At 37.5% G+C, this 72,089-nt stretch overlaps 1 pseudogene; it reads left to right on the top strand.

Annotated features, from left to right (window-relative positions):
• The first annotated feature begins 11,839 nt into the window (after window positions 1–11,839).
• LOC143655462 (ATM interactor-like) lies at window positions 11,840–50,086 on the top strand (annotated as a pseudogene).
• The last annotated feature ends 22,003 nt before the right edge of the window (window positions 50,087–72,089 follow it).

Genomic DNA, 72,089 nt, shown 5'->3' with positions numbered 1-72,089 from the left:
TTCCACCAAAACTAGATCTGTGACCATGACTTATATTTTCAGAACCACTTCTACCTTTGTTCGTGGATGAACCTCCGGCCATCTCTTGCTTAGACAGGGCTTTCCTCTACAGTTGTGGCCATTCACAGGATGGTCTTATCCACAGAGTCATGGCCATCAAAACTGACAAAAGCAAAGCCTCTCTCTTTTTTTTTTTTTACTTTTAATAGTATTTTATTGAGCTCAATATATCTAATATATTTTCTTTTTTTTTTTTTTTGCAGGGTTGGGACCGACTTTATTTTTTTATTAAAATTAATTTTAAATTAAAAAAAATATGACAACAAAGAAACACAAACATTCTTAACATATAATCATTCCATTCTACATACATAATCAGTAATTCACAATATCATCACAGAGTTAAAGCCTCTCTTTTTGCCACTGCCTTGTCCAGTCATGATTTCAATCATTCAATTTTCCTATACTGCTCTAAATAATTTCTTAGATGACGGTCTTCATTATCTTCTTTAATTCCACCAACAAAGATAATTTTTTCACAGAGAAGTGGGCATCTGGCCTTTGGACAGCACTCTTTGGTTCCACAACTCCTCCATCTACCTTGTGTGGCCTTACATTCATGGCTGTATCCACTTCCCCCACAGTGGCATATGTGACAAAGCCAAAGTCTCGGGAGTGCTTGTTGTTTGGATCTCTCATGACCACACAGACTATGAGGGTCCTGCATTGCTCAAAATGGCTCCTCAGACTCTCATTAGTTGTTTCAAAGCTCAACTCTCTGATGAAGAGCTTCCACAGCTGCTCAGGCTTTAGAAGATCCTGACTTAGACATGAGGGCCGTAGAAGGAAAGATTTTAATAATGTTTTCTCTGCAGCTTCTATGGGCAGAAAGCTTATTCTATTTTGAGGAGTGCATTTTAATTTCACTGTTTTGAATATGCAAAATATTTACATTTCAAAAGACAAAACTATTTAAGAAGCTGCATTCAGAAATATGACCCCCATTCCTACTTCTTCCAACCTTCCCCTCATTTCCATTAGTTTCTTTTTGAAAAATAAGCATGTGTATATGTACATATATAAATGTGTATATATATGTATATAGTCATATGTTATATATAAATCTAAAATATATATGAGAAATTTCCTTTTCTTTTTTACACAAAACATGGCATAGAAGAGGGAGAGGGCAATCTTCTCTATTTCTGTTCAGGACCCTACACTCTGGTTTCTTGAGAACTAGAGGGTTTGGGCATGTGTACAGTCAGCCACCATACGTGAGGTGTTCTACTGAGGGGGCCTCACAGGCAGCTGATGTAGCCAAGGGGTTGGGTTGAACCAGGACAGACTGAAATAGTCAGTGGCCACAACACCAAATCTGACTGTAGGTTTTTTTTAAGGGGGCTGTCATCTGGTCTTCTGACCAATAGTTCAAGCTCTACAAAGATAGGAATGCTATTTGTTTGTCTTCATATTCCCAGTGCCCAGCACAATATATGTGTTGAATGAATAAAAGAATGAAAGGATGTTCATGCTAAAATTTGGGGGAGGTGGGGTTTGTGAAAAGTATAATTTTATTTTGTGGTCAATAAACTAGTGAGGCTGAGGATATTTGGGGTACAATTATCTTAGGTTGGGTTCCCTAGAAGCTGACCCAGAGACAGGGTTTGGGGCAGTTGATATATTAGACAAGTGCTCTCTGGGATGACTGGTAAAGAAGTATGGAGTAAGAATCCAGGAGGGGTGGAAGCCAAAGCCAATTAAGGGTGTGATTTGATGTTAAATCCCACAGAGGGAAGCTTCAGCCAGATCCTGCAGGAGAATTCTGGAGGTTAACTCTGGAGGTGGGAGTGTTGCAGCTCTCACTCCCACCCGTTGGCAAGGCAGCTGGACCTGCATATTCTGCGTTAATCAGTAGTAAGTCCCCAGACACCTGGGGCTGTCTGCATGTGCAGGTAAAGCATCTGATATTGTCTGCTACAAATTATAATGCTGGTTTAAAATGGAGTTATTTTTCTAAGCAACATTTTTTTTCCCCAAAATAGTCACAAACGTTGGATTTACTAAATTATAATTTTATCAGTCTTATATGATAGCTTTATAGATAATACAACTTTTTAAAATGTGCTTAAACCGAATAACCAGGAAATTCTGCAAATGTGTATTTCGGATGATGCTTATCCATGTGTGCAATACAAAGGTCTCTTTTCTAATTCCTGCCAGAAATCAGAATTCACCTTCACTAAGGTCATGTTCATGAGGAGTTTCCCCTGAGGGGAATTTTTTTTGAGACTTGGGACAACTTGGTGGGTTTTAATAAATGGATTCAGAAATTACTGTTTGGTTACCCTATTCTCATTGCTGATTTCCCTATAGAAAAGAGACAGTAAAGATCACTTACTGGCTCTTCTGTATTGCCTTGGAAACAGCTTTTCTATTTCCTTGAGCTACCATCTCAGCAGCAATGGTAGCTTCACCTTGTTCTTTTACACAATACAAGCAGATCCATCTTCAATTTGCATGAGCCGACTGATTGTATTGATGTATCTCATCCTTTGCTCTCACTACATCCCATTGCTTTATGCATCAAAAAGACACAAAACTCAGGGCAAATTCAGCTCACAAGTTTTTTATTTCAAAGCCTATCCTTCTCAGCCACAAATTCTGTCCTTTTCCCCATAATAGAAGACCACATTACTTCCTCAGAAGACTAAAATATATAATGTATAGAAATTGTTTTTTTTTTCCCCCAAGTCAACATATTAAGGCATATCCCTCCCAATAAGTACTGTTTTTCTAAATAGTCCTCTTGGGAGGCCATTTATTCCAAATATTTTGAACTCATCCTTTGGAATCATCATAAAATGTCACAGGTCGGGTTATCTTGAAGCAGATGTTGAGACGGAGTTTGGGGTAACAATTAGTTATTAGGACTCAAAACCTGTGAAGGGAAAGGGGAAAGCAGGATTGGGCAGAGGGAGAAGTTGAACTGTGATGCAGGCTTGACAAAGTCTTTATCAATCTTGGCAGGAAGCTGTGGGGAAATTATTGCTACTTAGGTGTTGTTATGGATTGAATTATATTCCCCACAAAGACATGTTCAAGTCCAAAGCCCCTAGTCCTGTGGATATGAGCCCGTTTGTAGATGGGATCTTTAAAAATGTTATTAGTTAAGGCAAGGCTAAACAGAATCAAGGTGACCCTTAATCTAATATGCTGGGAGTCCTTATGAGCAGAGGAGATGTGGACACAGTCAGAAGGAGCAGGAAACAGGCGGAGAGAGAGACAGCCATGTGACAGAGGCAAAGCCTGAGTTATGGGTTGCCAGCAAACCATCACCAGAATGCTGCAGACTTCAGCAAAAGCGTAATCCTGCTGACACCCTGATTGTGGATTTCTAGCCTCCAAACTGCGAGATAATAAGGTCCTTTTGTTTAAGCCATCCGGTCTGTGGTATTTGCTACATCAACCCTGGAAAACTAAGGTGCTCTGCTTCAGACCAAAATGACTGTGCTTTTAAACACCTCCTTATCCAGTCACGGGAAGCTGTCCATGTAAAGGTAGGCTCCCTGCAGCTGAAGCAGACCCTGAAGCTGGTAAAAGTTGGAGGCCAACTTGCTGATCCTACCATCTCAAACTGCGCAGAAAGTCCTTCTGTGAGGGGGTATTTTGGGGAGGGGGTAAGCCAGTTATAAGTCCAAGGAAAAACATCTGACTATAATATTATCGTACCGCATGCTTCCTTTTACTAAGTGTTACACCTGGAAGGGTTATAAACATTTTCTGGACTAATCAGCCCTCTACTCCCATCTCTTACAGGTGCCCGAACTTTGCACCCCTGAACCACTGCACTAAAAGACACAAAATGGAAATTTCTGTTCCTATACTTCACTTTCCCCACACAACCACACTCCCTCCTACTCATCTCCAGGGAACCACACGGCCTCACCACCTTTTCCTCTGTTAGATTGGCTTAAGAAGGGAAAACAATTTGAGAGAATGAGAGAAGAAAGGTGAAAATTGGGAGAAAAAGACTTCCCTGGGGTTATTTCCATGATGTGTGAGATTTATTCAGAAAAGCCAAGATCACCCCAAAAGTTTATGAGTAAATGGAGAATTAAACAGGTTTCACTCAAAAGTCATCTACCTTCCACTGGTTGATTGGGGACCTAAGAAAATAATGTATTGTAAGGAAAATAATGTATTGTAAAGCATCCTTACCTGGCCAGATCTATGGCTGGGTCATCTCCAACCCCTGTTGTCTAAACAGGGTAGCTATTGATGATTCTCATGGACTATTCATCCATCCATTCATCTATTAAATGTTTTTCAAGTGCTGACCATGTGCTATATCTTATGCCAGGTTCAGGGGAGACAGTGGAGAGCTGCATGGTTTAAAGTGGTTCACAGTCAACGTTGGCCAAGGGCTACAGCCAGCACTCCTGGCTGTTTCCTTCCAATTTTGACTCTTCAGATTGTGCTAAACCCATTAGTTTACATGACATTACTCTAAGTCTTAATGTGGTAGTTAAATTTTCCTTCTTTAAAAATTTAATTTCCTAATCCAACATCTCTACTTCTTAGGTATGAAGGAAACTGAGGGATAGATTTCATTGTTGATTTTCTTTCCTTCTTTTCTTCTCCTCTTTTTTTTGCTGTATATCCTCCTCTCTCTTTCCTTTGTCATTTGCCCTCACAGTGAGGATTTTTAGGAGGGATACAGTGTGCTGGTCTGGAGAGGTGAGGGATGGGGAAAGGAAAGGGAGGACTTGGGAATTTTCTGAGGTTCCCGTTGGGAAACTGGGGGACTGATTAAATCCATTAATAATAACAGCTAATACTTGTATAACACCAACCATTTGCCCAGTACATATATTAAGTCATTAAATTCTTGCAACTCCGTGAGGTAAATTCTTCCAGTATTTTTCATCCCTGTCTCACAGATGAGGGGGCCAACGCACAGTGAGGTTAAGTGACTTGTTTAAAGTCACACAGATAATTAAGTGTCAGAGTCAGAGTTGAATTTAGGCTCTTTAGTCCATACTCTTAACCACTATACCAAAATGCCTCTTGAACACGAGGGCAGCTGTAGGCTGAGGCACCAATTCAGTGGTCCTCAAATGGGGGTGACTTTGCCTCATAGGGTATCACTTGGCAATGTCTGGAAACAATTTTTGGTTGTCATAACTAGGGCACAGGCTACTGCATTTAAGCACAGTGTTACTGGCATTTAGTAGTTAGAGGCCAGGGATCATGCTCAGTATTCTACAATGCACAGGAACAGTGCCCCCCTCCCCCAATAAAGAGTTCTTCAGTACAAAGTGCCAATAGTGTCAGGATTGAGAAACTCTGCTCTAACAGCACGCATATTCTAAACATAGCATGAGCAAAAAAACAACGGTGTGACTATTTTTCCTCTCTGGAAAGAAACGGGGATGGTTATTAATGCAGCCAAATGCTTCACTGGCTTTTAGCATTTATGTCATGAGGTTGGTTTTTATGAAGCTAGTGGTCACCTGAGCACTTTGAGAACTTTCCCCTTTATAATTTACTATCAAGCCACATCTTTCCTATATTTGTCACTTACTTTTTTTTGGACTCAAGATGCAGAAATTTAGGTTTAGCTGTTTAATCTTGTTTGTTGTGCCCCATTTTTCTAGTCTACAGAGATATTTTTGTATCCTGATTTTGCTTTCTAGGATATAGGTTATCGCTGTCAATTTGCGTCATTGGCAGATATAAAAGTTGTGACCACTGACTCTTCATCTACACTGCTAAAAACCCTTGGAGGGGACCACTAACTGGGCCTTGGTCACACCACTAAACACTCTCCTCTGACTTCTGTTTCCTGAATGTCAATCTTTGTACCAGCTACATTGGTGAAACCAAGGAAACTAGAAAATAAGTAAATTTGGGCCCAACCTCAGTCATTTTGTTTTGGGGGTGTATTTGGGGTGGGATCTAGGAATCAACATCTTCAAATCACTCCCCAGGAGGGTGATTTTGATGAGCCGTCATACTGGGGACCATTGCTGTACTCTGACACTACTTCATAAACTCCAACTGCTGCAGTTCTTTCCATATTTCTCCTCCTTCTCAACAAGGATATATATTCACAGAATGTGACATGTCTCATCGAAATCAAGATATATTAGAAATAAATGATTCTATCTGTAAGTATAGACTAGCCTGTTTATTTGTTTTTAAAGCATGTTCCCAAAGGATTTAAGGCAGTTGATCAACTATGCCTTGAATAATGAAGGAATGATGTTAATTTGCTGTAAAACAGTAACTATAACCTTGCCTTGTGTTCGTAGGCATTTAACAATGTTTGATAAATATAGCTAAATGAATGAGTAACTGACCAGTTCATGGTGGCTAATGAGTTCATTGCTATAATTTCTGGAAATCAAAATGTTCCCTCCTCTTATCCTTATTCCTCTTGGAAATCTGAGACATCTCCTCTCTCTCTCATCTTCTAGAATATTTTCCGTATTTCATGACTTCTTAAATCACTGATGGTATAAGTATTTTCGATGCCCTGAAGGAATTCATCTGGGTTTGAGCCTTGGACTCATTTAAATTGTGAGGTAGACACTTCTCCTTAACATTGGATTTCAGTTCCTTCTAACCAGTGTTTGTTTTATTCTTTCTAGTTTGGAGATGATAAATGCAAAATAAGAATTAAGTTGCAAAGCTTTGCTTCTCTCCATTTTAAATCACCTTCTCTAATGAGTGACTCAACTTCCTCCACACTTAGTTTCTTGTTAACATCTAAGAAAAAGAAAAGACCAAAACCAAACCAAAACAATAAGTCTCACAAAACTTAGAAAAAAAATGTTCACAACCCTTCTGTCTTTCTTGGTAAGTTTTATGACACTGTTTTTCCAGATTTGTGGCTTTCTTTCCCTAATTAGGTAATTATTCTTTCTTCTTCTGTAGGCCAGGGTTTCTCAAGTTTAGCATTACTGATATTTTAGGCTAAATAATTTTTTTGTGGGGGGTTGTCCCGTGCATTGTAGGATGTTCACCAACATCCTTGGTCTTCACCCACTAGATGTGTTCCTTCCTCCCAAGTTGTGAAAACCAAAAACGTCTCCTGGGATGAGAGGGAATAATTTCCCCCTATTGAGAACCAATGCTATAAATGATCTTTTTTATTATTTTAATAAATAAATAATTTATTTAGAAAACAAAACCTAAACTCAAGTGTAGATGTATTGAATTATTTATTTCTTCTTCACAATGACATAGTTAAATTTTTACTTTGCATCATGTTTAAAATGGCAGTGGTTGTTTTAAGAGTGGGATGGTAGACATGCAACACATATCCCACCACTCTTCCATCTGGCTGTCACTGCAGACACCTCTGATTGTTCATGCTTTTTAAAAAATCTCTGAGCTGCATGCTCCTTCATAATCCTTCTCATCACTGAGTTTCAGGGAGCTGTTACCAATTATTTGGAGTTGGGGTCCTAAATGAAGCCTATTTGCCATTCCTCCAATTTAGAATTCTTGGAGGGTATGAGTATCTGTTCTCAAAACCTTTTGGAAATTTGTTTCCTGAGGACAGGCTTGACTGTGCCTAATGTCTAATTTCTCTATCATCATAAGCCCCAAGATTAGGGGGTTTATTTTCTCACACTATTCCTATCAGTTTTAACCAGTTCTTCTCTGTTGACCAGAATCAAGTCCATGTAATAGTCTTTCTTATTGCTTCTTTGAATATATGAGAAAGGATACATGAGAAATGAAGGAGTCCAAATCTATCAGACTATTTTTCATCTATCAGATTGGCAAAGATAAAAACTGTTGAGAATAAAGTGTTGACAAAAGTGTGTGTGTGTGTGTAATTTTAAAACATGGAAGTGTTTGGTTTTAGACTAGGATGCATGCAGTCTAGAAACACACACACGAATGTGCTGTCACACAAACACACATACATACACCTACACACACACACACTTATTCTCTAAAGTGCACAAAGAAGAACAAAGATACTTACTGAAGCATTGTTTTGTCAAATGAAAAATAAATCAAAATTTAGGTAAGGAGAGACTTTTTTGAAAGGATTATTGCAAGAGGGAGAACATTCTGTATGACCTGTAAGTGTCTCAAAGGTTCAACAGAAGAGGGCTTTTCTTTTATAGGGAGGAGTAAGTAAGGCTAGAAAGAACATGGAGAAGTGGGACAAGTGAGGGTGGTATGATCAGACAACAGATCAGCAAATGTTTTACCCTGAGGTTGGCCTATTCTGGGAGGGCTGAGGAGATGCTGTATGCTGGCTTAAATCAAAGTTAAGAGGCTTGGAAAGAATAGAAAATCAATGTTTGGTAACAAGCATATTCTTCCTCTTCCCCAATTCATCAGTGAGGCTAAAATGGTTCAGCTAATCATTTATGAGGCAGAGAATGGAAATTTCGATGGTCTGGATCTGACCTAGTCGTAGGTAAACAAGGGGACATCCTTGAATCTTATGTGAGTCATTTGGAAAAGGATGTTTCTTTGCAGTAAGACCTTTCTCACCTTCCACTCCCAACACAGAAGGGTGAGCAAATTTCTTTATCCCTGCTTTCTAGGAGCATCAGGTAAGATTTAACACTGCCCATTTGTAGTAGGAATAGGAACCACCTTATATAGTAAAGACACTAATTACTGTAACTAACAAATCTTCAAATTGTTCAAGCACATTTGAAGTTTATTTCTCACCTATATGAGGTACAAAGAGGATGCCCCTGTTTGGTTGGTGGTTCTTCTCCAAACGGTGGTTCTGAAGCTCAGGACCCTTAGCTCTGCAGCTCACCATCTTTAGCCTGAGCCTTCGGAGGATATTTTGCTCAGCTGCATCAAATATCTGGAAGGGACAAGAGTGTAAAGGATCAGGTGTTCATGGGTCAGGCCTGGAAATGGCACCGTAACTTCTATCTACATTTGATTCCTAGAACACAGTCCCATGGCCACACCTAAGTGGGAGGGAAGCTGGGAAGTGAGCCCTACCTGTGTTCCCTGGAACATGAAATGGGTGAGGTGAACAGGTACCCAGTTCTTCACACAACCTCAAAATCCAGTTTTTAGGATACAATTAATGGTTAATAAATAATTGAACAACATATATCTTATTAAAAAGAGACAGATCTATATGTACTAATAGAGAATGATCCATCAAATATTTTAAATGTGAAAAAAATCAACACAGAAGAGTTTATATATCAAGTAAGAATCTGTTCTTTCTCACCCTCCAGAAAGGATACGCGCAAGTATCCTGGCACGTACATGCATAGGATTCCCCTGGAACCATTCACAAAGACATTTGCTTCAGAGATTACCTTTGGGGTGGGATATTGGGGGGCCCATTTTCAGGGGTGGGAAAGTTTATTTGTTCATTTAAAATTTTTCTGACTATGCACATTTCCAATTTTAACAAAAAAACCTATCAGATTTTCTGCTTTCAGTGAATGAAAAGAAACTCCTAGCTTATGTTGGAATAATTGAATTCTGTACCATAAGTGTGGAAGACAAAGTCAACTTCCATATAGTTGGCCCAATCAGTCTTGCAGTGTAAGTCACTGATGCTGTTACTTAGATTTATCTGTCTTTTTGTCCTTCACAAGTTCCTTATTCCCTAGCTCTACAAAGCTATTTCTACTCATGCCCCCTTACGTTTGGGCCAACTTCCTCTTCACTTGCTCAGGATTAAGTGTTGGCTCTCTTAAAACTTCCTATTTTTTCCCTGAGAACTGCTAGACATGTCCTCCATTACGGTGATTGTTTTTCTTTTTTAACCCCTATGACTTAGTTGTTGCCTTCACATGGCTTTATATAAATGTCTCAATAATTTTTTCTGGCATCCTTTTGATTTTTAATTGCAAATGCTTTTTATCAGGTTGTCAAACCTTTTGCCAGATATTTTTCATTTGGTCTTTGTGAGATACCCTTTAGATAGTAGTATTAAAATGATCGACTTGTCAAAGGAAAACATACAGACATTCAAATCCAATTCTTAAGCATTAAATAGATTCTTCCTGACTGCCCAGTCTAAAGTAGCTCTCAAGTCACTCCTTTCTACATTACCTTGCTTTATTTTTGTATAGTACTCATTGCAACCTGACATTAAAAAATATATATTTGTAATTATCTGCCTCTCCCACTAGAACACAAGCTACAAGGTACATGGACGTGCTCTATCTATTCTAAGGGCGTCTTGTGCCTAGAATATCTTGCATGTGGTGGGAGCTCAGATAAATTTTGCTGCATGTTGCATATGAATCTCCATAGCTTGTTGTTTCTTTAATATTTATCTTCATTCTCTTCTAAACTCACACTCTTGACTTGAAGATGGAAGACACGCTTGTATTCCAAGTTCTTCAGTTTCCTACCTAGGATTTCAAGGCACTTTGTCCACAGCTATACACAAGGGCAATGACCACCCGGAACTTCCATTGCTAGTTTTACACATCTGTCCCTCAAAAGTGAGCCGGAACTTCTTGAGGGCAGTGGACCTATTTGATCGAGCATATCTCCAGTTCTTTGTACCCAACAGACGAATGAAAGCACTGAAGATGTTTTAGGATTTTTTTTTAAATGAAGTTATAAGAAATGATAACCCTGAACAATCTGTCTACATTTAATTGTCTGAAAGACAGTCTAAATGCCTATTGATTCATTACTGGCATTAAATAGATGAGTGAAAAAAGGCCCTCATCAATAATTAAAATGCAGATTATACTAAGCAAATAAACCAGAGAAAAATAAATGCTTCAGGAAGCCAAAAAAAAAGGTGGATTTTTTTTTAAAGTGGAATTTTAAAGTGAAGGAGTTTGTTTCTGAGTCAAATGAGGAAGTTTTACTGTACTGTCTGAGTCTAAGAAAGACATAAAAATTCGCAGTTTAATTGAAAAAGCTTTTGAAAAGGCAACAAAAAATTCCAGTGACAAAAACCTATTATGAATGTTCTAAGAAATAATCATGATGATGAATACACAACTGTGTGATGATTTTGTGAGTTGTTGATTATATATCAAGAATGGAATGATCATATGGTAAGAAACAAAACAAACAAAAAACCAACCTATTATGAATGTCTGGTTGAAGCATCTGTCCTCAGCAATGGCAACATACGAAGGCCAGGTGAATTCAAGTCTTTAATTAAAATGTGATTTCCGGTCAAGATATAATTCAAGAAGAATTGATAATGCCTCAGTAAAAACCAAACGGGGACTACTCACAGAGAAGGAAGATATTTTAGGTTTTTAGTGTAAACTTAGCTCTTTAACCTGGTGGAAGAGGTAGATTAGAAAAAAATCCCAGTTGTTTCTTTGGGTAAAATAAGCTCTGGATTTTTTTAGGCATTGCTCAGCTACCCTCTAGGGGTTGAGATTGCTTCCAAAGAATTTCATTGATTCAGCAGAATAAACATATATTTAAAAATTACTTTCTGGTTTCGCAGCATTCCTGGGAATTAATAGAACATCAATTAATTTTTATTTTATTGGTTTATTACATTTTGATTTTACTGATTTAAATAATTCGAAGGACGACAAAGTGCATTTTTTTTTTTTTTTTTTTTTTGCGTGTGCAGGCACCAGGAATCAAACCCGGGTTTCCGGCATAGCGGGAGCGAACTTTGCCACTGAGCCACCGTTGCTTACGCTGAAGCTCGTTTTTAAAACACTTTTGTAAACTAGGGTGCACGAGTGGTTCAGTGGTAGAATGCCTGCCTCCTGTGTGGGAGACCGGGGTTCGATTCCCGGACCATGCACTGCCACACACCCCTTCTCCCCCCCAAAAAGGCAAAAACTCTTTGTAAATATATGACAATATTAGTAGCTAAATTGCGATTATGACTATTGTGCTGCAGGTAAACTTGGGGAAGGGAGTAGTTGAGTCTGGAAAAACGCAACCTCATCTTGAAATTGAGTTGACCGGCTTGCGTCAGCTGACTAAAGAACACGGTCGGTTCCTGGGTCAGCAAGACCGACTCTGCGATCAGCGCGTGCGGTGACTCCCGCAGGGTCTCCAGACAGGACGCTGCCACCTCAGGGCTCACAGCCAGGCTGCTGGATCCATTTCAAGGCGACTCAGCAGGGCCGAGAACTATTAATGTATTTATCACCACAGGCATTAGTTACATGTCACTATTGAGAAACTGCCGCAGAATATTACTTTTTATTCTTTTCTTTAACTACACGTATTGTCCATCTTCTAAAATTTGATTTTGCCCATGTGTTGTCTTGTTCATCGGTGAACATTTTAGTTTCTGAGACTCTTGCAAAATGAATTTTACACAGTTAGTACAGTAGGTAGCGGCCTCTAGGGTAGAATTTTCGGTACCAAATCTATGCACGGTCTTCCTTCACTGGTCTCTTTTCCATCCATGTACTCCTGGCAGGACTAACACATAAAGACCTAATTTAATGTGTTCATGTGTTTTTAAGTGTTTTTCTTGAAGCCTGAGTGTTCTGGTCCATTGTTCTCTTATAGGAAGTGTAGCAAAGGCGAAAATAATCTGGAAAGGTATGAAAGACATCTGCAACCACTTCAGAGTTTTGTAGAGGGTTGTCTCTGATTGTTAGCTTGGCTCTGGAAGCATCAGGACACTTGAAATTTTGTGAAGAGCATAAGGCTCCAGGAGACAGTGTAGTGTATCTAAAAACATGGGCTCTAGAGTCAGAGAGTCTGGGCTTGAATCCTTGAGGAAGTTCTTTCACTTCTATGGACAGTTACTATCACAGAGTTAGGTGTTATCTGCTTTATATTTTAAATGAAATCATGCCTAGCTCAAAATTATGATTTAAGTGAAAACAAGACAAAGAATATTGTGCAAATTGGAATATGTGGCAACAGGTAACATTTTTGTCTTAGGAAGCAAAGCCATCAGCAATCAAAATGCCATGGACTGCCAATCAACATTCAGATTTACCCAAGGTACCAAGATGATCTCATTGGAAAGTAGAGTGTTTTCTGCTGTAATTCCATGTTGTAATACCTAGTCTTCCCATTGGAATGTGGACAACTGAATACCGATACCATTTAGATGAATAATTTGTTTTTTTTTCAATTTTCATGCTTCCATGTCTTTGTGCCAGCATTTATTATTATCTGATTTGTCCTTTTTCCTCCTTCTCTCTTGAGAAGCTTCTATTCGGCATATATGGTACCTCTTGTTAAATAGTCCTGATTGTTCTTGAACCTTGTAGGTTTGCTGGTGTGAAATTGTTGTGTACTCCAGAAAAGCCATGTTCTTTAATCCTGATTTGATGTTGGGTGGGATTTTTTTTTGTTAAGTACTCAAAAGCTTCCTTGGAGATGTGACCCACTCAGTTGTGGGTAGGACCTTTCAATTAGGTGGTTTCCATGGAGATGTGACTCTGCCCACTCAATGTGGGTTTTGATTAATTTACTGGAGTCCTGTAAAGGAGAAGCATGTTGGAGGAAACTCGGATGCTTGGAGAACATTTGCTTGAGAGCTAACTGAAACACAGAAGTTTGGAAATGCAGAAGGCTCAGGAGATGCCAGGATCTGGAAGAGCTGGTAGAAGCTAGGCAGGAACCAGAGGCAACATAGAGGCAGACATTTGGAGATGCTTGGAGTGCTGAAGGAGATACTTGGAGTGCCAAAGGAGATACCTAGAGTGCTGACAGAGGGAGCAGACACCTAGACACAGATGTTTGGAAATGCAGAGCCCAGCGGACATCACCATGTCTTCCCATGAGATGCTAAACAAGCCAGAAGCCAAAAGGATCCACAGGGGTTAAGAGAGCCATTTGAAACCAGAAGCCAGGAGAGAATACAGAGGCCAGCCATGTGCCTTCTTATGTGACACACACTTGGCCTTTCTTGAATCAAGTTATCTTTCTTTGGATGCCTTAGCTTGGTCACTATTATGGCCTTAGAACTGTAAACTTATAACTTAATAAATTCCCTTCATAAAAGCCAATCCATTTCTAGTATATTGCATATACTAGAAATATATGGAAATAATGGTAGCATTTAACAAAATAAAACATAGGAGCTGTCCTTTCATCTGTGCTCTGGTAGTCTTTTCAAAATACCTTCATTTTGCTTCAGAGAACACAAAATCATAATTAGTTTTACATATTCACTTTCAAGTTTTTTTAAATTAAACTTTTTATTTTGGCATGCTGTAGATTCATATACAGTTATAAGAAATAATAGAGAGATCCCATGTACTCTTTGCACATTTCCTCCAAAGTGACATCTTGCAAAACTCTGGTAAATATCACAACCAAGTTACTGATATTGATACAGTCAAGGTACAGAATATTTCCATCACCACAAAGATCCCTCAGGTTGCTCTTTTTTAGCCACATGCACCTCCCTCCTGCTTTCCCAACTCTCTTTTGAAGCCATGCAAACCCATTAGGTTTACATTAGTATTCTCCATTCCTATAAGTGATTTCAAGAATGTTATATAAATGGAATCATACAGTATATAACTTTTTGGGATTGGATTTTCTCATTCAGGATAATACCCTGGAAAGTCATCCAAGTTGTTGCAAATGTCAGTGATTCTTTCCTTTTTTATTTATCAGTAGTATTCTTTTCTTATAGTTGTTTCATGGTTTGTTTAACCATTCTCCTATTGAAGAACATCTGGGTTATTTCCTGTTTTTAGCTATTGCATACAAACCTGCTCTAAACATGTGTGTACTGGTTTTTGTGTGAATATAAGCTATCATTTCTCTGGGATAAATGTTCAAGAGTGCAATCGCTGAGTGGTATAATAGTTTCATGTTAGGTTTTGAAGAAACTGCCAAACAGTTTTCCAGAGTAGCTGTACCATTTTACATTCCCAGTAGTAATGGATGAGTGATCCGGTTTCTCATTATCTACAGCAGTTGGTGGCATCACTCATTTTTATTTTAGTCATTCTGATAGGTGTATAGTGATAGCTCATTGTGGTTTTAATTTTCCTTTACATAATGGCTAATTACCTTGAATATCTTTTCATGTGCTTATTTGTCATTGGTATATCCTCTTTGGTGAAATGTCTCATATCTTTTGCTTGTATTATCATTGCTTTTTTTTTTTTTTTACTGTTGAGTTTGAGAGTTCTTTATATGTTCTGAATACCAGTCTTTTATCAGAAAGGTGGTTTGCAAATATTTTCCACCGGTCTTTAACTTGTCTTTATCTTCCAAACAGGGTCTTTCACAGAGCCAAAGTTTTTAATTTTGATGAAATCTAATTTATTGACTTTTCCTTTTGTGAATTGTGCTTTTGGTGTTAAGTTTAAGAACTCTTTGCCTAGTCCTAGATCTCAAAGATTTTCTTTTGTTTTTATCATAAAAGTTTTATAGTTTTAACCTTTTATATTTAAGTTTGTGATCCATTTTGAGTTAGTTTTATATGAGGTTTGAAATGTAGGTTGAAGTCCTTTTTTTTCTGCCCATGTATGTCAAATTGCCCCAGCATCATTTGTTGAAAAAGCTCTCTTTCCTCCATTGAATTGCTTTTGCACTTCTGTCAAAAATCAGTAGGACATATTTGTGTGAATTTATTTCTGGGTTTTCTATTCTGTTCCATGGATCTATGTATTTATCCTTTTACTAATATCACATTTTCTTGATTACTGTAGCTATATAATGAATTTTGAAATTGAATTCCTCCTACTTTCTTCCTCTTTTTCAAAAATTTTGAAGCTATTCTGGTTCCATAGAAGTTTTAGAATAATCTGGTTTATATCTACAAAAAAATCTTGCTGAGATTTTGGTAGGATTTTCATTAAATCTGTATATCAATTTGGGGAGAATTGACATCTTTGATAACTTTATTCTTCCTATCCATGAATATGGTATGCCTCTGTATTTAGATATTTTTTGATTTCCTTCATTAGTGCTGTACAGTTTTCACACGCAACTTCTCTATGTTTTTTCAGTTACATATTTTCTTTTTTGAGTGATTGTTGTTAGTATGGTATTTTTTTCATGGAGTCAGCTTATTTTACATAATGGGTAAATTACAAATTCAGTCACTTCTACATTGAGTTCATAGAATTCCTTATATGTAGTTTCTCTGGCTTGCTTATCAGAGTGGTAGTTGAGGACAAAGTCAATCTGCTAATCTTCAAAAACATGAGAGAACTCACACTGGTGGAGAGAAATCATATGAAGGTCATCTATGTAGGAAAGCTTTCACTCAAAGTTATGCCCTTAGGTAACATGAGAGACTGTACAGTGGACAGAAGCCATAAGAATGTAATCTATACAGGAAAACATTACATTTCCTATTCTTAACCTGAAAGTATTCAAACTAGAGAGAAACTCTATGTCATCAATGCAGGAAAACTTTCAATCAATTCTGGCCTTAGATGGAATGAGGGAACTCACTCTACACATATTTTGAATATAGAGAGACTTCAGCCATAGCTTTAACTATTTTTTTCAATTTCTTTTTAAAACTGTATAATATAATATATATACAAAGCAAAGAAAGAAAAAAAAGTCCGTCAACATTCTCAATTTTAGATAATTTCATTCTTCCCAAGAGAAAGATAACCAATAAACACACCCTCACCAAATAGGAAATCTAAACCTCCTCTTAACTCTTGTCCTCCCACCCATTATTTGCCTTAGCTGTTGCTGTGGTAGTGCTTTCAATCTTGTTCACCTTCAAAATGGTAATATCACTTATAGACCCACTAGAGAATGGCCTTCACTTCAGTCTATTCCCTTACATTGGAGTTCAACCTCATTAATTAACCATTCACCCGTCTCTAGCTTCTATGTATCTCTAAGTCCCCTATAGTCTCTATTATAAGCCTCTGATTTTACCTTTACTGTGGTCGTAAGAGTGGATACAGTATCTATCCTTTTGTATCTGGCTAACTTCACTCAGCATTATGTCCTCAAGGCTCATCCATCTTGTCATGTGCTTCAGGAGGTCATTTCGTCTTACTATTGCATAATATTCCATCATATGTATATACAACATTTTGTTAATCCACTCATCTGTTGATAGGCATTTAGTTTGTTTCCATCTTTTGGCAATTGAGGAATTGTGCTGCTATGAACATTGGTGTGCAAATGTCTGTGTCACTGCTTTCAGTACTTCTGGTTATATATGAAGTAGTGCTGTTGCTGGGTCATAGGGCAACTCGATATTTAGTTTCCTAAGGAACCACCAAACTGTCTTGCATAGTGGCTGCACCATTATACATTCCCACCAGCAGTGCATAAGTGTCTCAATTTCTCCACATCCTCTCCAACATTCATAGTTTCCTATTTGTTTAATAGCAGCCATTCTTTTAGGTGTGAGGTGATATCTCGTTGTTGTCTTAATTTGCATTTCTCTTATAGCCAAGGAAGATGAGTAGCTTTTCATGTGCTTTTTATTCATTTATATTTGCTCTTCAGAAAAGTACCTATTCATTTCCTCTGCACATTTCATAATTTGGGTTGCTTGTTCTTTTGTTGTTGAGTTGTATAATTTCTTTATGTACACAGAATATCAAGCCTTTATCCGATATGTGGTTTCCAAATATTTTCTCCCATTGAGTTGGCTGCCTCTTTACCTTTTAAATGAGATCCTTTGAGGCACAGAAGTTTTTGATTTTAAAGAGTTTCCAATTGTCTATTTTTTTCTTTCACAGCTTATACTTTAGGTGTAAAGTTTAAGAAGCTACCTCCTATTACTAGATCTTGAAGGTGTTTCCCTACATTTTTTTTCAAGTAGTTTTATGGTACTAGTCCTTACATTTAGGTCTTTAATCCATTTTGAGTTAATTTTTTTATAGGGTATAAGGGAGGGATCCTCTTTCATTCTTTTGGCTGTCAAAATCCAGTTCTCCCATGTCCGTTTATTGAAAAGATGGTTCTGTCCCAATTAATTGGATTTAGAGGACTTATCAAAGATCAATGTCTATAAATTTGATGGTCAATCTCTGCACTCTTGATCTATTCCACTGGTCAGCCCTTCTGTCTTTCTGCCAGTACCATGCTGTTTTGACCACTGTGGCTTTATAATAAGCTTTAAAGTCAGGAAGTGATAGACCTTCCAGTTCACTCTTCTTTTTTTTAGGATATCTTTAGCTATTTGAGGCCGCTTTCCCTTCCATATAAATTTGATAATTGATTTTTCCAAGTCTTCAAAAAATAGGTTGATGGGATTTTTATTGGTATTGCATTGAATCTGCAGATCAGTTTGGGAAGAATTGACATCTTGATGATATTCAACCTTCTTATCCATGAGCATGTAGTATCTTTCCATTTATTTAGGTCATTTTTATTTCTTTTAACAATTTTTTTGTAATTTTATGTGTATAAGTCCTAACATCTCTGGCTAGGCTTATTCCTAGATACCTAATTCTTCTGGTTGCTATTCTGAATGGAATTTTTTCCTTAGTTGTCACCTCGGTTAGGTCATTGGTTGTGTACGGAAACTACTGATTTTTGTACGCTAATCTTTTTTTTTTCTTTACTCGGAAAAAAGTTCCACGCAATTCCCCTTATGTTAATCTTTTATCCTGCCACTTTGCTGAATTTGTTTATTAGCTCAAGTAGTTATACTGTAGATTTCTCAGTATTTCCTAAGTATAAGATCATCTCATCTGCAAATAATGAAATTTTTATTTCTTCCCTTCCTATTTGGAAGGCTTTTATTTCTTTCTCTTGACTTAATCACTCCAGCTAATATTTCTAATACAATGTTGAATAATAATGTTGACAATGGGCATCCTTGTCTTGTCCCCAATCACAGGGGGAATGCTTTTAATTTCTCACCATTAAGTATGCTGCTGGCTATGGGTTTTTCCTATATGGCCTTTATGATATTGAGAAAGTTCCCTTAGATGCCTAACTTTTGAAGTATTTTTATCAAGAAAGAATGCTGGATTTTGTCAAGTGCTTTTTTAGCATCAATTGATATGATCATGTGATTTTTCCCTTTCAGTATGTTAATGTGCTGTATTACATTGATTGATTTTCTTATGTTGAACCACCCTTGCATTCCTGGTATAAATCCCAGTTGATCATGTTGTATAATCCTTTTAATGTGGCGTTGGATATGATTTGCAAGTATTTTGTTAAGAATTTTTGCATCTATGTTCATTAGGGAGATTGGTTTGTAGTTTTCTTTTCTTGTATTGTTTTTATCCAATTTTGGTATTAGAGTGATGCTAGCTTCATAAAATGAGTTAGGTAGCATTCCTTTTTTTTCACTTTTTGGAAAAGTTTGGGCAGGATTGGTGTCAGTTCTTTTAAAAAGGTTTGATAAAATTCTTCTGCGAATCCATCAGGTCCTGGGTTTTTTTTTTTGGTGGGAAGATTTTTGATGATTGATTGGATTTATTTACTTGTAATTGTTTTTTTTGAGAGCTTCTCTTCTCGAGGCCCTATAGATAATTCATGTGTCTCATTATTGTTCTTCATAATATTCTCTTATGATATTTTTAAATTTCTTCATGATCTGTAGTAACAACCCCCCCCTCATTTCTGATTCTATTTGTGCCCTCTCTTTTCTTCTGTTAGTCTAGCTAAGGGACCATCAATTTTATTAATTTTCTCAAAGAACCAACTTTCAGTTTTGTTGATTCTTTCTATTGTTTTATTGTTCCCCAGTTTATTTATTTCTGCTTTAGTTTTTATTATTTCTCTTCTTTTATTTGTGTTGGGGTAGTTTGCTGTTCTTTCTCTAAATTCTCCAGGTGAGCAGTTAACTCTGCAAGTTTTGCTCATTCTTGTTTTTTAATATAGTTATTTAGGGCTATAAATTTCCCTCGCAACACTGCCGTTGCCATAATTTATCATATGTCTCCAGGTATTAACTGATTTCTTAAGCAATTTCTTCCTTGATTATCTTCCACTGATTATTTAAGAGTGTGTTGCTTAATCTCCATATATTTGTGCAAGCTCTGGTTCTTTGGTGATTATTAACTGCCATTATTCCATTGTGATCAGAAAAAGTGCTTTGGATAACTTCAATTTTATTGAATGTATAAAGGCTCAGTTTATGTCCCAGTATATGATTTATCCTGGAGAACATTCCATGTGCACTACAGAAGAATGTAATATCTGGTGTTCTGGGATGTAATGATCTATATATGTCTATTAGATCTAATTCACTCATCTTATTGTTTAGGTTCTCTATTAGTTTTTATTAAGAAATGTTCTTGGATTTTTTCAAATGCCTTTGCTGCATCAATCAAGATGATCATGCAGTTTTCCTCCTTTAATTTGTTGATGTGGTGTGTTACATTAATTGATTTTCTTGTACTGAATCAACCTTGCATACCTGGATTAAAACCCAATTGATCATGGTGTATAATTGTTTTAATGTGCTGCTGGACTTGATTTGCAAGTATTTTGTTGAGGATTTTTGCATCTGTATTCATTATAGAAATTGGTGTGTAATTTTCTTTTCTTGTGGTATCTTTGTCTGATTTTGGTATTAGGTTGATGTTTGTGCTGGTTTGAAGGTATTATGTACCCTAAAAAAGCCATGCTTTAATCCTGATCCTATCTTGTGGGAGTAGCTCTTTCTTTTAATCCTGATTCAACATTGTAGTCAGGGAAATTTTGATTATCTCCACAGAGATGTGGCACACCCAATTGTGGGTATGACCATTTGATTAGATGGAGATGTGACTCCATCCATTCAGGGTGTGTCTTAATTAGTTTACTGGAATCCTTTAAAAGAGGAAACATTTTGGAGAGAGCCGACACAGAGAGCAGATTAGATGCTTGGAGAACAGTTGCTTCAGAGAACCAAGACACAGATGTTTGGAAATGCTTGGAGCCCAGCAGATGTCACCATAAGATGTTAAGCAAGTCAGAACCTGGAGAGATCCAAGAGATGAAAGCCAGATCAGGGAAGCAAAGTAAGGAACCCCACAGGAACAGTGGCTTAAAGCAATGGAGCCCAGGAGCAAGGGACCAGTAGATGCCAGCCATGCACTTTCTGAGTAGAACAGAGGTGTTCCAGACAATTAATCTTTCTTAAATTAAGGTATCTTTCCCCAAATGCCTTAGTTTGGACATTTTCATAGGCTTAGAACTATAAACTTATGATTTATTAAATTCCTTTTATAAAAGCCATTCCATTTCTGGAACATTACATTCCGGCAACTTAACAAACTAATACAATATTGACTTCATAGAATTTGTTGTGCAGCCTTCCCTTCTTTTCTATTTTTTTGAAGAGTCTGAGCAAGATTGGTATTAATTCTACCTGGAATGCTTTATAGAATTCACACGTGAAGTCATCTGGTTCAGGAATTTTCTTTCTTGGGAGGTTTTTGATGACTGATTCAATCTCTTTACTTGTGTTTTTTTTCTCAATGTTTACAACTTGCTTAATGTCCATGTTAGGAAAGTATGTCATTCTTCTTTTAAAAAATATTTCTACTGACATATCTTCACACACATACGGTTCATACATAGTGTACAATCAATCTCTCACAACATCATCACATAGTTGTGTATTCATCACCATCATCATTTTTTTTGGAACATTTGCTTTACTCCAGAAAAAGAAATAAAACAAGAAGGGAAAAACTCATACATCCCATACCCCTTACCCCACCCTCTTATTGACCACTAGAATTTCCATCTACCCAATTTCTTTTACCCTTTATCCCCCCTGTCATGGTCAGGTTCATGTGTCAACTTGGCCAGTGGTGGTTCCTGGTCATCTGGTCAGGCAAGCACTGGCTTGTCTGTTGCCATGAGGCCATTTCATTGACTTAAATCATGGTTATGTCACCTGCATCCACAGATGATTGCATTTGTAATCAACTAAGGGGAATGCCTTCTGCAATAAGTGATACTTAATCTAATCACTGGAGGCTTTTAAGGAAATTCAAAAGAGACAGTCATTCTTTCTGCTTCAGCTTGTGAGCCTCTCCTGTAGAGTTCCTCCACACATTTCACTGGAATCACCAGCTTCACAGCCTACCCTAAAGATCTGGACTCTTCCATCTGCATGGTTGTCCAACCAGCCTCTCCAGAGAGTTCATTGTGGACTTCATCAAAGTTAGTAGCTTGCAGCCTACCCTACAGACCTTCTACTCTACATTTTCATGGTTACATGAGTCACTTTTATAAATTCTATATCTATGAATATCTCTTGCTGATTCTGTTTCTCTAGAGAACCTAGCTAACACACCCCCTATTATTTATTTATTTATTTATTTTTGATCCATTCTTTTTTTTTACTCATCTGTCCACACCCTGGGTAAAAGGTGCATCAGATACAAGGTTTTCATAATTACACAGTCACATTGTAAAAGTTGTATCTTTATATAATCAACTTTAAGAATCAAAGCTACTGGAACACAACTCAACAGTTTCAGGTACTTCCCTCCAGCTACTCCAATACACGATAAACTAAAAAGAGGTATCTGTGTGATGCATAAGAATAACCTCCAGGACAACATCTCAGCTTTGTTTGAAATCTCTCAGTCACTGAAACTTCATTTTGTCTCATTTCTCGCTTCCCTCTTTTGGTCAAGAAGGTTTTCTAAATCCCATGATACCAGGTCCTGGCTCATCCAGGGAGTTCTGTCCCACATTGCCAAGAAGATTTACACCTATATACGGAGGAGGGCAGTGAGTTTACCCACTGAGTTTGCTTAGAGAGAGAGGTCACACCTGAGCAACAAAAGAGGTTCTCTAGGGGTTACTCTTAGGCATAATTATAAGTAGGCTTAGCCTGTCCTTTGCAGGAATAAGTTTCATAGGGACAAACCCCAATATTGAGGGCTCAGTTTGTAGATTTGGTTGCCCTACTGCTTGTGAGAATATCAGAAATTCTCCAAATGGGGAAGTTTAATATTTCCTTCTTTCTTCCTGGTCCCCCAAGGGGACTTTGCTAGTACTTATATTTTCATTTCACAAACTACTCTGGGATACATTGGGGCATAACACTAGTCCTATTCCAGATTCCATGTAGTTATGGTATTGAAGTAAACTGACCATACAGTTAAATTAGGTATGTGATTGCTTTTTTGAGGTCTTTTATTTCAATATGGGTTGTTCAGTTGTTTCTAGGTCCATTTCATCTACGTGGTCTAGACGGTTGGCATACAATTTCTCATAGAATCCTCTTACGATCAATTTTATTTCTGAGAGGTCGGTAGTATGTACCCCTTCCCATTTCTGATTTTATTTATTTGAATCCTCTCTCTTTTTTTCTTTGTCATTATAGCCAATGATCCATCAAACCTATTGATTTTCACCAAGAACCAATTTTTGGTTTTGTTGATTCAATTCTTTTCTCAATTTCATTTTATTTCTTCTCTAATCTTTGTTATTTCTTTCCTTCTGTTCACTTTTGTGTTAGTTTGCTGTTCTTTTTCTAACTCCTCCAGGTATGCAGTTAAGTCCTTGATTTTAGCTCTTTCTTCTTTTTAAATATAGGCCCTTTAGGGTGATAATTTCCTTCTAGCACTGCCTTCATTGCATCCCATAAGTTCTGATACATTGTGTTTTTATTTTCATTTGCCTCAAGGTATTTATTGATTTCTCTTGTAATTTCTTCTTTGACCCACTGGTTGTTTAAGAATGTGTTATTTAGCCTCCAGAACTTTGTGAATTTTCCAGCCCTCTGCCTGTTATTGATTTCCAGCTTCATTCCATTATGATCAAATAAAGTGTTTTGTATAATTTCAATCTTTTCAAATTTATTGAGCCCTGTTTTTTGACCCATGTATTTCTTTTTGAGTGAGTTCTTTTTCCCTTTCAAATAATTTGTCCATTTAATTCTAAGTTGCCAAATTTGTTGGCATATGTTGTTCGTATTATTCCCCTATTATCCTTTTAACCTACAGAATCTGTATTGAAGGCACTTGTTACATTTCTGGTATTGCCAATTTGTGTTTTCTCTCTTATTTTCCTTATCATTCTGGCTAGAGGTTTATCAGTTTTATTGATCTGCTCAAGGGAATATGTTTTGGTTTCATTGATTTTCTTTTGTGTGTTTCTGTTTTCTATTTCTTACTTTTTGGTTTATTTGCTTTTTTAGTGATTTTCATTAGTGGTTTTTATTAGCTATATATATAGGTTTATACTATATCTTTAACCTTCCATGGTTACTCATCAACTGTTACAATACCACTTCATGAGTAGTACAATACCTTCACAGTAGTATATTTCTATTTATCCTTTCTGTCCTTTATGCTTTTGCTTCATGAATTTTACTTTACATATTTTATAAACCTCACAATGTTATTGCTTTTACTTTAAATATTTGATTACATTTTAAAGAAATTTAAGTAATAAAAAGGGAGGTTTTTTTTGGTCTTTGCCACACGGCTATAATTTCATGTGTTCTTCCATTTTGTAGATCCCGATTTCTGTCTGGTATAATTTTCCTTCTGCTTGAACAATTTTCTTTAATTTTTGTTGTATTGCATATGTGCTAATGATGAATTCATTCAGTTTTTGCATGCCTATTTCACTTTCATTTTTGAAAGATAATTTTTCTGGGTAAAGTATTCTATGTTGCATGTGTTTTTCTTTCATTAATATGAATATATTAGTCCAGGTTCCATTTATCACAATGAGGACTATGCTGTAAAACTGACCTTTTCCCTATGTAATGTGCCTGTTTTCTCTGGTTATTTAAAAAAATTTCTCTTTAAGCTGGTTTTATGAAATTTGAATATGAGCTTGGAGGGAGGGCAAGATGGTGGCATAGTGAAATGTGGAATTTACTTAGTCCTCTAAGGCAGCTAGTAAACTAAATGGAACAACTACTTGGGGGACTTCTATGACTGGACACACATCATGTATCAGTCTGGAATGGGCGTAATGGCTGAGATCACAGCATAAGACTGTAAGTATTTCAAGCAGTGGAGGTTGGCACCTGTATGCCCCCTAGAAAAGCCATCTTTTAACCCAAATCCCACTTCATAAAAGTAGAATAATCCCTGTTCAATACTGTATGTTTGAAACTGTGATTGGATTATCTCCCTGGATGATGTGATTTAGTCAAGAATGGTTGTTAAACTGGATTAGGTGATGACATGTCTCCACCCATTTGAGTGGGTCTTGATTGGTTCACTGGAGTCCTATAAAAGAGGAAACATTTTGGAGAAGAGATTCAGAGAAAGCAGAGCAGAATGACATAGCCACGAGAAGCAGAGTTCACCATCTGGTAACCTCTGGAGATGAAGAAGGAAAATGCCTCCTGGGAAGGTTCATGAAACAGGAAGCCAGGAGAAGAAGCTAGCAGATACACCGTGTTTGCCATGTGTCCTTCTAAATGAGAGAGGAAACCTGAACATGTTCACCATGTGCCTTCTCACTTGAGAGAGACACCCTGAACTTCATCAGCCTTCTTGGACCAAGGAATCTTTCCCTGGATGCCTTTGAGTGGATATTTCTATAGACTTGTTTTAATTGGGACATTTTCTCAGCCTTAGAATTCTAAACTAGCAACTTATTGAATTCCCCTTTTTAAAATCCATTCCGTTTCTGGTATATTGCCTTCTGGCTGCTAGCAGACTAGGACAGCATCCCTTCCCCATAGTCATGGCAGGCTGTTCTGGAGGTGGTTCCCTGAGGGGAAAATAAAGCAGACTCTACTAGAAGCAAGGGAAGGCTCAACCAAGCTCCAATTGCAGAATTAATTAACATATTCAGATTAATACAAGTTCTGGGCACAGATAAACCTACAGCAAGTACAGAAGTAATTGGAAGGTTTCTCCCTGGCATTGCAGAAGCAGGGCTGCCAAAAAAATGAAACAAAACAAAAAAACCCAGAGGCTTTTGGAGTTGGACAAGTTTAGAATACTGGAAAAGGGCTGGGCCTGAAGGAAAGGTGTGCATAGAGTCCGGTACCAACTCTGGCTCTTGATTGGCAAACCTAAGGGGTGGGAGTCCAGCTGTGAAAAGGACTTTTTTAAAAAACACTTTTAAACAATTCATTAGATAGAGCTGCAGGCATTATCAGGCTTTAGCCCTGCCCCAGGCAAAAGTGGAATTAAGGTATAGTTGTGAGATGAAGTAACTAGTCAGGTGAAGGAGATATCTCCCTAAAGTTCATATGTTTAAACAATCTCTACTGAGAACAAGGGAAAGTTGCTTGGCCAAGCTCCAATTGTGGTTTTAATGAACTTGAACTGCTGAATACAAGCTCCAGGCACAGAAAAACCCAGAGACAAGCTCCAGGCACAGAAAAACCCAGAGCAGGTAGGAATCCTGAGGTCCCCCCAAAAGAGAGGAGGTGGGGCTGATGAAAAAAATAAAATGAAATAAAACACAAATTATAAATATGGAGGCTTTTGGAGTCAGCCAAGCCCAGAGTACTAGAAAGGGACTATGCCCCAAGAAGTGGGGCACATAAAGCTGGGTACCAACTCTAGCTTTTGGCTGGCAAGCCTTTGGGTCTGGGGACTGGCTTTGAAAAAGGATGTGATTTTTTCCTTTTCCCTCATTTTTTCTTTTTAAAAACGATCCTACAGTTTCAATTCTCAGTGCCTGCCCATGCAAACAAACAAACAAACAAACAAAAACAACAAGAAAACCCCACAAACTGTTCTAAGTAGCTCATTGGAGAAAGCCTCAGGCATTTTCAACTCTCAGGGGGCCCTAGGCCAGGGTGTTGTTAAGATAAGTCTGTGAAACAAAGTAATCAGTCAAGTGGGGGAGATAATTCCTTAAAGGGCATATCTTTCCCAAGAAAATGTGGGGGTCAGGGCCCAGCTGAAGTGGTGACACTCCTTCAGAGAATTCAGACCCCAGGGGCTGGAAAACAGTGCAGCTTAAGTTTGCCTTCTACCTCAGCCTCTGTCTCATCATACTCCTGGCAGGGACAGGATCTGCTGAGAATTATAGGAACCACATCACTTTATGCCTGTGGGGAACTGTAGGCTAACAAATACCACCTGCTGGGCAGAATAGGAAAAGTTTAGAGTCTAGAGGCTTCACAGGAATGTTTGACAACCTGCTGGGTCTCATCCTCAAGGAAACTTCATACTGATAACACCATCCACTTGAGACCTGGGCCTGTCTGGTCTGGGAAAATATGATTGGAATCAATTATATCTGGGGAGACAATTCTCAGAAAAAAAAAAAGGTTCCTTATAGGTATGGTAAGAACCAGAAAAAAAAGTGCTGAAAAATTCTGATCAGTTAAACAGAAACTATGCTAGAGGTCTAGAATAAGTTGAAATGAATGCCAAAGAACAGGTAGAGAACAAAGACAACCAACAAGAAAACCCTAGCTAAAAGAGTGAAAACAACCTCCAGAATAAGCTAATCAAGGAAATCAGATGCTTAGGCACCAGCAAAAGTTATGGGCCATTCTAGGAAAAATGAAGAGATGGCCAAGTCAAAGGGACAAACTAACATTTCAAATGAGATACAGGAGTTGAAACAATTAATTAAAGATGTTCAAACGAGCATGCTAAATCCCATTAGAAGGGAAAAAAATGAGTTTTGGGAAGACATGGCAAAAGAGATGAAGGATATAAAGAAGACACTACAAGAACAGAAAGAAGAACTTGAAAGTTTGAAAAAATATGTGGCAGAACTTATGGGAATGAAAGGCACAATAGAAGAGATGAAAAAACACAATGGAGACCCACAACAGCAGATATGAAGAGACAGAAAAAAAGATTAGCGAACTAGAGGACAGGACATCTGAAATCCTACACACAAAAGGACAGATAGGGAAAAATAAGGAAAAATATGAGCAGGGCCTCAAGGAATTGAATGATAATATCATGCACATGAATATATGTGTTATGGGTGTCCCAGAAGGAGAAGAGAAGGGAAAAGGGGCAGAAATAATAATAAAGGAAATAATCACTGAAAATTTCCCTTCTCTTATGAAAGACATACAATTACAGATCTGTACCCAAACAGAATAGATCCGAATAGACCGACTCTACTACACTGACTAATTAGATTGTCAAATGTCAAAGACCAAGCAAGAATACTGAAAACAGAAAGAGAAAAGTGATACATCACATACAAGGGAAGAATATGTGAGGGTTTCTCAGCAGAAACCTTGGACACAAGAAGGCAGTGTTATGATACATTTAAGATACTGAAAGAGAAATTCTGCCAACACAGAATTTTGTATCCAGCAAAACTGTCCTTCAGAAATGAGTGAGTGTTTAAAATATTTTCAGACAGACACTGCGAATAGGTACCAAAGTGAGCACTACAGGGAGCTAGGAAAAGACAGGAGAGAGAGTTTGGAGAAGAGTGCAGAAATGAAGAATATCAGGAAAGGGGAGAGAGAGAGAGAGAGAGAGAGAGAGAGAGGAGAGAGAGAGAGAGAGAGAGAGATATGACACATAAAACTAAAAAGACAAAATTGTAGAAGAAAGTACCGTCTTTACAGCAATAATGTTAAATGTTAATGGGTTAACTTTCCAATCAAAAGACATAGACTGGCAGAATGGAATGAAAAAGATGACCCATCCATATGCTGTCTACAAGAGACTCACTTTAGACCCAAGGACAAAAATAAGTTGAAATGAAAGGTAGGAAATAGTTCATGCAAATGATGACCAATCAAAAGGGTAGTAGCTATACTAATAAAACAAATTAGACTTAAGATGAAAAACAATTAAGAGAGACAAAGAAGGACACTATGCATTAATGAAAGGGACAATTCATTAAGAACACATAACAATCATAAATATTTATGCACTGAGCCAGAGTGCCCCAAGATACATGAGGCACACACTGACAAAACTGAAGGGAGAAGTAGATACCTCTACGATAATATTTGGAGACTTCAATACACTGCTCTCATCAAGGGATAAAACATTTAGACAGAGGATTAATAAGGAAATTGAGATGTTGAACAGTACAACAAATGAACTAGACTTAACAGATATTTACAGAACATTACACCCCACAACAGGATTTACATTTTTCTCAAGTGCTCATGGATCATTCTTCAGGGTAGACTACATGTTGGGTCACAAAGCAAGTCTCAATAAATTAAAAAAAATTGAAATTATAGAAAACACTTTCTCAGATCATAATGGAATGAAGTTGGAAATCAGTAATAGGAAGAAGGCTGGAAAATTTGCAAATATATGGAGGTTAAACAGCACACTCTTAAAGACCCAGTGAGTCAAGTAAGAAAATACAAGAGAGATCACTAAATATATCAAGGCAAATGAAAATGAAAGCACAACATATCAAAGCTAATGAGATGCAGGAAAGGCAGTGCTGAGAGGGAAATTTATTGCCCTAAATGCTTACATTAAAAAAGAAGGAAAGAACAAAAGTTGAAGAATTGTCTGTTCACCTGGAGGAACTAGAGAAAGAACAGCTTACTAACTTCAAAGCAAACAGAAGGAAAGAAAAACTAAGATTAGAGGAGAAATAAATGATATTGAGAACATGAAAACAATAGAGACAGTCAAGCAAACAAGAAGTTGGTTATTTGAGAAAATAAAAAAATCAATTGATGCCGTGCCAATTTGAAACTAATACGTACCCCAGAAAAGCCAAGTTTTAATCCTGATACAATCTTGTGGGGACAGCCATAAGAAAAGACATTTCTTTTAATCCTTCAATATTGCAGAACAGAAAATTTGATTAGATTATCTCCACAGAGATGTGGGGTGCCCAGTTGTGTGTATGACCTTTGATTAAATGGGGATGTGACTCCACCCATTCCAGATGGATCTTGCTTAGTTTACTGGAATCCTTTAAAAGAAGAAGCATTATGGAGAGGACTCAGAGCTGGAACAAATGCTGAAGCTTGGAGAACAGAGCCGACAGAGAAAGTGGATATAGATGTATGGAAATCAAGCCAGAAATGGTCTAGATGTTAAACAAAGACTCACAGAAATAGCCAGAACCTGAAGAGAAGAAAGCTCTGGTGCTGGTGGATGCTAAACTTAAGAGATGAAACCCAGAGTTTTGTTCTGGATTAGCTAAGTGTATGTCCACAGATGCTTAGAGAGGAAACCACTTGCATCAGAAGCTGGAAGCAATGGAATGAGAAACAAGGACCAGCAGATGCCAGTAACATGGCTTCCTAAATCACCCTTCCTTGAGCCAAGATATCTTTCTCTTAGTTTTGACATTTTCTTGGCACTAGAACTGTAATTTTATAACTTATTAAATTTCCTTTTTTAAAGCCATCCCATCTCTGGTATTTTGCATTCTGGCAGCTTAGCAAACTAATACAAACCCTTAACTAGGATGACAGAAAAAGAGAGAGGATGCAAATAAATAAAGTCAGAAATGGGAGAGGGGGCACAACTACCGACCCTGCAGAAATAAAGAAGCTAATGAGAAGATAATATAAGCAACTATAAGCTAATAAATCAGACAATGTAGATGAAATGGACAACTTCCTAGAAAAGCATGAACAACCAACACTGACCAGAGAAGAAATAGATGACCTCAACAAATTACCACGAAGAAAGAGATTGAATTAGTGATGAAAAAATCTCCCAAGAAGAAAAGTCCAGGAACCATATGTTTTCATATATGAATTCTACCAAGCATTCAAAAAAGAATTCATACCAATCCTGCTCAAACTCTTCAAAAAAATCGTAGAGGTGGGACAGTTACTTAGCTTATTCTATGAAGCCAACATCACTCTAATAAGAAAGCCAGAAAAAGATACTACAAGAAAAGAAAAATTAAGGCCAATCTCTTTAATGAATATAGATGCAAAAACCTCAAAAAATAATCACAAATCAAATCCAACAGCACATTATAGAATTATACACCATATCAAGTTGGATTTATTCCAGGTATACAAGCTGGTTCAGCAAAGGAAAATCAATTAATGCAATATGTCATATCAGTAAATGAAATTGGAAAACCACATGATGATCTTGATTGTTGCAGAAAAGAAATTTGACAAAATTCAATGTCTTTTCTTGATGAAAAGATGTCAAATGATGGGAATAGAGGGAAACTTCTTCAATATGATAAAAGACTATATGAAAAAATAAGATCAGAAACAAGACAAGGATGCCCAACTGTCACCATTGTTTATTCAACATTGTGCTGGAAGTTCTAGCTAGAGCAATTAGACATGAAAAAGAAATAAAAGGCATCCAAATCAGAAAGGAATAAGTAAATATTTCACTGTTAGTAGATTACATGATCCTATATGAAAAAAATTCTGATTAAAATGTACAGCAAAGCTACTAGAGCTAGTAAGTAAATGCTAAAGTGGCAAAGCTTTCAGCAAAGTGGCTGAAGATCAACAAGATCTTCAAGAAAAAAATCAGTACTATCTCTATACACTCATAATGAGCAATTTGAGGAGTAAATAAAGAAAAAAAATCCATTTACAATAGCAACCAAAATAATAAAATATTTAGGAATAAATGTAACCAAGGCTACAAAAGACCTGTACACATAAAAGCACAAAAAATTGGTAAAAGAAATCAAAGAAGATCTAAATAAATGGGAGGATATGCTGTGCTCATGGATTGGAAGACTAAATATAGTTAAGAGGTCAAGTCTGCCCAAATTGAGTTACAGATGCAATGCAACATCAATTAGTATCCCAACAACTTACTTTGCAGAAAGAGGAAAACCAATAACCAAATTTATTTGGAAGGGCAGGGTGTCCTGAATAGCTAAAAGTATTTTGAGAAAGAGGAATGAAATGGGAGATCTCACACTACTATACTTTAAAGCATATTACAAAGCTACAATGGTCAAAACAGCATGTTACTGGCATAGAGATAGATATACTGACAAATACAATTGAATTGAGGGTTCAGAAATCTACCCTCTCATCTATGGCTGATAAGGCGGTCAGGTAAATTCAACTGGAACAAAGAAGCCTTTTCAATAAATGGTGTTTGGAGAACTGGATATCCATACCCAAAAATAATGAAAGAGGCCCCTATCTCACACCTTCTACAAAAATTAACTCAAAAAGGATCAAAACCTGAATATTAAAACTAGGAATATAAAAATTTTAGAAGAAAATGTGGGGAACTATCTTAAAGATCTTATGGTATGACATGGTTTTCCAGACCTTATACCCAATGTGCAAGCAATGAAAAAAGAAATAGATAAATGGGATGTCCTCAAAATTGGACACTTTTGTGCCTAAAGTACTTTTTCAGGAAAGTACAGAGGCAGCCTATACAATGGGAGACATTATTGGATGCCACATTTCAGATAAGGGTTTTATAACCAGAATATATAAGGAGATTATATATTACAACTATATATATTATTACTATTATATATTACAACAATTATGGATTACAACTCAACAACAAAAAGACAAACAACCCAAATAAAAAAAATGGGTAAAAGGCATCCACAGACACTTTTCCAAAGCAAAAATACAAATGGCTTAAAAACATAAAAAGATGCTCAACTTCACTGACTATTGTGGAAATGTAAATCAAAGTCACAATGAGATATCATCTTACACCATCTAGAAGGGTCATTAAAAAAAAAGTAGAAAATTACAAGTGCTAGAAAGTAGGTGGAGAAAGAGTCACATTCATTCACTCTTGGTGGGAATGTATAATGGTGCAACCACTCTGGAAGGCAGTTTGGTGTTTCCTCAGGAAGCTAAGTATATATCCAGGAATGCCATTACTAGCCTTATATTCAGAGGAACTGAAAACAGGGACACAAACATTTTGCACGCAAATGTTGATAGCGGCATTATTCACAATTGCCAAGAGATGGGAACAGCCTAAATGTTCATCAATGGATTAGTGGATAAACAAACTGTGGTATATACATATGATGGAATAGTATGTAGTGGTAAGACAGAATAAAACCATGAAGCATGCAACAATGTGGATGAACTTTGAGGACATTACGTTGAGTGAAATTATCCAGAAACAAAAGAACAAGAACTGTATGATCTCACTAATATGAACTAACATTAATGAATGGACTCTGAGTTGAAGTTGAGGGCACAGGTTATCAGGTGATAGAAAGAGGGTACAGATCAGGCATGTGATGCTGAAGGAGTATAAAATGTTCAACAGAATTGATTGTACATTCCCAGAAATGAATAGCACAATACTATCTGATGGTAGCACAATACTGTAAGTACAATGAACAAAGATGAGTGTGAGTATGGTTGAAAAATGAAGGCTAGGGGCATGTATGACACCAGAATGGAAAGATAGAAGATAAAGACTGGGACTGTATAAGTTAGCAAAACCTAGAGTAGTCAATAATGGTGAGTAAATGTACAAATATAAGGATGTTTTTACATGAGGGAGAACAAATGAATGTCCACATTGCAAGGTGTTGAAAAATGGGATGTATATGGAAAAAATACAATCAATGCAAACTAAAGTCTATAGTTAATGGTAACATTGTAATATGCTTCCAGTAAAACAAAGACAATATACCAAAGCTAAATGTCAAGAGGGGGCATAAAGGAGGTATATGGAATTATTGGTGGTATTGTTTCTCCTTTTAATTTTAATTTTTATAACTTTCCTTTTTCTTTCTTTTCAGAAGAAATGGAAATGTCCTCATATATGATTGTGGTGGTGAATGCCTAACTATGTGATTATACCAGGGACTATTGATCATTAGTAGACTATTGATCCAAACTTAGGAGGAATTGTATGGTGTGTGTTCTAGTTTGCTAGCTGCCTGAATGAAATATACCGGAAATGGAATGGCTTTTAAAATGGGGAGTTTAATAAGTTGCTAGTTTACAGTTCTAAGGCTGAGAAAATGTCCCAGTTAAAACAAGTTTATAGAAATGTCCAATTTAAGGCATCCAGGGAAAGGTACCTTGGTTCAAGAAGGCTAATGACGTTCAATGTTTCTCTCTCAGCTGGAAGGGCACATGGTGAACATGGCGGCATCTGCTGGTTTTCTCGTGGTTCTACCAAAAGGAACTCCCTCCAAAATGTTTCCTCTTTTAAAGGATTCCAGTAAGCAACTCCACCTTCAATGGGTGGAGACACACCTCCATGGAAATCATCTAATCAAAAGTTACCACCCACAATTGGGTGGGTCACATCTCCATGGGGACAATCAAAATGCTCCCAGCCAGCAATATTAAATGAGGATTAAAGGACATGCTTTTCTGGGGTCCACCACAGATTCAAAACAGTACAGTGTGTGACTTAAATTGTTTGAAAAATGAACAGAAAGATACAAATACTGGAAAAAGGTGAAGAGAGGGATGTACCTATTCATTGTTGGTAGGGAAGTAGAATGGTGCATTCCATCTGGAGGGGAATGTGTTGGTTCCACAGTAACCTAAGTGTGGGGTTGCCATATGATCTTGCAACCCCATTATTAGATATATATTTGGAAGAACTGAAAGCCGGGACATGAATGAACTTTTGCACGCTGGTATTTATGGCAACAGTATTTACAATTTACAGTGGATGCAGGTGGCCTAAGAGTACATTGAGGGGTGATTGAGGGGTGAACTATGGTGTACATACTCAATGGAATATTGAGTGACTGCAAGAAGAAATGAATTTGTGAGGCATGCAACTAGGTGAATGAAACTTGCGGACAGTATGTTGAGTGAAATGTCAAAAATGAAAAAGACAAACATTTTAACATCTCACTAATATGAGCTAACTATAATGTACAAATTCTGAGAACTGAATCTGAGTGCACAGGTTATCAGGGGAAGGCTTAGTGTAAAGATTCCCAGATTGTAAGCTCTTACAGTAGTCACATCTATTCCTGTGTAGTAACTGTTATTTATAAATTCTGAGATATGGAGTGCTTTGTTTATAACCTGGTTGTTCCCTGGAACTTTGGGCATTTGCGTGACACCTGATACTCAGCTAGAGTTCTGCAGCTATGAAAGTCAACATTACTCCCAACAACAACCGTTTAAAAAGCTGAAAAAGAAATCAGAATTCAATTAGAGATATGAATAAAGCAGATCTGGTTAGGCCTAAGGTAAATAAGATGAAAGGGTAAAGGATTATATTGACTGTGTTTTCAAACTTCAACTTCAGTGTGAGACCAAAGGAAGAGATGTTTATTTGGCGCAAAATTTATATTTTTTGTATCACACTATCTAATTTAATTTGTATGATCAGTTTATTTGAACACCATAATTACATGGAAACTTGAATTAGGGAGTGAGAAGTTGTTGGTTTGTACAAGTTGATGTGATACCCTGATACATCCCAAAGTAATTTGGGCAGAGAATAAAAAAGTTTTTGCAAAGCACCTTTGAATGACTTGGGAAAATGTGGAAATATGAAACTTCCCCACCTGAAATTCCTAATATTCTGGCAGGCACTGGGGACAACCAATTTAATAGGCCAAGCCTTCGATCCTGGGGCTTGCCCTTATGAAACTTATTCCTTCAAAGAAGAAGGTAAGCCTATTTAGAATTATGGATGAGTTACCCCCAGAGGACCTCTTCTGTTGCTCAGATGTGTCCTCCCTCTCTAGGTCAACTCGGCAGGTCGGCTTACTGCCCTCCCCACTATGTGGGACCTGACTTCCATGGGTGTAAGTCTCCCTGTCAATGTGGGACATGACTCCTGGTGATGAGCCAGGACCTGGCATTGTGGGATTGAGAAAGCCTTCTTGACTAAATGGGGGAAGATGCATGAAACAAAATAAAGTTTCAGTGGCTGAGAGATTTCAAATCAAGTCGATAGGTCATTCTGGAGGTTATTCTTATGCATTATATTATTATCAAGCTAGTATTATGATAGAGGTTTCTTTTATTGCCAGGAACAAGCAAGAAAGTAAAAAGAGAAGGGAAAAAGCAAACACCATTCCCAGAGTTTGCAGATTAGCCTGTGTGAGCACTGTTCTTGAGTTTAACCATACAGTGAGTTTAGGGAATAGCTCCGTAAGAGCTGCCTTCTACATACAGAGAAAGGTCTCAGTTGGTGGGTCCCTAAAGACACCACCAGAAAAATTGGACCAGAGAGACATGTTCCCTTATGTGCATACAGGTTACTCTGCTCACTTTGGAAACTGGACCAGGTATGTGCACTGTAAGCAGGGACTTTCTCTGTGTGGGTCTTATGAGGGGATGGGGAAGGAACCTACCAGGGCACCATGAAGTTGTATAGCTTTTAAGTGACCTTTTCTTGATTTGACACTTGCCCTGTTAATGCCATCCTTTAACCATTTTATAGAGCTTTGAGAAAGATGTTCCTGCCATTTCTTGCTGGTTAAAAGATTCTGTGAGGATGGGGTGGGGAGTGGAGGGTGCATTTGGATGAAGCCCTGAAGTGTTCCACTCCACCATATTGATGAGTAATTTTTTATTGAATTTCAGGCATTTTGAATTTCATCTTGTTGGATGCTAGATATTTTTGTATTCATATCAATATTGATGACCTTTTTCCTGAGATGTGGTTAAGTTATCTGAAAACTTTTTTTTTGAGACTTGGTTTTAAGCTTTGTTAGGTGGGATCAGAGCTGCATTTATTCTCAGGTTAATTATTTACCTCTAGTGAGCTGAGACTCTTCTTAGTACTCAGATTGATGGTCTGTGAATTATGAGGGGTTTCTATTGTGGCTGTTGTTAACAGGCAGTATATCTATCCCTCTGTGAACTCCAAGTACTGTTGCTTCTAATCCTTTCAGTTAGTCCTTGCTCAGTGAAGGGTCAAGGAGGTCTTGAGGGAATCTTCAGCACATTTCTGGTGTTCTTTTTCTTTGCAGCTCTTTTATGTGGTTCTCTGTTCCATGAACTCTAGATGCTTTTATTTTCCCAGCTCCGTCCTTTCATTTCAGGGAGATTGCTGGGCTCTACCTGTGTTTCTGCTCCCTGTCGCTATAGCCTGGAAACTTTCTCTAAGATAGGTCTCCCCATGTTTGTTTCCTGTTATCTTAGAATCACTTTTTTTTGATACCTTATGTATAATGTCTTAAGAGTCATTATTTTGTATATTTTTTGCCCAGTTTTTCAGTTGTTCAAGGAGTTGGATAAATTCATCCCCTGTTACTCCATCTTAATCAGAAGGAGAAATTCTTGTGCCATTTTATACAACAACTTTTGTAAACATGGCCTGTTAAAAGCTGATTCCAATGAACAACTTAGTTTATACTGGGAGATGAGAAACTTTTAATATTTTTGTTTATGCACATGGCAGCATCTCATTGATTCTCTCAGCAGCCTTGTGACAATGATGGGGACAAGTAGGAATGATTCTTTGATGCATGAGATCACTGAAGCACAGAGTTGCAAATTAACTTGCTTCAAAATTCACAACTACTCTCCAAAACTATGCTATGATCTAGAATTCAAGAATCAGATTCTAGTGAACATTGTCCTACATCAGGGTACTCCAGAGATGTTTAAGAATAGAATTATATTCTGAGTCATTTGGAGAGTTTTAAAAAAATTGTAATCCCAACTTCTTAAGAATATGAAACTTCCCTTTTGTCCTCTTCACCCTTTTTGAAACAGTATTCTCCTTTTAGTTTGGCTCTTTTTTTCTTCTCTCCCTCTTAATTTCTCAACTACAGTCACTGGGGGATCTGCTGCAGAAGTATCGGGATGGGACAAGTATAGCAATAGACCTACTATAAGTGCTTCTAGGTCAGAAACCAGATACCAAAATGGAGACTATATATTAGGAAATTTCTGAGTCTTGAAGGACTGGGGCATTAGAGATGCTACGACAACAAGAATTCAGGCAGATGGACAAATGGGAAAGGTGGGTGCCAGGATCTTGAGAGCAAGACAGAACCGGGTCATAAAGTTAGTGTTTCAACAGAAAGCTCCAGAATACTGTGTTGGAACTCATAAAACCGCTCCTTCTTAACAGTAGAATTGGTGGTAAGGACTGTATACGTGGAGATGGATCTTCAGGTGGAGCCAAATGTTCCTATTCTATAGAGAGGAGTAATTCGTTCATTCATTCACTTATTCATTCATTCAATCAGTGACAATATATCGAGAACCTGTTATGTGCAGAGGTTTGAGAAACTGGCAAACCTGACATAAATTGAGAAGGAAATTATGTCTGTTTCTAGTCCCTGTTTTTCTCTTCCTATTTTCCCTCAATAAGCTTTGGAAAGAGTTCCATTTGGGTCTCAGTTAAAGCCTCTTTGAAATGATTTTATTGTCCTCCTCTTGTTTTTTTTTGAATGTGGATGGCATAAGGAAAGATGGCACTTAAAAATTCTTCTCTGAGTGCCTTTGGAAACACTTATTTGAAGGTGATTTAGTTGCAGTACTCCATGGAAGATGAGTAGAATGGAAGGACTGGCAGATCCTTTTCACACCACGGATTCTATTTGTGTCCACTTTGTAGTCTGTTTTTATGGTTGCAATCCAACTTTATCTCTCTAGTTTAGGTTGTATTTAGTAGCATCCTACATCTGAGTCAGGAAGGATATGAAGAGGTCTTGCTGTGGGATGCGTAATCTGTCCAAACACAGTCTCCTGTGTGTGGCATATTTCTCAGGGACTGGAGCCTAGCCATGCTTAAAATTTTTTAATCCTTCTCTCCCTCTCTACATTCACTCTCTGCCCTCCGTACCTGTAACCCCCCTCTCTGTTCCCCCCTTCCCCCTCTTGTTGTAGACCGCCCATTTCCGTAGCTCACCACTAAACCGCAAGCCTTCCTGTTATCCTCTATACCTAACCTAAGCCCTCAGCCTAGCAACTGCCTCCTGCCTTGTGTGATTGGCTGTCCCTTCCTGACGTGTGCGCCCAAGACTCCACCCCTCCCCGAGAGTACTTAAGCCCCACGCTTACCCCGCTCTGGGTCGTCCGAGCCCCGGGGTCTTCGGACCCCAGACGTCTCACTCCTCGGGTTCCCGGGTGGCCCATCCCGGAGTGTAACAATAAAAGCTTTAACCCGTATCTGGCCTCAGTGAAGACTTTACTCGCGACCGCCGGCTGGGGAAAGCGCCGGCTTCAGCTTACCCAGGTTAATTCCCTGCGAGCTCGCCCCAAACCCACCCAGTGTACCGGTCGCGCGGCCCGGCTGAAGCTATCAGCGGCACCTGTGTCACTTAAGAGGTTACAAGAAAGGCATATCTTGATTTGCTGTTGAATAAGTGGGACACACACATTTACACACTCTCAGAGTAAATTCTAACTCATCAGTTGGAGCCGTGGGGTATGTAAACAGGCATAAGGAAATCCCCCATAGGCTTACAGGATGGGGAGAGCCACCCTTTTCCCATGTATTAGCAACAGTGGCAGATGGCAGCTTTCTCCCCCAATAATCACCAGATGGCATATAGCTATGCCCCTGGCACAGGAAGAAGAGAACTGGGTTGATCATGTATTTTCTACACTTAAGCTCCTCTTATTTGATTGCAATTCGTCTGAGCTATTGTCCATATGTCTATATGTCTATGTTAGAGGAACTTAAAGAAAGTGACTGGAACTTTTTGTGGCTGCAGAGAGCATTCATTTTAATTTCATTACTAGGATATTCTACCAGCTAGTAATTTGCTAGTCTGTTGAACAGTCTTGTAGATTTCTATTCCCTTGAATTCTGAGCCCATGATATCTGCTTGTATCCTTCTCTGACCTATTCTAAAATCTCCTTTATATAGCAATTTTCAGGAGTGATAAAATTTCCAGAGAACAGAAATTAAATCTTTTGAGTAGCAGATGTTTTATTGTAAAATTTAAAAATAAACTTTTTTATTGGTTAGTATGGCATAGTATGCTAAACATAATCTAAACATTTTCTTGTCAGGGAAATCAGGTACAGTTGATAATTTATGGAAACAAAAGAGAGTAAAGGCAGAACGGATCTTAATTCTAGAGACCATCCTGGAATAAATGTTCCCCGGGACTTTTTAAGATGTAAGTAGATTTCCCTTTTCTTTTTTTGTATGCTTTATGGCTGGGGTCACATTTCATTCTTTTTCCCATGCGAGTATACCATTATTGCAGCACCATCTGTTGAATTTTGTTTGTTTGTTTTGGGAAGTGCATGGGCTGGGAATAGAACTCAGGTCTCCTTATGGCAGATGAGAATTCTACCGTTGAACTAACCTTGAGCCCTGCCCCAGAGTTCCTTTTAAAACAAGTTATAATGATTGAATGGGAGTGAGGCAACTAATGTTTTAACCAAAATCTAATTTTAAGAACATTAATCTGAAATGTTTCAGTGAATCCAAAATATTGGGGTCCTGAATGATAATTAGACATAAAGATGCGCCTTTTTTTCATCTATCTATGGATGATGGGTTAATTTCTCTCAGATTTCCTCTCTTGCATGAAATATATAGTAAACTGAATTTATAAAGATGAAATGTGGTATATGGAAAAGCTGCTGTGTCACCAGCAATACTTTCCAAGCTGCTTTTATGTGAAGACTGACCTTTTATTTTGTGGCTCCATCCCTGCTCACCAACTGGCCACAGTTCCTCCTCAGAAGGAACTCATTTGTGTTATAGCTTATCCTCATTATTTCTTACTGGGTCATAGATTTAAATGCACATGAAGGCAGTTTTTATATTTCAATGTCATGTAGGTTACATAGGAAAGCAGTGCAATTTAAGACATAATGGGCTGATGTTTTGCCAACAAATTGTCTGAAATTCTACCAAATAGGGACAAGATTAAAATTTATCTCTGTGAAGACTCAGATAAGGGCAAGGGAGGAGATAGGGGAGGCACAGAGGTAAATTTAATGACACGATAATAAGTGGTGTAGTACAGGCATGACCAAAGCCAAAAGGGAAGAAAGGGGGAAATTTTAACTCTTTCTAGAAACACCAGAGAGACTACCATAGAAGTGTTGGTGATATTTGAGTTGCTCTGAAAGATGAACAAGAATATGACAGGTGGGAAAAGGCAAAAGGGAATTGTAGGGAAAAGGAACAAAACCAGCACGTGGCATAGAGTGTGGGAGACCATGGTTGGGTTGGGGAGTGGTGACAACCAGCGAGCAGCTCTATGCTAACGCTGTACACATTCCCTTTATTCCAGGCTAATGTCTACTAAACGTGCAAATTAATCTTTTCATAATCATTCTTTGACTCTATATGTGTTTCCTATTGCTGCTGTACCTTACAATTTAGTGGCTTAAACTAATACTCATTCACCCTACATTTCTGAAGGTCAGATATCCTAAAATCTAGGTGTTGACATGGCTGTATTCCTTCTGGAGGCTCTGGAACCTAAAAAACCTATTTCCTTGGTGTTTCCAGCTTCTAGAGGCCAATCCTTGGCTTGAGACCCTTTCCTCCCATCCCTCTGACCTCTGTTTCCATCCTATCATCTCCTTCTCTAACTCGGACCCTCTTGCCTCCATCTTATAAAGACCCTTGTGATTATATTGGGCCCACCTAAATAATCCAGGATAATCTCCACATCTTAAGGTCCTTAAATTAATCACATCAGCAGAGTCATTTTTGCCATGTAAGTGAACATATTCACAGGTTCCAGGGATTAGGACATGGACATCTTTGGAGGGCCATTATTCTGTCTTCCAAAGATATTATAGGAGTTAATTACCTTAGGCCTCAAAGGACAGAGGCTGAGTGAATTTGTGTAGCTAGTGTGTGCAACACAAATAGCGTCTTTCTTGCTATTCATTAGTTGACTTTCTACAGCTCATTATGTCAGTCACCCTTTCATGAGCCAAGATCATCAGCTGTGACCATCAAAATACTCTCAGCTTCTCCATTAGTGACTCTCATGACACCAATCCTTGCCATGTGACAAGTATTTCAGGAGTACCTATTGTCTTCTTCCCTTTCACCACCAAAGTTCTGGAAAGAGGAATCAATACTTAAAATCACCATTGATTCATCTCCCTTCCATTCACACTTCAAACCAGGAAAAGCTGGCACCTCTCTGGGCCAGTTTTCTCACTGGGTCCAGGTCCCTTATTTTGTAGTCCCTCTCCAATCCCTCTCAAGCTTTAAATCCCCATGGCAACATACCATCTCTTCTTCAGTGAGCTGATTCCCTTCACGTCATTAGCCCCTACTCAATTATGTTTCTTCTAGGATCCCGAGCTAAACTGTCAGTCCAATCAGCGTGTTGTGACAAGCTCAAGTTCTGAATTCAGCAGAACTTTTTTGGCTTTGTGGAATTCCACTGAGAAACGATTCAAGCTGATAAGGAAGGCTGCTCCTATGTCCCAGGGAGGCTTCTCTCCTGATGCTGGGCTGCATGCTGATTCACTTCCCTGGACTGAGAAAGTGAAATATCATCATCTCAGGATGGAAGGATTCAGAAACCCCAGCACAGATGGCCCTGAAGCAGCCTGGCTTCTGAGCAATCCAAGTAACTAACAGCTTTCACTTTTATGTTATGTATTTACTTTTCACTTAATCAATTACTGCTGCTGGGTTGAAGAAAAACAACACACTATCTAACCAGAGAAAGAGAGCAGTTTCCCTTAGAGAATAATTCAGTATCCTATTAAATATTTTGAATTGCTTTAAAAATGGTTCAAGCCTGGATTTTTGTGTTTTTTTGCAATTTGGTTTATAGTAATCACTGAGAGGGATCTGGTTGATTTGGCTTCAAAAGCTTCTTCTGAGTATCCTTTTGCGGGGAAGGGGTCTTTTGGAGAATGGTCTTAAAACAAAGTTTAAGAGGGGCAGTGTTGTCTCAGCTGTTGTTAATTGGTGATAAGTGAACACTAATATAACTTCATTCATTTCTCTGTTCATTCAATATATTTACTGAGGCCCTTTAATGTGCCAGGGTCTGTGGTGTGTATACACATGAATCAGACACAATTAGGCATTCAATGGACTTCCAATCTCGTAGAATAGACAGAAATATAATGTTTACAATGAAGGCAAAATTGGAGGAATCCATTATTATATCATCAGGAAATGGAGGAGCACGACTTCATGTTTTGTAAGCTTTTACCCAGAGTAGTTGATATATGGATGAAAAGGCATTCTGCAGAACCTGGTATTATCTATACACTGGTTCAACAACCTCCTAAGTGTTTATTGAGTAGCTACCATAAGCCAAGAACTCACTGATGGTCAAGAATTGATGCCTTGAATGCTCAAATAAAAGGAGATCAATTACAGGAGATACAAAGGAGGAGATTTTTTCATGTCAAATAAATAGAGAGTAGGGAAATAAAGGGATAGTGAATATTCAAGGGAGTTTACTTTAATATTAAATATTTACCTGGTAAGGATTGAAAGCATTTCCATGCTCTGGTCAGGCTTAACAAATTTGAAATGGTAACGCCATAATGTAAAAGCAAGAGATTTCTTTTGTGGCCTTTCTTGCAGAATTAAAAATAGAATAGGTGAAGTACTGATATTCTAGGAATTATAAATCCCTGGGGAAAAGCTTAATTTCTCAAATGCATCCATATTTCATGAGAAATAAGAGATGCTACTTTTCCTAAAACTCAATTATTTCAAACCAAAGAAGCCCATAATTTAATAATGGGAAAAACGAATAACACAGAAGAAAAACGGACAAAGGATAGGTATAAGCATTTCACAGAGAAAACAGAAAATGCACATACCCTTGACCTAGTAATTCCACATCTAGAAATTTATCATTAAGACGTGTGTTCAACAAAGTTATGTACAAATATGTGAGTAGAGTTTTGTTTCTAACAGCAATATCAAAATGTATCTATCAATTGGAGGTCATTTAAGTAAATTATGGTTGATTCAGATTATGGAATATTATGCATTATTAGAGAGAAAGATGCAAAAGCATTTGGACCAATACAGAAAGATCTATATCATTAAAAATTGAGATGCATGGAGGAAGATGGTAGAGTAGGGAGTCCAGGACTTGGTCCTTCCACCAGAACAATATTAAATAGGCAGGAACTGTCTGAAATAACTATCTTGAAACTCCAGAGGCCAGAAGAGCACTGTTCAACTTTCAGGGAAGAGCAGGAGGAAGAGTCTGATAAATTGTGGGAGAAAACAGCAAATTGTTCTCAGTGTAGAGGCTGCTAGTACACATCCCATACTTTTGCAAGCTGGCTGCCGTGTGGTCCAGCCCATGGCTAGCTCACTAGTGACAGAAAAGGACATAAAAATCCTCTTCACCAAGACTAGGGGTGGACATGGCCAATTACTGATCACGAATTCTGATTAGTGACTTTGGATCTCTGGGGACCCAGCCTCTGAGTGTGGCCCTTATTTCAACCTGCCACGACAAGGACTATGGCAGAGAAATGTAAAGATGCTGTGCTTCCTCAGGACTATGGAAGACAGTTAAAGGGCTGCATTTACTGGGCAGGCTAGGAAAGCTCAGCTTTGGGGAGCCATGAAAGAAACTTTTGCTGCCATTTCTGGTCCTTTTCCCAGGGCACTTTGGAGCCAGTCTGTGCTCCATTTGTGGGTCTCTGGCCCAGTTTTGACTGGGAAAGACTGACTTAGGAAAGCTCTCTGCAGGGTGCCCGTCCTTCCAGGATTTTCCCTTCAAGAAAAAGGATCTGGAGAAATGAAAGGAGTGTATGAACCTACAGAGGCAGATAATCTGGGGCAAAGTTTTGTCGGCTTCAAATACCCAGGAGAGGGAGTACTGTCTCCTCAGAAACAGAGGGGACAACCAAACTGCTGTGAAAAAGGGAACCCCAAAATAACTAACAAGCAAAACCCAGGGCAAGGGGGGCAATGGCAGACTCTAAGACAGTGGCGACTGGGCTCATGGTACAAGGGAACCCACCATCACCTCTGCCCGTGGGGTCCTCCAGGATGGTTGCGGGGCAGCCGGCCATGGCCTGCAGTGGAAAGGCAGCAGCCTCACAGCTCCAGGGCTGCCTGCCCAGGAGCTGACCAGTTGTCAGTGAGTGAGCTGTCCCAGGCCCTGAGCACCAACATCCTGTGAACTGTGTGCAGCTGCAACGAGACCCTGTCCAATAGCCCTGCCCTCAACATGCAACTAGTCAAGAGCCAATGCCTGCAGGATGGCATAGTAAATCCAACTATAAGAAAAGATTTGAAAACTGTCCTGAAATTCTACTGTTGTCCAATTGAAGGATGCCCGAGAGGCCCTGATAGACCATTTTCTCAATTCTCTTTTGTAAAGCAGCACTTTATGAGAATGCATGCTGAAAAGAAGCATAAATGTAGTAAGTGCAACAATTCTTATGGTATTGAATGGGACTTGAAAAGACATGCAGATTGTGGCAAGACATCCCAGGGCACACGTGGCAGTCCTTACGTCAGCAGAACTGCCTTGCAGCCATACAGCTATGGAACTGGCCATATGATCCCTGCTGAGCACTAGGACCCACCTAGTAAGAAAAGGAAATGGAGAAGTCCATGAACAAGCAGAAATTGTCAAAAAAAGACTATCGAAACATTGCTTGATAAACCAACCTCTATACCAGACACTCAAGATCCAGAAACGGCAGAAATAAAGCTAGTAGCTTCCTTTGAAGACTGTTGCAGCTTTAATGCCAGAAAACAGACTCTTACACCACCTCCAACATATCCTCAGAAGTTGCTTTTTCCAAAGCCCAAAGTGGCTTTGGTTAAACTACCTGTTATGCAGTTATCTCCTATGCCTGTCTTTGTCCCTACTACAGCCGACAACTAGGCCCAGCCCGTGGTAGTGGGTGTGGCTCATCAGGGCTCTGCCACAGGCACCATTCACTTACTTACCTTTTTTGTAGGAACCCTGATCTTAGGCCTAGATTTAGAGGCTATCTTAAGGAGAGTCTGCCTCTCAAAAATTGTGAATCCCATAGTTGTGGAGCCAATTAGTACAGGTGTTCAAGAGAATTGAGTGAAAATCCACCTACTGCTTTACTACAACTAGGGAACACATGTCAGAACAACATTTCTTCTATCAATGCACAGACAGATGTATCTTATGCCTCACCAAGCTTCATGCCTTTTGCACAGTGGGCTTCCGCAGACTCCTCTGTATTGTCTTGTTTTCAAACCGATTTGAAGTTTGGTTCTCAAGTTTCACTTCCTATTAGTTTCATACTCAAACACTGCTACCTGGTTCTAAAGTAACATCATCTATAGCTTAATGCTTTTTAGATGCTTGTTTCCAGTCAGGTGGGATCTCCAGAGAAACTCAAACCCATGGAGTGCAAAGTTCCACAAATGACCATGTACACATGGCCAAACAATATTGTGTGGAGACATCTTTGCGAATGCCTGTTCATCATACAGGATTTCTACAGACCATATTATAAGCAACAATTTAGTAGCAGAGACTGTAACTCATGGTTTGTCACTTCAGAATGATCCTAAAACTTTAAATCAAGAAATTGAGAAATCTGAACCAATTATAAACTTTAGTGAACCCTACACAAAAATTAACTCAAAGTGGATCAATTACCTAAATATAAGAACTAGTACCATAAAGCTTCTAGAAGAAAATGTAGGGAAACATGTTCAAAACCTAGTAATAGGAGGTAGCTTTCTAAACTTCATACCCAGAACACAAGATACAAAAGAAAAAATGGATAAATGGGAACTTCTCAAAATCAAATGCTTCTGTACCTCAAAGACTTTGTCAAAATGGTGAAGAAGCAGCATACTCAATGGGGGAAAATATTTGGAAACACATATTGGACAAAGATTTGATTTCATGTATGTACAAAGAAATCATACAACACAATGACAAAAGAACAAAACACCCAATTATAAAATGGGCTAAAGATATTAATAGGCATTTTTCTGAAGAGCAAATACAAATGGCTCAAAAGCGCATGAAGAGCTGCCCATTTTCATTGGCTATAAGGGATATGCAGATCAAGACTACAATGAGATACCACTTCACACTTATAAGAATGACTGCTATAAAACAAACAGGAAACTATAAATGTGGGAGAGGATCTGGAGAAACTGGAACACTTGTGCACTGCTGGTGGGAATGCATAATAGTGCAGCCACTATGGAAGACTCTTTGGCGGTTCCTTAGGAAACTAAATATCGAGTTGCCCTACAATCCAGCAATACCCAGAAGAGCTGGAAGCAATGACACAAACTTGGTATATACCCAGAAGAGCTGGAAGCAATGACACAAACAGACATTTGCACACCAAAGTTCACAGCAGCATTATTCACAATCACCATAAGATAGAAACAAACCAAATGCCCATCAACAGACAAGTGGATCAACAAAATGTGGTATATACATATGATGGAATATCGTGCAGCAGTAAGACAAAATGATGTCCTGAAGCACATGACAAGATGGATGAGCCTTGAGGACATAATGCTGAGTGAAATAAGTCAGACACAAAAAGATAGATACTCTATGATTCCACTTTAATGACCAGCATGAAGGTCATAAAATATAGCGGACTTAGAGATACATAGAAGCTAGAGATGGGTGAACCATTAGCTACTGAAATTGAACTCCAATGTAAGGGAATAGATAGGAATGAAGGCAGTTCTCTAGTGGGTCTATAAGTAATATTACCATATTGAAAATGAATAAGATTGAAAGGGGTTGTATAGACCGTCATGTCCCACTGGTTCACACTAGAAATATGAATTAGTTCTTGCAAAAATTACTTCACAGATATGATTCGTGTACAAAGAGTGTTTAAAAGTCCAGGGTAGAGGGGGAAAACTGCTATTGCATGCTATAAGCTATGTTAAAAAGGAAACCATCAGCACTACCACAGCAACAGCAGAAGTAAATAACGGGAACAAGTGTTAAAACGAGGTTTAGATTTCCTATTGGGCGAGGACATATTTATTGGTTTTCCTTCTCTTGGGAACAATGAAATTATCTAGAATTGAGAATGTTGATCGACTGTGGACTTTCAGCACTAGACATGATGCCTGATGAAGGCAGGTGGCTGAAGGATGCCCTGACTATGAAGTAAATTGGTGAATGATGGTGTTTACTTATGAATGAAGGTTGTGCTGCTACAAAAAGGAAAAATGCCATGAGGCAGGCAACGATGTGAAATAACATTTGGGACATTTGCTGAGACAAAATAAGCCTGAAACAAAAGAACAACAGTGGTATGGTCACCTTTAGAAAATGCTTATAAGCAAACAGGGGCCTAGATTGTAAGCTTGTAGAGCAGACACATTAAGTCCGGAGTGGTGATTATTATTTCTGGATGTTGAGAGACTGTTTTATAACTACAACCTGATATTTAGAGATAAGAACGAAGCTGACCAGGTTGGGGTTAAAGTAATTCAGAATACAAGGGAAAGGAAGACAGTGTCTATATTTTAGAACCACACATGCGCTTTGAGACCAATGGAAAAAAGTTTTATTTGGTTTGAAACTAAAATTTTCTGTAGCACATAATCTAATCCAACCTATCTGTATAGCTCATGTGAACAACTGAAACACAGGGAGACCGGAATAAGAAAGAGATACTTTAATCCTGTGTAGATTATTGTAATGCTTGGAAACATCCTAGAATATAATAAGCAGATAATCAAAAAGTATTGGCAAAGTCCCTTGAGGGATGGGAGAAAGAATATGGAACTATTAAACTTTACCATCAGGGAATCCCCTGCTACTATGTCAAAATTTAAGGATACCCAAATCAATAGGCCATGGCCTCAATCATGAAGCATACTCTTGTGAAGCTTATGTAGATAGTGGAGAAGCTTAGACTACCTACAGGCATGCCTAAGAGTTACTTTTCGAGAACTTCTTTCATTGCTCAGATGCGGCCTCACTTTCTCTAAAATCCCAACTCTGCAAGTGAAAACACTGCCCTCCCCACTATGTGGGACAAGACATCCAGGGATGAAAGTCTCGTTGGTGACATGGGAGATGCCTCCCCAGGATGAATCCAGACCTGACACTGTGGGATCAACAATTCCATCCTGATCAAAAGGGGGAAAACAAGTGTAACTAGTAAAGTATCAGAGGCAGAGAGAGTTCAAATAGAGTCGAGAGGTTTCTCTGGAGGTTGCTCTTGCACAAGTTCAGTCAAACCTTGCTACCTATCACAACCTGCCAACCCCAACCAGGATCATTCCAGCCAATTCTAAAGAAAAGAGGGCAATTTATAAGATTCCACAAGGATTCCACGCAGTATAGTAACTTTCCAGAAACCTACAACCTCCAGATGCGTCCCTGGTCCAGATAAGTCCTGAAACCTAGCCCAGCCTCTCCAGAACATCAGATAGTTCCATCTCCCTACCCCATATTAGTAACAGACCCTTCCAATATGAAAAATTTAGAATGGCCATAGCCCAAACACCCCCAAAGAGAGGGATGGAGAGTTCAAAGATGATGGTGGAGTTATACGGAGAAGATAGGATTTAGCAAATGAATATGAATGCTGAATCATTGAATTGATATCTCTTTTAGTCTCAGTGTTTTAGAGCAGCTAGAAGTAAAAACCTAAAATTGTGGAATTATAACCCATGTTAAACTCTGAACTATGTTCTACAACTAGTTGTGGCACTGTGTTTTAAAATTTATTGCTTTTTGGTATATATGTTATTGTTCACAAGAAAGAAGGAAAAGAAGTAATTGTGATGATAAAAAAATATTTAAGCCCTCTAGCCTCCTATATCTATATTCTGGAGCAGCTAGAAGGAAAAATCTGAGAGGATCATATGGTAGCCCATGATAAACTCTGGGATCTGCCCTGTAACTACTTGTTGATGAGTGCTTTGAAAACTGTTGCTTTTTAATTTCTTTGCTCTGTTTATATGTTATACTATACAATAAAAAAGTAAAACAAAAAACAAAAAACAACCTTCAGTGAGCAGAGTTTTTTTCAGTCTCAGATGTTCAAACTCAATTGGGAGAGAATGAACTCAACAATATGAACACTGAACCAGTCTTGGAATCATTGGACATAGAGACCATGTTGACTTTTTACTTGCGGACACCTCTGCTCAGTCCTAAAGCTGTAGGGGAAATGCTAACACTTTGGGCCTTGAAGTGTTTGATACACAGACACAGACAGACTTAAACTTTTTAGACAGCAGCCCTCATATGCCTCTGGGCAGTATTCTGAACTACTCCAGCTTTTCCATGAGCACGGATGCATCTGACACAGAAACCCAAACAGAAGGTATTTCCACTAAAAACCTACCTGCTCTAGAAAGCAAAGTTCAGTTGAGCAGTACAGAAACATAGACTATGAATTCAGGTTTTGAAACCCTGGGGAGTCTGTTTCTTACCGGCAGTGAAACTCAAACGGCCATGGGTGACTTCCTTCTGGCCAGTTTGGCCTGGAACACGATGGAGTCTCAGTTCAGCTCTGTGGAAACACGGACATGTGCAGAACTACACAGTCCCCAACTTCTAAAAGCGAAGTCCACAGGTGAGATGGCATTTCCAGTTTTCTTCTGGATTTAGAAAATGAGGAATAGGGCAACAGTATTAACTGTTGAATGTAGTTGTTTATGCAGTTGCTTAGATTCTTTGAAGGTCTTTGTCTTTTGTACCTGTAAACATGAAATTTGTGTATAAACATGAGTGTGTTATCAAGTGTATGATGCTGATCTAAAAATTATTGTTTTTGCATTGCCTACCATTATCCCTTCAAAACCAGTCATTCTTTATAACAAATAAATTGATTCTACATTTTTAAAAACAATATTAACCATTTAGCTGAAGTCAAACTTAGCAGGTGCTAAGTACAAAATTTTCAAATCTTTAAACATTTTTTGTTGGAGTATAACATATTAACATACTTAATTTAAATTGCGCTTATAATATATTTTTAACAGTGCTTGTTAGAAATTTCTGTTTCTCAATAGTAACATTAAAAATGGATTTACATCAAAACACTTACATGGTTTAAGACTCATGTTGCCTACAGCTTCATCTGCTTTGCCGTCTTTCTCTTCTGATTTGAAGACACAAAGGAAAACTGTAGTTGTCTCTTGAGTTTTCAAATAGTTTTCTTGTAGTCAACTTCTCTATATGAGCTGTTATTGATATCATTGTAAGTGTACAGTATTTTATTTTATTTTATTTTATTTTTTTTTAATTTTTTTTATTAATCAAAAAAAAAGAAAAGAAATTAACACAACATTTAGAAATCATTCCATTCTACAAATGCACTCAGTAATTCTCAGTATCATCACATAGATGTATGATCATCATTTCTTAGTACATTTGCATCGATTTAGGAAAAGAACTAGCAAAACAGCAGAAAAAGATATAGAATGTTAATATAGAGAAGAGAATTAAAATAATAATACTACTAATATATATATATATAAAAAGGAAAAAGAAAAAAACAAAAACAAAAGATACAAACACACAAACAAACAAACAAAAAACCATATTTCAGGTGCAGCTTCATTCAGTGTTCCAACCTAGTTACATTACACTTAGGTATTATTGTGCTGTCCATTTTTGAGTTTTTGTATCTAGTCCTGTTGCACAGTCTGTATGCCTTCAGCTCCAATTACCCATTATCTTACCCTGTTTCTAACTCCTGCTGGTCTCTGTTACCAATGATATATTCCAAGCTGATTCTCGAATGTCGGTTCACATCAGTGGGACCTTACAGTATTTGTCCTTTAGTTTTGGGCTAGACTCACTCAGCATAATGTTCTCTAGGTCCATCCATGTTATTACATGCTTCATAAGTTTAGTCTGTCTTAAAGCTGCATAATATTCCATCGTAGGTATACGCCACAGTTTGTTTAGCCACTCGTCTGTTGATGAACATTTTGGCTGTTTCCATCTCTTTCAAATTGTAGATAATGCTGCTATAAACACTGGTGTGCAAATGTCCGTCTGTGTCTTTGCCCTTAAGTCCTTTGAGTAGATACCTAGCAGTGGTATTGCTGGGTCGTAATCCATTCTGCCATTCTATGTCTTTTGATTGGGAAATTCAGTCCATTAACTTTTAGTATTATTACTGTTTGGATAATATTTTCCTCTACCATTTTGGCTTTTGTATTATATATATCATATCTGATTTTCCTTCTTTCTACACTTTACTCCATACCTCTCTCTTCTGTCTTTTCGTATCTGACTCTAGTGCTCCCTTTAGTATTTCTTGCAGAGCTGGTCTCTTGGTCACAAATTCTCTCAGTGACTTTTTGTCTATAAATGTTTTAATTTCTCCTTCATTTTTGAAGGACAATTTTGCTGGATATAGGAGTCTTGGTTGGCAGTTTTTCTCTTTTAGTAATTTAAATATATCATCCCACTGTCTTCTAGCTTCCATGGTTTCTGCTGAGAAATCTACACATAGTCTTATTGGGTTTCCCTTGTATGTGACAGATTGTTTTTCTCTTGCTGCTTTCAAGATCCTCTCTTTCTCTTTGACCTCTGACATTCTAACTAGTAAGTGTCTTGGAGAACGCCTATTTGGGTCTATTCTCTTTGGGGTGCGCTGCACTTCTTGGATCTGCAAATTTAGGTCTTTCATAAGAGTTGGGAAATTTTCAGTGATAATTTCTTCCATTAGTTTTTCTCCTCCTTTTCCCTTCTCTTCTCCTTCTGGGACACCCACAGCATGTATATTTGTGCGCTTCATATTGTCATTCAGTTCCCTGATCCCCTGCTCAAATTTTTCCATTCTTTTCCCTATAGTTTCCGTTTCTTTTTGGAATTCAGATGTTCCACCCTCCAGTTCACTAATTCTATCCTCTGTCTCTTTAAATCTACCATTGTAGGTATCCATTGTTTTTTCCATTTTTTCTTCTTTGTCCTTCACTCCCATAAGTTCTGTGATTTGTTTTTTCAGATTTTCTATTTCTTCTTTTTGTTCAGCCCATGTCTTCTTCATGTCCTCCCTCAATTTATTGATTTGGTTTTTGAAGAGTTTTTCCATTTCTGTTCGTATATTCAGCATTAGTTGTCTCAGCTCCTGTATCTCATTTGAACTATTGGTTTGATCCTTTGACTGGGCCATATCTTCAATTTTCCGAGCGTCATCCATTATTTTCTGCTGGTGTCTGGGCATTTGATCAGATTTCCCTGGGTGTGGGACCCAGCTGGTTGAAAGGTTTTTCTGTGAAATCTCTGGGCTCTGTTTTTCTTTTCCTGCCCAGTAGGTGGCGCTCGTGGCGCTCGTCTGTCTGCACGGCAGTCGGCCCGGGAAACCGCGCGTGGAGGCGGGGGTCGCTGGCCACCGCGGCTTGGGAGAGTGCCGGTCCTAATTGCCCAGCTGGCCCGAAACGACAAGCGTGACGGGAGGGCCCCGCTATCCACCGTTCCCAGTCAGACCGGGGAGCCACGTGCGTGGAGGGGACCCCAGTCGCCAGCCGCCCCGGCCGGGAAAACGTGCACCCCTCGGGTATCTCACCGCAGCGGATTCTCCCTGCCCGTTCAGCTGTTCCAGAATGGGGTACGCTGTCTTTTTGGTCTCTGTCGTGACTCCGGGAGCTGTTTCGTATTGTTTCTGTTTCTTTAGTTGCTTTTCTAGGGAGGAGGAACTAAGACCCGCGCGTCTTACTAAGCCACCATCTTCTCCGGAAGTCCTCCAGTATTTTATTTACAAGAGTTTCAAGGCTTAAAATTATTGTATAAAGAAATAATAGTGAGGGTTTATGTGTAAATAGTGATCTTCCCAATTGAAATAACAGGAAGTTATCCACATAATGGAAGCACTAGTGTATGCCCTCATAGCAACATGCTGACTACAGTAGTAGTAGCTTAGAGTTCTGCCCCAGAACTGCTTCCCAGATTGTACCCACAGGCTGGATATGTGTTTTTTCATGCTGTATGTTTTTAAAAATAGTGGGAAGGGTGGTGCAGTGGTGGCTCAGAGGCAGAATTCTTGCCTGCCATGCCAGAGACACAGGTTTGATTCCCAGTGCTTGTCCATGCAAAAAAAGAAAGAAAAAAAAAAGTGAGAAGATAAAAGGATACTTTTCCCTAATTTCAGTGTGTGGCACTTCTACTAAGCTTACTAGGACAAGAATGCAATCTACAATTATTTTAAAGTGACCCATCTTCCTTCACCCACCACTCATCTCTTTTCTGTGAATGATTTCCAAAAAACATCAGTCTAGCAAGGGTGTTATTTGTGCCTTGAGGGTGGCAGAATAGAACAACCTAAAATACAATAGTCTGCATTTTGCTTCTTTTTTTTTAAGAAAGTTATGCTAAACAATCTTCTTCAAAGAGAATAAAGAAGGAAAAGGCCTATTTTTTTTCCAATCATCAAGACCATTTTTTTGTTGTTGTTTTGAGATGGGAACATGGTCACGTATGCTTTCCGAGTTTTCTGTATTTAGGAGATCCCATTTAATTGTTGGCCAACTCACAGATAAGTAGGAATCAGTATAGTTTGTAGGTTTTCTAAGTTTACAAAGAAATTCTTTGTCTTTTCTATTGCACACCCCTGTGCTACTGAAGGCTAAATCCTCAGAAGAAAACCTTGCAAAGGGTCTAATAATTCCTTAAAGTAAAGTGAAGGTGTTGCTACTAATTCATATTCTACACATCAGATACAGAAGAAGTGTTGGCAATGGGTTAATAACATGCATCCTGGGTAGATGAACTCAACCTAGTAGAAGAGTTTGCTTTGATCACAATTGCCTATGAATACCAGTTTCAAAACAAAACCTTAACTTAGAATTTCATTATGATTTAGGATAATCACTGTCTTAATGTTTAAACATCTATTTAAGACTTCTTAATAAAGGTAACGTTCATGTTTGTTTATAGTTTTTTTTGAAATATGAATGCATTGACCTATGGCTTAAACAAAAAAATACACTTTGTTTCTGTGGCAGTATTTACTAATCTAGCCAATAGAATTCTTTGCAGTAAAATGGAGCATGTAATAGAGTCCTTCATGTACAAGAACTGTTCTCCCCTCAAACCTTAGTTACTTGGATTGTTCTAAGAGTATTTGCAAAAATTGAAATTTTAATCACTTAAAAAGAGGAAAGAAATCTAAAGAAAAAAGCTCAGGACAAGACACAAGTCCAGCACTTTAAGTATTTTAACTCATTACCTTCCTACTTCCATGGTTCATGATGAGAAATTAGCACTTAATCTGATTGGAACTCTCTTGTACATAATACGTTTCACACTTCTTGTCTTGAACAGACTTTCCTGATAGGAGGGCCAAAGTTCAAGAAAGTCTCTATCTTATCACCAGCTGGTTACAAAATCAAGAAGCAGACATCTCAGGGAAGAAATCCCAGGGTTAGCATTTAAAATATTAAAATGTACAATGTTTAATAAAATAATACAAGACAAAGAAACAGAAAATGATGGCCCATCCAAAGGAAGAGGATAAAAATCCAGAAAACACCAACAAAGAACAGAATGCTTACATACGAAACAAAGCCTTTAAAAAAATGACCTTAAAAATGCTCAAGGAAATAAAGGAAAATACAGAGAAAGAACTAAAGAATATTAAGAAAACGATGAATGAGCAATATGAGAATCTTAGAAATGAGACAGATATTTTGAAAAGGATCCAAATAAACTACCGGAATTGAAGACCACAATAACCAAAATGAAGAATTCCCAGGAGAGTTTCAAAGAAGATTAGAGCTGGCAGAAGAAAGAATCAGTAAACTCTAAGATGAGATACTTGAAATGAGTCAGGCTGAGGGTCAAAGAGAAAAAGCATTACAAGGAGAAAAATAGCCTAAGACAACTCTGGGACACCATCAAGTAGACCAATATATATATATTATGGGAGTCCCAGAAGGAGAAGATAGAGAAAAAAGGGTAGAAGGAATATTTAAGGAGGTAATGACAGGGAACTTCAAAAAACTTAGCAAAAGATGTGACTATGTACATACAAAATGGTATTCCCAGAGCATACCAAACAAGGATAAACATGAAGAAAAATACATCCTATCATATATTGGCCACACTATTGAATGCAAAGGACAGGGAGAGCATAGTGAAAGCTGCAAGAAAAAAGCAATGTATTATGCACAAAAGAGTGTGTACATAATAAGATTGAGTGCTAATTTCTCATCATAAACCATGGAGGTAGGAAGGTAATAGTTTAAAATACTTAAAGTGCTGAAAGAAAACAATTGTTTACCATGCATTTTATATCCAGCAAGATGTTATTTCAAAAATGAGGGAGAGATGAACACATTCCCAGATAAACGACACTGAGTGAGTTCATCATGACTTGATTTGCCCTACAAGTATTGCTAAAGGGAATTCTTCAGACTGAAAGGAAAGGACACTAGACAGCAGTTCAAAGTGGCATGAAGGATTAAGGACTTATGGAAGAGAAAACCATTTGGGTAATTATAAATGCCAGAATTATTATAGTGTGTTGTTTGGTATGTAACTCTACTTCTTACTTCCTAACAGGTGCTAAAATGCAAATGCATAAGAAGTAAGGATAAATCTATGGTTTTGGATATATAATGTACAAAGATATAATTGCTTACAAGTACCAAAAAGGTGGGGGATAGAAAGATAAGGAAAAATATAGGTTTATGCTATTGGAGTTAAGTTGACATTAAACTAAATATGATTGTTAGATATTTAGGATGTTAAATTTCAACCCTGTGGTAAACACAAAGAAAATAGATGAAAACTATATCCAGATAGAAAAGAGAAAGTCATCAGTATGGTACCACACAAAAATCAAATAAATATGAAAGGCATTAATGAAAGAATTGAGGGGAAAAAAGTATAAGACTTACAAAGGCTAAATAGCAAAGTGGCATAAAAAAGTTCTGCATTATCAGTGACTTTAAATGTAAACGGATTAAACACTCCTATCAAAAGGCTGAGATTGGAAGAACGGTTAAAAAAATATTACCTAACCAAATGCTGTCTGCAGGAGACTTACCTTAAATTCAAAGTTACATGTAGGTTGAAAGTGAAAGGATAGCAAAAATATACAAAATATACTATACAAATAGTAACCAAAGAAAGCTGAGGTAGCTATACTAATATCAGATAAAATAGACTCTAAGTAAAAAACAGTTTTCAGGGACAAAGATGGTCATTATATATTGATATAGGAGATAATTCAACAAGAAGATGTAACAATTATAAACATGTATGCATGTAACAGCAGTATTCAACTATATGAAGCAAATACTGACAGATTTGAAGGGAGAAATTTATGGTTCTACATTAATAGTAAGAGATTTTAATACACGACTTTTGAAAATGGACAGAACATTTAGTCAGAAGATCAATAAGGAGATAACAAAACTTGAATGATACTTCAAACCAGCTAGACCTAATAGACATTAATATAATACTTTACCCAACAACAAAAAATGCACATTCTTCTCAAGTACACATGGGTCATTTTGCAGGATAGATCATATGTTTGGTCACAAAACAAGCCTCAATAAAGTAAAAAATATTGAAACCATACAATGTTTGCTCTCTGACACAATGAAATGAACCTAGAAATAAAAAATAGAGAGAGAAATGGAAAATGCACAAATATGTGGAAATTAAACAACATCCTCTTAAACAACCAACAAGTTAAAGAGAAAATCAGGAGCAAAATTAGGAAATATCTTGAGGCCAATGAAAATGAAAATCCAACACACCAAGACATGGGATGCAAGGAAGGCAGTGCTGAGAGGGAAATGTATAGCTCTAAATGTTTACGTTAAAAAAATAAGACTTCAAATCGGAGACATAACTTAAAAACTGGAAGAACTAGAAAAGAAAGAACAAATTAAACCCAAAGCAGGCAGAAAAAGTAAATAACAAAAGTGGGTGGCAAGCGTAGTTCAGTGGTAGAATTCTCAGCTGCCATGTGGGAGACCCAGTTTCAATTCGCAGTCCATGCACTTCCCAGAAACACAAATAACAAGCAAAACAAACAACAAGGAAACAAAAATTCTACAAATGGTGCTGCAATAACAGGGTATTCACATGGAAAAATAATAAAATGTGACTCCATCATACAGCATACAAAAAAAAAAAGGAAATAACAAAGACTAGAGTAGAGATGAATGAAATAGAAAACAAACAAAAACAATAGAAAGAATCAATAAATCCAAAGACTGTTTCTTTGAAAAATTGAATTAAAAAGTTCGATTAAATTGAGAAAACTTTAGCTAGACTGGCAAAGAAAAAAAAGACAGAGGCTACAAATAATAAAAATCAGAAATGAAAAGGGGAGCATTACTACTAACCCAACTGACATAAAAGGACTATAAGACAATACTATGAACAACTGTATGTCAATAAATTATACACCCTAGATAAAATAGACAAATCTTAGAAACACATAAACGATCTACATTGACACAAGAAGAAACAGAAGATCTCAACAGACCAATCAATCACAAGTAAAAGAGAGCAAACACTAATAAAAAACCTCTGAATAATGAAAAGCCCAGAACCTGATGGCTTCACACTTGAATTCTAGCAATAATTCCAAGAAGAATTGACACCAATCCTGCTCAAACTCTAACAAAAATTAAAGAGAGGGGAACACTCCCTAATTCATTTTAGGAGGTCAATATCACCCTCATGCCAAAGCCAGATAAAGATACCAAAGAAAAGAAAAATTTAGACCAATATCTCTTATTAATATAGATGCAAAACCATAAAGAAAATACAAGCAGACAGAATCAAACAGCATATTAAATAATTATACACCATGATCATGTGGGGTTTATCCCTGGTATGTGAGTTGGTTTAACATAAGAAAATACCACATTAACAAAATGAAGGGGAAAAACACATGATCATCTCAATTGATGCAGAAAGACATTTAACAAAATCCAGCACCCCTTCTTGATAAAATCACTTAGAAAACTAGGAATAAAAGGGAACTTCTTCAACAGGGTAATGGGCAAAATAGTCCACAGCTGACATCTTACCAAGTGGTGAAAAGTGGAAGATTTTCCTTTAACATCTGGAATAAATATGGATGTTCACTGTCACCAGTTATTCAATTTGTACTGGAAGTTCTTGCAGAGCAATTAGGCAAGAAAAATAAATAAAAGGTATCCAAATTGTAAAGGGAGAAGTAAAACTTTCCCTATTTGCAGTTGATATCATTCTATATATGGAAAATCCTGAAAAAACAGCAACAAAGTTCCTAGAGGTAATAAATGAATTCAGCAAGGTGGCGGGGTACAGGATCAACACCCCAAAATATTTCTATATACAAGCAATGGATAATCGGAAGAAGGGATCAAAAAGGAATTCTATTCACAATACTAACTAAAAGAATCAAATATCTGGGAATAAATCTAACCAAGGATGTAAAGTACTTGTATACAGAAAATTTGCAAAACACTGCTAAAAAAAATATAGAAGACCTACATAAATGGAAGGAGATTCCTTGCTCATGGATTGGAAGATTACATGTCAGTCCTATCCAAAGCAATTTATAGATTTAATGTAATTCCAATCAACCTTCCAACAGCCTTCTTTGCAGAAATGGTAATGCTTATCATCAAATTTATATGGAAGGGTAAGGGACCCCGAATAGCTAAAGCCAACTTGAAACAGAAGAATGAAGTTGGAGGACTCACATTTCTCAATCTTAAAAACTTATTACAAAGCCACAGTAGTGAACACATCATGGTACTGGCATAATGACAATCATATAGACAAATGGATTACAACTGAGAACTCAGAAATCAACCCTCACATTTATGTCCAACTGGTTTTTGACAAGGGTTAAAATACCACTAATTGGGGAAGTAAAGTCTTTTGAACAAATGGTGTTGGGAAACCTGGATTTCCATTTGCAAATAAAGAGAAGAATTACCCCTACACCTCACACAATATAGAAAAACCAACTCAAATGGATCAAAGACCTAAATATAAAAGTCAGAATTACCAAATTCCTAGAAGAACATATAAGGAAACATCTTCAGAACTTTGTGTGAGACAATGGTTTCTTAGACTTTATACCCAAAGGACAAGCAACAAAATTAAAAATAGATAAATGAGACCTCAACAAAATTAAAAAGTCTTGTGCCTCAAAGGTCTTTATCATGAAAGTAAAAGACAACCTACACTATGGGAAAAATATTTGGAAACCACTTATCCAATAAAGGTTTAATATCCAGAATATATTAAGATATCCTTCAACTTAACAAAAAAGAGAAACAATCCCATTCAAAATATGGGTAAAAGACATGAATAGACATTTCCCCAAAGAGAGTATACAAATGGCCAGAAAGCATATGAAAATATGTTCAACGTCTTTAGCCATCAGGGAAATTATGCAAATTAAAACCACAAGGAGATACAATTTCAGACCCATTAGAAGGGCTGTTATTTAAAAAACAGAATGACAATGTTGGAAAGGATGTGGAGAAATAGGAACACTCATTCATTGCCAGTGGCAATGTAAAATGGTGCAGCTGCTCTGGAAGACAGTGTAGTGGTTCTTCAGGAAGCTAAGTAGATAATTACCATGTTACCTGACAATCCCACTACTAGGAATATACCCCAAAGAATTGAAAGGGTGAAATTGAACAGATATTTACACATTGATGTTCATAGTGGCATTATTTACAGTAGAAATGCAAGCAAGCCAAGTGCCCATTCACCAATGAATGGATAAATAAAATGTGGTATATACATACAATGGAATATTATTCAACTGTAAAAAGAAATTAAGTCTTAATACATGTAACAACATGGATGAATCATAAAGACATCATTTGGAGTGAAATAAGCCAGAAACAAAAGAGCAAATAATGTATGATATCACTGATTTGAAATAATTAGAATAAGCAAACAGAGTCAGAATCTAAAATATAGTTTACCAGGGGACTGGGTGGGGATAGGGAATGAGAAGTTGAGACATAAAGCGTGTAGGGTTCCTATTTAGAATTATGAAAATGTTTTTGTAATGGATGGTGTTGGATGGTGGCACAATATTGTAAATGTGATTAACAGCACAGAAGTATATATCTGAATATGATTAAATGGGGGAAATGTTAGCTTGTATATAAGGTAGCAGAATAAAAATAAAATACAAATCCATGGGCCTATACTACAGTGAACCCTAAGTTAAACCAAGGAGCATACTTAATAGTACAATTATAAAAATGTGCCGTCATCAATTGAACCAAATGTTCCACACAAATGTATTAATGCAAGGTATTAGTAATAGGGTTGCATATGGGAATCCTGTATTTTATGCATGACTTTTCTATAAACCTACAACTTCTTTAATAAATAAATAAAATTGAGATGCAGAGCAGTGTATATATTGTGTACATCATGCTTGTAAATAAAAGAGGGTGTATTAAAGGGTACACAAGACACAGTTAACAGTGGTTCTCTGGGGTGTGGAATCAGGTAGATTTGGAGTAGGAAGGTAATTTAATTTTTATTGTATACAGTGGATTCTGTTTCACTTTTTTCTTTATGTGTATGTGTTACTTTTCCCAGTTAAAGACAAAAACTAGTTTAAGTAATAGGCAGGGTTGCTCAATGGCTTGGCATGGTAGACTGAATTATGTTGCTCATCAAAAAAGTATATTCTTAACATTAATCCACATACCTGTGTGTGAACCCATTTGTAAACAGGACCATCTGTAGATGTATTACCAGTTAAAGTGTGGGACTCATTTATGAATAGTTCCTTTCAAAAAACTATTTTGTGTGGCCAAACTGAATTAGGATATTAATCCATATGACTGGAGGTCTTCTAGAGAGAAGCCAGAAACCAGAGGAAGAAGTGAGAAGTCAATGGAAACTGAAGAGAAGACCTAAGGAAAGAGAGATCACCATGTGATAGGAGGTAGAGATGCAAGCCAAGAAACCCCAAGAATTGTGGCAAGCAATGGAACACTAGACTTCTGAGAGAAAGCATGGCTTTTCTGATGCTTTGATGGCTTGATTTTGAACTTCTAGCTTCTGAAACCATGAGAGAATAAATTCCTGTTGATAAGCCAACTAGTGTGTGATATTTATCTGAGCAGAACTGGCAAACTAAGAACGTGGTAATAACTATGGAATGCTATAGTTGAAGTCTGTTTGTAGTCCTGAAATAGAGAAAAAAATTATTTTAGGCATCCTGAGCACTATAGAAACAGTATTTCTATTTCTTTTTCTATTTCTATTTCTTTTCTTGGGCTCTGCCAGTGAACCAGGGAAAGTTCAGCAGTGTCCACCACATGCTCAACAATAGACCTGGCGTGAGAATATTTTATTGAGTAAATAGGTTGAAAAGCCAAGATGGTGCCCCAAGATGGGAGAGAGAGAATTGTGGTGTTGCTTGTTTTATTTTATTTACTCTAGTAATAAATAAAGCCTTTCTTAAAGAAAAGCAATTAAGCATCATTTATTTAGTACTTCTGCCAAAATCCAATCATGAATAAAATCCAAATTTAGGGATGTTCTGTGGAATGACTGGCCTATATATAACAAATATCAGTGTCATGAAAGACAAAAACAGATGGAGGGCAGTGCAAGGGTAGCTCAGTGGTAGAATTCTTGCCTGCCATGAGGGAGACCTGGGTTCGGTTCCTGGACCATGCACCTCCATACCCCCCCACCCCCCAAAAAGAAACAACAACATGGAAACTGTTCTAGAATAAGGATGACTTACTCTAGACATGAAAATTAAATGTAATATGTGATATTTGATTATAAAAAAGTTCTTATAACATTATTGGAACAATTTGGGAAATGTATAGGGATTGTATGTTAGATAATTTTGTTGCATTTATATTAAATTTGTTGAGTGTGATCATTGTACCCTGGTTATGTAGGAGAATGTCTTATTTCTAGGAGATACATCCTGAAATATTTAGGGGTAAAGCATTGTATCTGCAACTTACTCTCAAACGGATCAACAAAAAATGCATATACGTATATCAAGAGAGAGGTAAGGCAAATGTGATAAGATATTAAGAATGGGTGATTCTAGATTAAGGGAATATGGATGTCCATTACATTTACTACTTTTCTGTAGGTTTGAAATTTTTCAGAATGAAAAGTTGGGGAAAAAGAGAAGCAACTAAAGGAATGCAAAAGCTTATGACCTAAATGACTCAAGAGTTAGAACTATAACTTCTCATTCCTTTTCTTTACACTGAATACAGTGGGAATCCATTAGAGGGTTTGAACATGGAGTTACCTGAATTCTTTTAGATGCATTAAATGAATCTCTTGTTGCTGTGTTGAGAATTGACTGTAGATGACCAAAGGTGACAATAAGGAGCCCAGTTAGGAGACAAGTGACGTAGGCAAGAGATGATAATAGCTCAGAAGAAACTGATGTGGGAGTGATGAGAAGTTTCCAGTTTCTTAAAATATCTTGAAGGCAGAACAAATAGAATTTGCTGACAGATTAGGTATGGGATATGGAAGAAGAACTAATACAACTTCAAGATTTTAGACCTGAGCACCCAAAAGGATAAAAATGTCTTCAATTTTTGGAAGGGTTTCAGGTAGAGTAATTTTGTGGGGGAGAGGGAAGCAGAGGAGTCAGTTCTGAACATGTTAGATATGAACTATGTATTTGACATCTAAGTGGAGAGCCTAAATGGGTAGTTGGATATATGAGTGTGGAATTCATTGGAAAAATAGTATAGGCTATAGGTATGAATTGGGGACTATCACTAAGGGAGTAAGTGTAGATAGAGAAAAGAGCTGACTCCTGGGGAATTTCAGTACTAAGAAATTGAGGTACTAAAGAAGAACTAGCAAAGGAGAATGAGAATGAACTGCCAGGTAATTGGAAGCAAACAGGATGGTTTCTTGTGTTGGAAGCCAAGTGAAGAAGTGTTTCAAGACAGAAGTGTTCAACCATGATTAATGCTGCTATTGGGTCAATTAAGATGATTAAAAGTTGACCAATTAGCTTCCTGGACCATGCACTGCCCTCCCCCCCAAAGAAAAATTGAACATTAGCTTGAGCAAAGCAGAGGTCATTGATGTCCTTGACATGAGTAAATAGGGTCATCATTTTGAAAGTCGTTGGCCGCAAGTAACAGAAAATCTAATATAGTTCCCCTAAACACAGCAGAGCCCATTTCCCCCCATGAAGCAAGATAACTAGAATAATGGTTACTGGAGTTTGTTTAAGCAGATCAACTATATCAGGGCCACAACCGCTGTAATTTGACCTTTTCTCCTGGTTTCAAAATGGCTGTTTCTGTTCCACTCAATAAATCCACATTCAAGGTAGAAAGAAAGAGGGAAGAATAATGTCATTGATGTTTTGCTTTTTTATCAGGTAAGATAAACTCCCCCCAAATCCATTTCATGCACTTCCCCCAACCCCTGGCAGGCTTTTGTCCATGTCTCATTGGTCAGAACAGTATTACCTGGTGATCCACAAGCTTCAAGAGAGATCAAGAAAGCATGTTCATACTGCATGCAAGTGTCCTGAAGGCTCAAGGGTATTTAAATGACCAATATCACACTGCTAATGTAGCAGGACCAAAACAAATTCTACCTGCCTCCAAAGTATTTGGTCTTTTTTGGTACCCTCTGGTATTGCAATAGCCCAGACAAGTGATGATTATGTATAAATTAGAGAAATTATAGTAATGCAGGGGTAAATTTGAGATTATATTGGAGGAAGAATCAAAGGATTTGCTAATCAATTAGATATAGGTAGAGAGCAAAAGAAAGAATGCCGAAGATTCTAAAAGGCAGATAAAACACCCTGACAATAGCTAAGTCAAAGAAATAGACTACTTTCAAATTAGATTAAAGCAAAGAACATTTATCAAGTGCTACTTCTTGGGCCTTAGCTTTGGGGGTCCAAAGAAAAGCTAAGAATGAGTTCACAAAGTATTTGAGGAGTCATTTTGTTCTCTTGAGTCCTACAATATTGTGAGACTTTTGAGATAACAAGGAAAATGGGTCTACCACACTGCATGATACATAGCAGAAACTCAATATCTGTTTTCTTTTTATCTCTTAATTGACTTTGCTATATAATACCTCCCTCCTCCTGCTTATTCTCTATACTCCCACCAGCACTATCATACAAATTCAAATCTAGTATGCTACTCCATTGGTTAAAAACTATCAATATGGGCGGGCCATGGTGGCTCAGTGGCAGAGCCACTCTGGTCTCGTGCCGGAGACCCAGGTTCGATTCCTGGTGCCTGCCCATGCAAAATACAAAACAAAACAAAAAACTATCAATACTTGATAAAATCCAAATTTCTCAATCTCATAATTGACCCAGACATCCTATTTAGTCTCATGCCACTGAATAACTTGCTTTTCCAAGAACATGTGTACTCCTATGTGCCCTTTTTTTCAATCTAGAAACATTGTTCTCATCCTTTAGGACTTGACTTTATATCATTTCAGCCATGAAGCCTGATCCTATTTCCCCCAGTAGTTAGTTACTTCCTCTGCACTCCTGTAAAATTTTGTAGATAGCTCTTAATTCATTATACTGTAATTGTGGGGTTGATTCCCACTATACAGTGAGCTTTTGGCATTGGGAATTTATTCTTCTCTTATGAGTCTTTGCTAAGCACAGTTGTTGGCATACAGGAGTTGATTAGCAAATGAAGGGATGAAGAGAATAAGCAAAAATTCTTCTCTGTCCTTAGAAGTATAAACTTTTGTATGGAGATTTGAACTAAACATGAGCAATTTGTTCTGGCAGGAGTCTCATGGATGGGGCAAAGTAATATCGATGTAAACAAACATTTCTAATTAAAGTGACTTTGGCTGTGTCTGCAGAGTCATCACTAAATCAAAGTGGAAATAAAATTAGTCCAAATTGCCATAAGCCTTTTTAATAATGACAGGATTGGTGCTTCTGAGTATTCCAAGTATAACTTAGCTCTATTGATGGGCCAATCTTTTTCAAAGCAACATAATTTTGTTTTATTCATAAAATTAGCATAAAATTAGCATAAAATTTAAAATAGAATCTTAATATTCAGCTACCAACTCCTCTTCAAGTGTGACCAGCTCACAAAGATCCTGAAAGATGGCCAACACACCCAGACAATAGCTAAATCACATGAATGAACTCCATCTGCAAATCTGACCAAATCACTAATATTTACTGAGGGCTATTCCTTATGCCCACACTGTGAGGAAACCAAAGAAACACCAAGAATGGGTTATAAGGAAGTTTGGGGAATGTTTGTTTTTCTTGAGTCCTCCAGCACTCTGAAAATAAGAATAATCAATTGAAAGTTTCAGAAAGGATAAGTCTAAGTGTCTATCTAAGCCAACATAGGCCTCTTATTTGGGGAAAGAGCGTGAAGAGGACGTCCCAGAGAAACACCCCATCTTATCCTGCATCTATCAGTAGCATTGCAGCTGTTTTGCTATATGCAAAACATTTGACTTTTAACATCTATGAGCTATTTTAATCTTCATAAAAATTCTTTGAAGTAGAGGTTATCATTACATTCAGATGGAAACTGAACCTAAGAGAAATTAAATGATTTGCTTATGGTCCCATATCAAGTGTGTGGAAGAGACAGCACTCAAAACAATTTGGAGTCCTGTGACTCCAAATTTGAATTTGTAAATCCTTTACACTATACTACCAATGGGAAAACAAACAAAACCGAGGAAAGAACCTGCGGGACATAGCTATTTATAAATTTCCAGGGCATATTATTAGACTTTGCTACTGATTTGGAACAAAGACTGCACAATGCTGAGGCTGATGTGGAAATAGAGACACTGTATGACTGGCATACACCCACTTGACACCAAGACACCAGGATCTGTTTGGCAAGAGAGTGAGCTGTATGTGTCAGAATTGAGCTGCTGAGGTCATGAATGTGAGTCTTTTTGAGAAAACTGCGGATTCTCTAAATCTTGTAATTTATTAAACCATGAACACTTGTGACTCAGATTGCTTTTGCCTTTAATTAACTGATGATGCACTTTGTCAATCTTCTTGGTTTTCAGTAGCTGTTTTGAGCTGGGGAAGCAGTACATGGAGGTAGAAAATTAGACCCGTACACGTAGGGGCCCATGTAATGGGAAGAAGGCTTTCCTCACCCTCTAGACATAACTCATGCTCCCATCTCTTTCTCTCTCTATGTATCCATGTATCCATCTATCAAAGGGTAACATGTTAGGTATACAACCAGCCAAGTCCAGATGAGTCAAAATTCTGAAGGAAGTCTTAGTTGACTTATTTGACAATTTACCTTTGTTAAATTTGGACAGCAGACTTTTAGCCAATTAGAATAGCTAATCCATCAGGTATAGGCATCTAGGAAGTTGAATGAGATCATGAAAATCAGACATGAAGCACAGTTCACAGAGACACTAAGTAAATACTCATGTTTTTGGAGGGGGTTTTTAAAGGAGTGTTGTCAAGAAGACAAAATATTGAAAATAACTAAATTGACATTCTGAAATGAAAACTTAAGTGTTACAATATATACAGATATTCAACAAATTACAATGGATATTAATGAGTTCTGACATTAACCTTCAGTCTTTCCTTCTTAAGAAACTGAAAATGTAAAGAATACGATCAAGGGAATAGTTCTGGTTTGGCCTGCATTACTCTTCTCCAATCTCTCACAATACTTTTCATGTGTTAAATTAATGCATTTCAGCCCATATTATCCTCTGCAGAATGCCAATAGCCTCTTTTAATGGTTAATGGGAATGACCAGTAGACATTATAGGTGTTACCCACAGCAGTGTCGGAGACCTGAAAAACTGTCTCTTGATTTCAAAATAAGAAAAGAAAATTACAAAATTGAAAGACTATATGTTTCATTAAATGGCAAAATATAACATTTCTTTAGCTAGTCAAAAGCAAGTCAACACAAAAGTTAGTTACATACATATTGGGTTCCTTATAGGGTGTGAGTATTATAGGGTGTGAGTATTTCAGCATGTTCCAATCCATGTTACATGAATTGGGGCTTTCAAAAGTAAAGGTGAGGAAGATACCCATCTGGCTAATAAAAACATTTAAAAATGCTCGATATCATTAGTCATTAGGGAAATGCAAATCAAAACCACTATGAGATGTCACTTCACACTCACTTACTCAAAAAGACATAATGATAAGTGTTGGCAAGGATGTGGAGAAATTGAAACCCTCATACATTACTGGTAGGCTTATAAGAAACAGCAGTCACTTTGGAAAACAGCCTGGCAGTTTCACAAAAGACTAAACATAGAGTTACCATATGATACAGCAGTTCCTCTCCAAGAATTTACCCAAGAGAAATGAAAATGTATGTCTACACAAAAACCTGTACATGAATGTTCATAGTAAATTATTAATAGTCAAAAAGTGGAGACAGCCCAAATGTCCATCAATTGATGATTTATAATTAAAATGTATACCCATATAATGAAAGATTTTTGTCAATAAAAAAATGAAGTACTGATACATGCATAAAATGGATAAACATTGAAAGCAGTATGCTAAGCAAAAGAAGCCATTCATAAAGGACCACATATTGTATGATTTCATTTATATGAAATATTCAGGATAAGCAAATGTAGGTGTGTGGAGGAGGGAAATAAGCTGGTGACTATCAAAGGGTATGGGGTTTCTTTTTGGAGTGGTGAAAATTTTCTAAAATTGATTGTGGTGATGGTTGAAAAATTGTGAATATACTAAAAGCCATGAAATGTAAATGGGTGAATAGTAAGATATGTGAATTATATCTCAATAAAGCTGATTTTAAAAAAGTGTAGGTGAGGACAGCCTATAGAGAATGAAAAATGACCCTAGAATGGCTAGATAGTGTCTTTCTCTTATCTGATTATCAATTTCTTCATTCTCTTTTTGTCCTTCCTTCCTGCCTTTAATTTTCATTCATTCATTCACTCACAAATATTTATTGAACACTCATTCTGTGTCAGGAACTGTGTTAAATGCTACTTATATAGCTATGAAGAAAAAGAGGTAGGCTTTGTCCACATATGTCTTATGTTCTTTTGGGGAAAGAAATATTAAATAGATATTCACATAAATAAATGTCTGATTATGTACTGTTCTCTGCACCATGAAGGAAAAAGTGAGGATGCTGTGAGAAAGAATAGAAGGGGAGATATGATTCTGATTTGTGAGTTACTAGAAACTCCCTACAGAAGTGACATTAGAATTGATTTCTAAAAGATAAATAGGAATCAGCTGGATAAAGAGTAGGTAGAAGAACATTCCAGGCAGACCTTGGAATTGACTATTTAAAGGATCTGAGGGGTGAACTGGTTTGAAATGGGAACCACTGAGAGTTTTAAAGTAGAGTGCTGGATGATAAAGTAGAACGGCCAAGATTGCTTTGTTGATGCGCTGAGAATTGTTTGAAGGGGAGTACAAGTGGAAGTGCAAAGGCTGGTTTGGAAGTGATTGCACAATCCAGACAGGAAATAACGATGGTTTAGAGTATGTTGGTGATGATAGATATGACTAAAGCAGATGAATTTGAGATATATTTTATAGATGGAAATCAAATGGATTCCACTTGACACAGACATAGAAGAGATGAAGATATCAAAGATAGCTCCCAGATTTATGATTTGAAGCACTGGTGCCATTAAAGAAGCTTAGAAAGAAAGGAGGAACAGATATGGAATGCCACAAATTGTATTTTCAATGCCTATAGGTGGATCATTATAAATTTCATTTGGTGGGCAGAGTTTTACTTCTTGGAGGTAGGATAAAAACAGGTCCTCTTGACACTTCATGCATAACGTAGATAAACCCCTCCCCAGCTTCAGATGTTCAGGATGATTCTGTTTAACTATTTCAAATACCATACGATGTAGACTAAGTTAATCACATATAATTATGCTTTTTTGTGTGTGTCGCTTTCGTTTTCTAGGGCTGAGTTCCTTGATATCTGCCTCTATCTCTTACTCATCTTTTGAGATCCCAATGCATATATTTATGTTTATAATTTGTTAATAAACATTGACTTGATGAATGAATAAAAGTAGAAGATGCATGGCAAACTGTTAAAGCTAACACATTGACTTGGAAAAGATAGATGAAGGAGAGGGAATAATTTATGGGCAATGAGGGGATAGAATGAAAAGTACAGGTTGAAAGAATAACGTTGGACACAAGAAGGGATAACTTTTCCTTGAAACAGAAAGGAAGAGTGAAAGATTGGTTCTGATAAAGAGTTGAGGTGAGGACTTAGAAGTCATTGGAATTGAATAGTTCCATATAGTGAAAGCTAGGGGGTTGGATAGTAAAGGTGTTTAAGAGGATAGTAGGACTTTGAGATGGAGAGGATAATTGGGAGAGTACAAATTGTCAGTGAATGGACAAGGGTTTGTAGGCTTCCTAAGGCCCAGAGGATAAAAGGGCCTTATGTTGAAGACACTGCCAACCTTTTAGCTCCATGTTCCACCACATTCAGTTTCCTAAATATTACATAATCTCTCCTACTTCAGGTGTTTGCATGTGCTATTCCCTCTGCCTGGAATTTCCTTCTTCATCTTATCCTTTTAAAGAATTTTCATTCATCCTTCAGGACCCAGCTCATGTCTTGTGTCCATTTGGAAGATTGTCTTTCCCTCAAAGTATAGTTAAATTCCTTCCCGTGAGACCCCACTGATCATGAATTTATTTTCCATAATAGCAGTTATCAAATTCTATTGCATTGTCCAGTACACTACTGTTTTCTTTGGTAGACTGTGAGTTATTTGAGGGCAGAACTCATTAATCTGCTCCCAGCATCTGACCTTGTATAAGATACCAAGTAGGTGTTCACTGAGTGTTTACTTAATGAATGAATTGTAGAAATCTTCTCTTGAGTAGGAAATAGTCCTGAGGCATTTCCAAAATAGTCAAGTACAAGGACTGAAACTGTGGATTGGGAATCTCCTTAACCCATCACTTGGGCCAATGCTCAGCCCTCTTTAAAATTACGTTAAAGGTGATACGAATATTTCAGGAGAAGGAGGAGATGGTAAAAAAGCAAATTTATTTTTAATGTAAAAGAACCAAGAGCTACATATAATTTTCTCCAGTTAAATTATTTCAAAAGGAACAACAAGGCTTTTCCCACATGTAGAGTAAATGGACTGTGGGGAGACTGAAAATAACATTCATCTTCAAAATTCATGTATTCTTAAGGTTGCATGTGGCTTTAAGGACAAAAAAGTATGATTTTGAAAATTTTTCTGCTACACAGAAACAGCTTTGTTCCACAGAAATCCAGTAAGGGGAATTACCAGTGTCCTTGAAAAATTGATGAATGTATTAAAAAATCATTTGTAGCTGAGAACAAGTTAGCAATGCCTAACTGCGGAAGGCAGCAGGAATAGTGGAGGGGCTCCTAGCTCTGCCTCCAACTAAATTTGTGACTTTAGGCAAGACTCTGAACCTCAGCTTTGCCATCTCTAACTAAGAAAGATTTTGAATAGGTGTTCTCTAAGAAATCCCATCCAGCAGAGACAGTTGGTAGTTGTGTCCATTGGCTCTTTGAGTACATGATATTCTATTACCAGAATGTATCTGCTTGTGTGTGTTTTTCTGTAATGGAAAAACAAAAGGTTTTTGTAAGGCTCAAAGGGTTATGTTTCTGTATCAGCAAAACAGAGTCATAACTTATTTTTTCAAATCCCAGGTATCCAAATTTCAAATGTGAACATGAGGCAGTCCTCAGTAGAATATCTGCTCATTTGAGTTTCTAAAGATGAAGAGAAATAAGGCTGAATAGAGGACCGTGGAATCAGCCAGATCTGGTTTAAGTCCAGGCTCTGGAACTTACTGCATCAGCTTGGGAGAATTAATCTCTTTGAATCTGTTTTCTCATCCATAACAGTCGTAGATTGTGTTTTGGATTGAATCATGTGCCCACAAAGACATGCTTGAGTCCTAACTCTACAGATGTGAAATCATTTGTTAATAGGATCTTCAGAGATCCTATTAAGATGAACCCAAACTGAAACAGATGGGTCTTCATCCAATATGACTGAAACACTGATAAGCAAAGAATTTTGGTAACAGTAGGAAGAGTGGTGAGGAAACAAAAGGAGACAGATGGCCAAACGACGGAGGCAGAGATGGCGTTGTGGATTGCTGACAAGCTACCACCACCACAATAAAGACTTTGGAGAAAGCATGGCCTGCTGATACTTTGATTTTGAACTTCTAGCCTTCAAAACTGTGAGGCAATAAATTCTTGTTGTTCATGCCAAGAAGTCTGTAGTATTTGTTAGAGAAGCCTTGGTAAATTGAGGCAAATCGTGTCTTCCTCTTTAAGTTTTTGTGAAGATTAAATGAGACTAAATATTTTGAGAGCTTAGCACAGTGACTAGCTTATTGTAAGGGCTTAAAACAATAATACTTGTATTTCAATTTGGTCTTGTACATGTAAAATGTGCTTGTAACTGGTGTTTACTAGTAAACTTTGTGTCAGGGAGGGAGTTTTTAGAGGGCACATAAGGAAAGAGTAGTTAGGATGGGACAACAGGTCTTCACACCCAGAGTCATTCAAATTTCTCATATTTACAGAATAGGAAATAATGTCTCAGAGTAGTTTTAATGCGCCCACATGTTCACACATGGGCAGTA

This window comes from Tamandua tetradactyla, chromosome 14, assembly GCF_023851605.1.
Source record: "Tamandua tetradactyla isolate mTamTet1 chromosome 14, mTamTet1.pri, whole genome shotgun sequence".
NCBI classification, from domain to species: Eukaryota; Metazoa; Chordata; class Mammalia; order Pilosa; family Myrmecophagidae; genus Tamandua; species Tamandua tetradactyla.
The sequence above is the reverse complement of the archived record's forward strand: the minus strand, read 5'-3'. Positions and strand labels throughout refer to the sequence as shown.